The 72089-nt window shown below is 42.5% G+C and overlaps 1 long non-coding RNA gene across 2 annotated transcripts; it reads left to right on the top strand.

Moving 5' to 3' along the window:
* The first annotated feature begins 4824 nt into the window (after positions 1-4824).
* Positions 4825-22405, top strand: LOC143268530 (uncharacterized). 2 transcript variants are annotated; one of them, XR_013044588.1, is made up of 3 exons: positions 4825-5088; positions 7011-7130; positions 21647-22405. It is a non-coding gene; the product is annotated as an uncharacterized LOC143268530 (long non-coding RNA). The 2 variants fall into 2 exon arrangements; XR_013044587.1 differs by lacking the exon at positions 4825-5088 and having other exon boundaries at positions 6351-7130.
* Positions 22406-72089: the final 49684 nt, after the last annotated feature.

A 72089-nucleotide genomic window follows, 5' to 3' on the forward strand; every position in this document is an offset into this window, starting at 1 on the left:
TGTTCCCCAAAATATTGTGCACCCTAATAAACTTATCTGGGGTCAGAGAACAGAACAGCCACTAAATATAGAGACCAGAAAATGGTGGCACACACACCTTTAATCCTAGCATTCCAGAGGCAGAAATCTGTCTGGATCTCTGTGAGTTCAAAGCCATACTGGAAACAGCCAGGCATGGTGACACATGCCTTTAATCCCAGGAAGTGAGCCTTTAATCCCAGGAAGTGATGGCAGAAAGGAATCTGAGGCGTGAGGACCAGGAACTAGAGCTGGTTAAACTTTTAGGCTTTTAGCAGCAGTTCAGCTGAGATCCATTCTGGATGAGGACTCAGAGGCTTCCAGTCTAAGGAAACAGGATCAGCTGAGGAACTGGCAAGGTGAGGTGGCTATGGCTTGTTCTGCTTCTCTGATTTTCCAGCCTTCACCCCAGTACCTGGCTCCAGGTTTGTTTTTATCATTAAGACCTTCTAAGATTCGTGCTACAAATCTTTGTGTCTAAGTTCTGTCAAATAGGCAATGGAACGGATAGCTGGGCATGGTGGACACACTTGTAGCCCCAGCACTTGAAAGATGGAAGCAGCAAGTTCAGGAGTTTTGGGCTAGTCTGGACTACATAAGACCCCGTCTCAAAAAGAAAAGAAAAAGAAAGAGAAGAAAAAGATGAATAACAAATACATACATTGCTCAGGATATTGTGAAGATTTGAAATAACACACCTGAAATACTTTAAAGCATCGCAGATCTTACAGAAAACATCCGTTCCCCTTCCCTCAGCACACACGCAGACAAGCTCAGATCTCATTCATACTGTAGATCAAGTAAAACTTTTCACTGGACACATACAGCGCGTTCCTTATTTAGAAGGGACACATACGGAGGACTCAGCCCGGAGAAGCCTCCTTGCACAGCTGGAACTGTAAAAGAAGATGACTGGTTAACTGAGGGTGAGAAGAACGCAAAGCTTGCGTTTTGACTGTATATATTGTATATACTTATTGGATATAGTTTGAGCTGAGTTTAGCCATGTTTAGTACTCCGAAAGGATCTAATTGTCTTTGTTTGTGAAGTCCCTCGAGGCTCAGCTCTTTGGGAACCCGAAGATGGAAAGCTCTAGCCAGGTCTCAGTCCAGCTCAGCCCTGCAGGGAGGGTGGGTTGAGCCTCAGGGAACTGAAAGGTCTCCGCAGACTGCTCCCACTTGTTGTCCTTGCTTCAAGGGTCTCCTCTGTCTTTAAACCTTTAGAACAGTGCATCCTTGGGAAGCGTTTATAATTCACTGACTCTGGGGTGCAGAGAGAAGCTGGATAATTCTAGGCAGCTTGTTCCTTGTTCTCCTTCACCCACGGGAACGATACCGATTTGTTTTTGGAAACTTAGAAAGCGCCATGAATCCGCTCCAAGATCCTGTTTTGGGTGTGTGCTCTTTTGCGGTTGTACATTTTAGACCTAGCAGCAGAGATCTGTGTTTCCAGCATGAAAATCGGAAACTTAAAATGCTAAGAGCAAGGCAGGATGCTCTTCAAGAATTATACGGCCGGAAATGTGTTTGGTTGGAGGCAAGAACTCAGGCTTAGAGAAGCTTGAAGAAATGGGAGTTCATTTTTCTCACACACGCTTAGGGGCTGACAGCTTCTACTCCTATTTCGTTGGCTCGGTGATGTCAGGCTGGCATCTCTGACAGTCTCCTAGCCATTTTACTTTTTTTGCCATTCTTTATTGCTTCTTGCATGCAAGAGCAGTCATCCTAATTCCAAAAATCTCAACAGACCAGTTGGAAAAGAGAGTGAGGTGTCAGATACCCCATCTCGATCAGGGGAGCCGATACTTTCCCACCAGCTCCCACCCATTGCCTGCTTCTATCTGGCTGACCAAATCTATCTTGTAAGACTCTCCTAGCCTGTAGAAGAGGTTCAGCAAGAAAACAGGCAGAGGTCAAAAATAATTTTCACAGAAGCCGAGCGTGACTCTTACAGAGGTAAAGAATGGGTATGCATCAATATTTAGGTTATTATTGAGGTAGTTAGCAGGGTAAGTAGGTGGTGCAAAGGAGATCCCACAGAATAATTTGCTGCAGTAACTTTGGTAGGTTAGAAGCAAAGCTGGGTAATAGCCAACAGGGCAGGGAAACCCTGACCTTTGGTGTTATTTTCTCAAATAGACAAAACTATTGGCATCTTATTTACAAGAAAACATGTAAGTTCTCACACAATATCATAGAATACGGTTCCAACCACTAGTGTAGAAATTAAACGGTGTTATATTCTGATAGAGAATAATCCAAGGAGAGGCCCAGTAGCCAGTGCTCTAGGGTGATATTACAAGGATGTGCACTTTGCTTTTTTATTTTGTTAGAAGAGATTTTCCTAAGACACCTGAGAGAATTGGTGTTGGGTCCACAGGCTCCTTGTGCCTGCTGTAGAGACCATGTGCAGGTGGTGTGGCAGAGACTAAAATTTGCTATTGGAATCTGAAGGTTTTTATTTGTTTTGTTAAACGTATCTGCTAGCCTAGCTGGAAAAAAAAATCCATACATGCATGCCCTGCTTTTGGAAAACTGAGCACTCAAATCCAAACTTAAAACCATTAAATCGAAAGATATATTTTCATTACAAATGGATTGTGTATCTCACAGAAGGATTTGCCACGAGTATTATATCTGTTAATAATCACTTCTTCTGAACTAATTTAAAATATTTGATTTCAGCTTTCCAGAGCACATTACTCACCCGGACTAGAGTATGCTTGCACTCTGAACTCTATTATTGTCCAAAGACATATTTCTTTTTGTTGTACTTATAGAGAGCTACCTTTAAATTGTATTTGTAAGGCTTGCTTTGAAACCCCTGCAAAGCTCCTGGCCACAAAGGTGCTATGGAAAGGATTTCCCATTGAATGAAGAAAGACATATTCATCTGATGTCTACCGGACTTCTTTTTTTTTTTTTTTTTTTTTTTTTACATTGCAAAAACTCACTCAACTTAGAAAGGCCTCTTCACATATAGAGAGAACAAAGTTAACTGATTTATATTTTAAAAGGCATAACTGAATCAGGACTCATGCCTATATAGTCATGAAAAGATAGAGATCTTAATTACACTTCTTCTGAGAGGACATTTGAAGCAGCGATCAGAAGGCAGGCTAATTGATCACATACCTATAGGATCATTGCTTTGACAGAGGCTTGATAGGCTAGTTTAGACTTAATGGGACACAGGGATGTGAATCATAGAAACCAGCCATGGAACAGAGCCTGTCCCTATTGATTATGCAGTATTTAAAGAGAAAAGTGACTGATAGAAATGGGAATAAGGACCTGGAAAGATGGCTGAGTGATTAAGAGCCTTTGCTGCTCTTCCAGAGGACCTAAATTCCGTTCCCAACACCAAATGGGGCTAACAGTCATCTGTAACTCATCAGGGGAATCTGATGCCCTCTCCTGGCCGCTATGGGTACTGCATGAGCATGGTGCACAGACAAATGGCTGGCAAAACACCATTAATAAATTAATTAACATTAATTCAAAATAAATAAATCTTAGAAAGAAAGAAAGGAACGAGAATGAAAAAAAGACAAGAACCACAGTTCCAGCCAGTCAGTGAGGAGTCAAATAAAGGAAGGGATTGTTGCTTTAATGGAAATGCGGAGAATTGGCTCTGCCTGAGTTCTGAACTCCCATCTGTGAGGGAAACACCCTGGTTTTCAAGCAGCTGAACTTCTCAGTATAGAACCAATGGACTAGATAGAGCTCTGCAGAGCTGGCTTGGCATTGCTTAACAGGAGTTGTGGCTTTGATTTTTTGGGCTCTAATGTTTTTAAAACTTTCTTTTCTTGTGGGGGATTAAACACCCTCAGACTAGAGAGAAAAGACACCAGAATCTTCTGTGTGTGAGATGTCAGGAGTGGCCTTAACCGGTGTCTCGGTAGAGTTAGCACTGATTTTCTCGAAGCTGTCTGGGCTTTTCTTCTGATCGCTTCCATGTGCTGTCCCCGTGGCTGGCACTTCCTCCTGTGTCCCCTGACTTCACCCAGAGTGTGACAAGCGTGGGTGGGAGGACAGTGGAGAGGCCACCCTGACAGATCTATCTGTTCCGGTTACACAAACCATCCATTTCTGCTGTTCCATGAATACCGCGTTAGTCGGTGGAGGTTACCTCTCACACTCCATTTCCAGCTCCGGTGCTTTGGATAGAGAGATACGCTTCTTGAAAGTACCTCCCAGGGAGAGACTTTTGCTTCTGCCCAGTACCCTTTTTTACTTTCTCATTTCTTCTTTCCCTTTTACTCTCTGGAGCCCAGAGTACATTTTTCTCTGAAGGGCTTAATTACTCTACCTTGTACTACACCACGGCTCCATAGGTGGGCCCTGATTGGAGGATACCCCTTGGTCTTATGAGCCTCCCTTTTGGGTAGGCACCAGGGTGACATTATTTAGTCCATCACAGCTCAGGGTGCTGAAATGCAGGTTAAGGACACTCTCTGAAGTCATGTGGGAAGTGGAAGTCTGAGACCCTTCCAGAACTTGCTCTTGTGTTTATGATTTTTTTCCCCCCACAAACACAGAGACTCACTAGACACATATGCATGTTAGTTAGTGCTACTCTCCTCTCAACTTCCATGCCTACTCAAAACCCACATGGATGTATGAGGGGCTCACTCTTTGGTTGGGGAAGTGTCACAGAGAAAGCCTGGATCCATGAACATGAACTGTGCTGGTGGGGTGGCTTGGCACACAGAAGATGGCACTGTGACCTATAAACTGATATGGCAAAACTCAGACTTTCTCCATGTTTTTTTTTTTTTTTTTTTCCAACTGGAAGAGTGTGCTATATGCATGCTGAGACCACCTGAATACATGTTGCTCCTTTTGGGTGAGACTTTAAAATTTTAATTTTAAAACACTTTAAAAGTATTTTATGCGTATGGGAGTTTTGCCTGCATGTATGTCTGCACACCAAAAGAGCTTGTTGGATTCCCAGGAGCTGGAGTTACAGGCTGCTGTGAACTGCCATTCAGCTTCTGAGACTCAAACCCGGGTTCTCTGCAGAAGCAGCCATTGTTTTTCACCTCTGAGCCATCGATCCAGTCCTTAGGTGAGTGATATGAAAACAGGGTAAGGGATTTTAGAGTGTGCTGTGGCGGAGAATAGTGAACGTATCATCTCTGTCAACCCAGGCACTCGACTTTAGTCACTATGCATTTAAAAAACATTTTTAGTTTTTCAAAATTTATTCATTTATTTTTATGATTATGAAGGTTTCTCTCTCTCTCTCTCTCTCTCTCTCTCTCTCTCTCTCTCTCTCTCTCTCTCTCTCTCTCTCTTTCTTTGAGACAGAATTTCTCTATGTATCCTTAGCTGTCCTGAAACTCTCTTTGTAGAGCAGGCTGGCCTCAAACTCAGAAATCTGTCTGCCTCTGCCTCTCGAGTGCTGGGATTAAAGGCGTGAACCACCATGCCTGGCAATAATAAAAATATTAAAAATAGATTATGCTCAAGACAGCTGCTAAGAATAGAGCAGGAAAGCAGGCTGTGAGAAGAGGTAAATTTAAAGTTTTAGCTGAGATGTCCAGGGGTGGCCTCATTGAGAATGTGCACCTGATTGAACATTTGAGTCTTTCTTCTACTGAGTTGTGATATCACTTGAGAAATTTTAGCTGAAGAGGGAAGTGATGTGACCTAAAATTTGAATAGTATCACATGGTGGCCATCTTATAAGCAGACTTCATTCTTGAGATGTGAGCTAAGGACAGCTAAGGAGCTAAGGGGCTCCTATAGCGCTGTGGGAATGGGGAGCAGGGGAGAAGCGATCAGATGGAAGCCAGTGGTCTCCATTGTCTCTGGTGGGTCTTGCCTGTTGTGGGGATTGAACTTTGGTCCTCACACATGCCCTGTAAGTGTTCTACCACTGAGCTAAGCTCCCTTCCTTCTGATGAGTATTTTGATGATGGTCAATGCTTTGACCAAAAATATTTCAGTGTTCATTCCAGAAATGACCTCATCTCCATCCTTGATCCCTCAACAAGCTGTTTTGGGGATTCTAAAGGACAGCGTCTTGAAGGTCCTTAACACTTAACAAGGGAAGGTTCCAGTTAGGGGCTGTGGTAAGGATGGAGTGAAAGACAGAGAATGGAAAGACTTGTTCCAGGCCTGGTTCCAGACATTTCACCATTTGTTAAGGACAGTGGAATCTCCTATCAAACTCTCTGACTTGCAGCTTGCTTGCTGCTTCTCTCCCTCCCTCCCTCCCTCCCTCCTTCCCTCCCTCCCTCCCTCCCTCCCTCCCTCCCTCCCTCCCTCTCTCCCTCCTTCCTTCCCTCTCTCTCTCTTTATCTCCTTTACTTTCCTGGAGAAAGATGCAGACATAATTTAGCAGCCTCTAGTATTAGATTTCCATTCTGAGTCTTGGAGAGTGAACCGCGTCACCTGTTGGCTAGTATTTGCTGAGTAGTGTGTGCCTGGTACCTGTTATTTGCTACTGGTGTAAAGGTGAAAAGGCACAGTAAGAACATTCAAGATGCATGGGTCACACAGGTACCTATGCAAGCAGTCTCAACTACAGGGTTATTAGTGGGCCTGGGATGAACATTTAACTCAGCTCCGGAATGTCAGAGGGAGATTCCTGGAGAAAGAAAGGCAGAGAGATGAGTTGCTTTGGTGATATCAAAGGTGTTGGATGATGGTACCTCAGGCTAGAGAACAGAACATGCGTAGGCTGGGAGGTGAGAAGAGATGTATCCAGAGCACCTCAAGCCAAGGATGCTGGGAAGCAGCTGAAGGTGAGGCCAGATTAGAAAAGTAGACATTTATAAGCCACAAGGCTCCATGATGTTAAGACTGCCATTGACTTCCTATCCCTGGACCTTTTTATTTTGTTTGAGCTGCCTGGAATTTTTCTTATCTTCCATCAGTAAACGTGTGAGAAATGAATCAAGAACAAGTTGGGGCTCACTGTCAGCCACTGCAGATTTCCTTCCGATTTTAAAAACCTCTGCCTTCCCCTTGCCTGCTTTCCAGTTTGCACCGACACTTAACCCTCTCCCAGTGGATAGAAACACCCGAGGAAGAGCCCTACGCCCGCAGCTTCCAGCTTGCCGCAGATAAGATGAGAACAGGATACAATTATATGTGGTACTGGTGAGTCTATTTTCTTTCTGGTCTTTTATCTCTATGGTTTTGTTTGTCTTTTTATTGGAATTCTCTTTTTTTTTGATCAGAGGAGGACTTACGATTTGTGTGGGTCCTAGAAACACACAGAGTCACTTATAAAGGCTTGATAAAGGGATGGGCACTCCAGGTGAAGAAAAACTGCAAACTTCAGTCCAGTAAAATCTAGTAAAAATCTACTTAAAGAAGACTACTTAACATTTTTTTTTTAATTAAAAAAAATTTTTTTTTAGCCTTCTCTCCCACAGTTCGCTTTGGGCTTCCGGTTCTCTTTCTTGCCCTCCTGAAGTGAGAGCAGATGTTCAGTTGTTAGTTTATTACAAGAGATTTTACATCTGGAAACAATTTGGGAGATTATATTTGGACTGTAGCTCATCACCTAGCACTGGACACTGTCCACTTGAAAGGAAATAAACCTGGCAATGTTTTAGAACTTGTCTAAGGACACCTGTCCTGCCAGATACAGAGCCCAGATGAGTCCACAGAGGGGACTCAGTCTGATTTGGAGTTGAGGGCTCATTCCTTTTGATTGTTGACACTCACCAGAGGCAGACATCAAATGATGAAAAACAGTAGTCTCAAGATCCTGTGGGTTTTCACTTGGCGTGTTTACTTGTTCAGAGCATCAGGCAGTTACATGCCTTTGTTAAGGTAATCGATCCCTAGACATTTATACAAAGTCACAAAATAGGGAGCAAGGTATAAATCCTGGTGGAGCTATTGGAAAGTAGTTAGTCACTGGCACTAAGTATTTTGCAGTTGGTCTCTGTATCTCGTAATGTACATATGCTTCAAATATTAGAAAAATGTAAATATATCTACCTGTAGATCTCTGTCAGTGGATTTCTACCACTCATCTCTATATCTCAATCATCTGTTTATCTTATTCATAATCTATCTTTAAACTATCATCTATCTTCTTCAACATCTATCTACCTATTATCTATCATTCTATCACCTATCTATCATTTATCTATCTATCTATCTATCTATCTATCTATCTATCTATCTATCTATCTATCTATCTATCTATCTATCTATCCATTGTCTACATCCTATCTATCTATCTATCTATCTATCTATCTATCTATCTATCTATCTATCTATCTATCTATCTATCTATCATCTATCCATCCTCATCAACATCTATCCATCCACCTCTCTCTCATCTAACTACTTCTGTGCAGCTTTCGCCCACATCAAGTGAAGCTTGCTCCTGGCCCAGGATTTTATAACTCATTCTAGCTGTGTTAAAAGGCTCAATGAGTGTTTTTGATTTTCATGCTGAACTCTGCAGCAATTTACAGCAGGTCAATTATGGTTTATCTCCTAGAGTTCCTGCTGAGGCAGGACTGAGCCAGCAAACATGGGACTTGGGTAGGATATAGGAGATGCTTCTCTTTTGAGGGGGCGAGAGTAGCTATGGCTTATCCTGTCATTATTGCACTCTGGTGAGCTTTTTTTTATGAAAGGTTGCTTTGAATCTTCAGGCCAGGACCTATTTTGTGATCATTATAGCTTTTCAAGTCCTGATATCTACTTATCTCTTCAGTAGGCGCCTGTGCGTTTTAGAATTTTAACTCTTTCTGATGCTGTGATAAGCAGGCTAGCAGTGGGATGCCAGCAGAACTATTTCTTCTTGGAGAGGCAAAGAGATAAAGGCTCTTAGTCTATCCACACAACCTAGGCCCATATTAACTAGTACAGACAATCTTAGTGCCTAAATACAGTGAAAGGTGCACAACAGCTTTTTAAGCCAGTCAAAAACAAGCAAGGTTTATAAACTAGGCTTTAATATTATTATCATAAAGGAAACAGAAATCTCCCAAAGTGAGGATGAATAGCGAGGCTCAGAGGAAGCTTCTTACGGATGAGCAGATCACAATGACAAAATCAATCCTGTCTGCCGTTTCTGCTCAGCAGTTGACATGCTGAATGCTCACTCTGTAAAGTTTGAGTCGGTCTATGACATTCCCTCACTTTCTTTACAACATTCCACATCACTCTGTTAGGCTAGGCTAGGCGAAGCTATGGCAACAAACAGCCCTTACTGTATATGGCTAACGCAGCTAGGATTTAGTTTTTGTTCATGCTCTGAGATCAATGAAACTCAGCAGGGGAGCTGTTTATCATAGTCCCTCAGAACTTGGGGCTGATGGGATTTCAGTTCGGCATGTACCTCCACAATCCCCAGGAAGGGCAGAAGGAGTTAGATGGAGGGCTTAGGTTTCTGCCTAGCAGGGATGCATGCCGTTTCTTGGACAAAGCGAGTTACAGGTTCACACCTAGTCCAAGAGCTCAGAGAGACTTAGTCCCATCAGATCAGGAGAGAGAGAGAGGAAAATTACAGATGGCAGAATCACACTGTAGGTGTCCGGAAATGTACTCCAGTCAGTAGACTCCTCCCCTTGCATGTGCAAAGCCCTGGCATCTGGTCCCAGCATCACATAAACCAGGCATGGTGGTACATCCTCCAGAGGTGTGGGCAGGGGGACCAGAAATTCAGTGTCACCCTCTGCTGCATAGTGAGTTTGAGGCCAGCTGGGTACAAGAGACCCTATTAAAAAAAATATCAAACGAAACAAAACAAAGTGGCAAGCAAAAAAATCCCAATTATACCCTGGGAACACATTAAACTGCCACAGTATAGTCAGTCCCACTTTGTTCCGCTCTTGTCATTTTCCATAAATAAGTAAGAGAACGATGTTTTTCCAGTGATAAGAGAATGATTTCATTTAAAAGACCAAGTAAGTTATTTTAAAACACGCCTACTTACTGTTTCTGAGTAGTTAAAACGTATACTCCTTGAGTTTATAGCCAGCTAATTTATTTATGTCATGCCCAGAAACATTGAATTGAATTATTATAATTTCCAGCTTGAATTATTCTTTTTACATTAGGCTTCTTTTAGAATCTTTTTAGGTTCAATGCTGAATCTTTCCCAGAAATACCACCACCACCACCACCACCACCACATACAACAATTAGAATTTTAAATGAAGAAGGCCATTATAGTTGGACTTTCTTTGGACTGCCTGCTCCTGAATAATGACATCAAGACTTATTATTAATTATGAAAGCTAGATCTTAGCTTAGGCTTGTTCCCAACTAGCTCTTATAACTTGACTTAACCCGTTTATATTAATCTACATTCTGCCACATGGTTCATTACTCTCCTACATAGTGTACATCTGACTTCCTCCACATCTGGCTGGCGAATTCCCTCCTTCAGAGTCTTCCCCTGAGTTCTTCTCTTTTCCCTGGAAGTCCCACCTATCCTCTCCTGCCTAGCTATTGGCCATTCAGCTCTTTATTAAACCAATCAGAAGGTGCCTTAGGCAGAGGAGGTAAAACAGAGACATTATCACAGTGTACAAAAAGATTATCCCACAACAGGCCATAGCTTATTGGACATTTACTTTGTGAGAAGCACATTGCTATGTATTAAGTCATCTCATGTAGTCTCCAGAAATAGTTCTCATGATTCTGATTTGGCTGTTGTGGAGATATAGCCTCATGATAGTTAATCGACCAGTAGAGGAACATGCAATTTATGGACGTGGGGTTTGATGCTAGCCAGTTTGACTTTCTGTTCCAGCCCATCCTCTATCTGCCTGCTGTATGTTGCAGCTTGCACGTGCCCACATACTTTCATCTATATGGGACTATGCCCATGTTTTCTTAATGACTTATGCACAGAAAGACCTTTATAGACTACCACAACTCTGACTAGAGCCCCTGAGATTCAAGAAAAGGCAGCATGTCTTATAGTTCAGAGCACAGACTTGGACCCCAGCCTGTTTGATAGTACTTAGCCTCTCTCAGCCCCAGTTTTCTTTTCTGTGAGGTAAATCATAAAAGCGATTTATCTACCTGATCTCCTATGAGGATCTAAAAAGCTATTATTCACAAAACATACTTAGAACATTGCCTTGAACATAGTAGGCATCTTACTGTTTTATGGTGGTGGACTCTCTGGCTCTTAGAACGATGTCCAGGACAGACTGTATCTAGTTGTTCTGTGGCTCGTTGACCTGACACACAGATGGTGCTGTGGTTCTTTGGCTACATTAGGTTGCACATGGTTACAGAGGCATGAGATTACACTCGTCCTGGATGGGAGATTCGGTTTTCTGATTAATCACGTGGGTTGCTCGGGGACATGGAAAGAGGCAGGGGCATGTAATGAAGGCCACTTCTACTGAAGAGATTGAGTTTGGCCTGGAGATTTATCGCTTTTCTTTGTGGGTGGAAATGTGTAGAATTTTAAGGAGTGGCAGGTGGTCTCCCACTGGATACTGTAGTGGTTCAGATGCTGTCGGAGCAGCAGGTCTGTGGGGTCAGCACCTTCTTCACCAGGCTCCTGGCCACTGGTCCCAGCTTGTTTTTCCCTTTCATGGTCAGTGCATGGATAAAAAAAAAAAGTATAAATGTGAACATTTTACCCCAAAATACAGGAAGGGTATTGTCTTTTCTTTTGCCAACCAGTACTTTTTTTTTTAAAGGGTAAATGTATATTTTTTTAAGGAAAAGCAAAACAAAACAAAAAAAACCAACCAACAAACAAAACCCAAACTCCCTGAAGTGGGAGGAGCTTCCAGGAAGACATACCCACCAACTAGTAAGATGAATTCTGGGTTCTTAGAGTGTGGAGGTTGGCATTTGAGAAGTTGAGTTATTCTTCAGGCCAAGCCAGTCATAACTTCCCATCTGCAGGAGACTGGTGTTGATGAAGGTCACCAACTCTGAGTTCTTCATCCTCTTACATTTATGCACACTATTAGTTTTAGGAGACATCAGTAGCAGTCCTGTGCAGCGTGCTTACTTCTCTTACTTTTTGAAGGTGACGAATGTGAGTCCTAGAGAACTGGTGATCGATCTGCTCAGGGGGAGCTCTCTGGTGAAGAGAATGGGTGTGGCTGGAAAGCCTGCACTCTTTCTAGAGGGCGAACCCTGTATGTGGGTTGTTCTTCAGCCAGGTGTTGGAAGGTGGGAAACACCCCTGGATTTAAGAGCCTGAGTCTGAGTGGTAAGCCAGAAGTTAGATAGCTGTTAGGGATTAGGACACATTTGTTTATTTTAAGTAACATTTCAATTCCTTGAAAATTTTATATAAAATTCAAATATTTTGAACATATGCACTCCCTCATCCCCAAATGTTCCCATAACCATTCTCTCTCCTTTCCCATCCTTTCTCATCCAACTTTGAGAATTTTTCTTCCTTTTTCTTTCCCCATTGAGTTTAGTTTGTATTACCCAGCTAGTCTTGGGAATGGAGCCTGCCCTTGCTGTGGCCGATCCACTGGGACCACATCATTAAAGAACGCTAACCCCCACCTCTCCCAGGAGCTATCAAATGTCAATATCTCCTCAGTTAGAGACGGGATATCAAGTTTACCTTCCCCAGTCCATGCTAGGATTTTGTCTGGCTAGAGCTGGTGCATTTGGTCACAACTGCTGTAAGTTCCTATGGGCCAACTCTCCTGCTGTGTCTGGAAAGGACTGTTTCCTTGACCATCTCTGGCTTTTACAACCTCTCTGCCTCTTGTTCCTCGAAGATCCCCCGAGCCTTTCCAGGAGGGGTGTGACATGCATATCCCATTTAGGGCTGAACACCCCATAATTTCTTATCTCCTGCAGGTTGACCAGTTGAGGGGTTCTATGCCAACCACCATCTACGGTAAGGAGAAGTTTCTCTGATGAGAAGTGAGAAATGATCTGATCTATGGGTACAGCCATAAGTCATTAGGAGTCATTTCAATACTATATCCATTTATCAGAATAATAGTGTTGAGTTCTGCCCTAGGGCCGATGACCCATCTAGCCACAGATTCTTGGCCCTTTAAACAATGCCAGATATCAGCTCCATTTCCTTGAGTGGGCCACAGCCTCGGTTAGGAAGTGGTTGGTTTCTCCTGTAATGTCTGTATCCCTATTGCACCCATAGGCGTGTGTTGTTAGGCCAGTCATTGTTGTGGTTTGCAAGGTTCACAGCTGGGTGAGATAAAGGATTGCTTTTTCTCCTCTGGCAATATGCATAGCAGTAAAGAATCAGAACAAGGGAATGTGCTCTTAAAAAAAAAAAAAAAAGAAACTCAGCAATAAAGAATTCTCCAGAGAATGAGGGCAGAAAGCCAAGAGTAGACGTTTGGGCAGCTGAAATCAATGCAGTTTTTGATAAGAAGGGATACAACCTCTGACTCTGAATCAGGCTTTCTGGGAGAAGGTGGAGAGGTGAGCTGCAGAAGGCGTTGTCTATTTTTAGTTGGTTGGTAACCTTTCTCTTACTCCTTTTCTTAAGCTGATATTTCAGAGAGATGTCACTGAATTGCCTAATTAAAACGGATCAGTGCTTAATTTAGTCATCTAAGGAGGATGCTTCGTGGCTGGGATTGAGCTCCCTGACAGTGGGGACTCTCTCTTCTTCTCCTCCAGCTTACAGCAGTGCCTGGCATTCCGTAAATACATTCTTGGTAAATATATGGAACTGAAAAGGCCACCAGGCAATCTTTCATGGTTGTTTTGAGCACTCCTCTCGATAAAATGGGATAGATTCTTATGTCTAAAGTTGCAAGTTATTTCTCATTTAAAAAAGTCATGCATATTAGATAAAACTCATAGCCTAAGCATAAGCAGCAATGCAGTTTACAGGAATTGTATTATGTACTAGGAATACACTGGCTTATGCTTTCATCCTGTGTATAGTAAAGCTGGGATGTATTTCCACTCAGGTCATATTTGGACCTTTCTTAGTTTATTTGATAGTCACCCAGATTTCTGGATTTTATTGCATTGGTTTAAGCAAAACACGACAGCTTTGTAATATGCACCAGAAAATCGACAGCATTAGTGATGAAAGCAGCAGGAAGCTCTCCATTCATGTGCATGTGCATGCATGCATGTGGGTATGTTTTCTAAGATACGGGGTTAGGGATTTAGCTCAGTGGTAGAGCGCTTACCTAGCAAGCGCAAGGCCCTGGGTTTGGTCCTCAGCTCCAGAAACAAACAAACAAACAAACAAACAAACAAACAACAACAACAAAACGCTCTTACTCTGCAGCTCATGCCTGGCCTCTGATTCATAGTCTTCTTTCTTTAGCCTCCGGAATGCTGGGATCACACATGGGAACCACTATGCCTTGCCTGTTTTATTTGTACATTGATAAAACATATCTATTACATTTACTTCTTTTTTAAGGCCAGGAATAACATTCAAGATAATCAGTGTAATTTATAATTTCCTTTATATTATTCACTGAGTAATTGTCATTTTAAGTATTTTAATTTTTCATTTCTAAATTTAAAGTTTGTGCCTTTTGAGTATAGCTCTTCCCCCATCCTTTCTCTGTGTGTATGTGTTGCTAGGGATTTGAACCCTAGGGATTTGAGTGTTTACTAGACAAGCACTCTACCCCTGAGTTACATCCCAGCCCCTTTTATTTTACATTTATTTATTTTTCTTATTAAATTAAAGAATATAATCACATAACTTCCCTCTTCCCTGTCCTCCTTTCAACCCTGCCCATGTTTCCCCTCACTCCCTCTCAAAATTGATGGCTTCTTCTTGATTGTTATTGTTACACACACACACACACACACACACACACACACACACACACACACGCATAAATATATAAATATAATTTGCAGGGTCCATTAAGTGTGGCTTGTGTGTATATGATTTCAGGTCTGGCCACTTTTTATTGGATAACCAGTTAAGGGGCTCATCATTGGGAAAGACTAATTCTCCCTTTTTCAACAGTCATTAGTAATCTGTAGTTCTTTGTTTAAGGGTGGGACTCTGTGAGATTTCTCTCTTCTGAGTTAGTAGGTATTTATTTTAATGGGAGATTTTGTTGTGACACATTCATGAATTGTACAGATATAAAACATGCATGACATAAGCCAAGTGCAGAGATGGGATAATATGGCCAACAAACCATACTTTATGAGTGGATATACACAGCAATACAATACTGTGCAAAATTATATTTATGAAAGGAGGAACCACATTTTTATATATATGATATATTTATCATAATTATTAATAGCATGTCAATAAATAAAATGTTTCCATAGAAGAGAATTTTTAATCTAGTCTCTGATCACTAACCAATGTAATTTTAATATAAAAATATTCTTTAAACACTAAGTTTTTATAAATTCAACATAATATATCCAAATACTCCTTAGGACTGAAGAAATTAAAAACCAAAATTAGAAACAGCGTGGAAGGTAAAGGCAAATAAATGAATCTTTTATGGTTATAATTTGGATAAAGTTATTGCAGAACCTGAACTAAAATATCTTCTCCCCACCGCCCCGCATTTTGCTCTACCTTTTGATACTTTAAAACTTTTTATTAGAATGTTTTATATACCATATATTTTTTAAAAGATTTATTTATTTATTATGTGTACAGTGTTCTATTTGCATGTATCCCTCCAGGCCAGAAGAGGGAGCCAGATCTCATTACAGATGGTTGTGAGCCACCATATGGGTGCTGAGAATTGAACTCAGGACCTCTGAAAGAACAACCAGTGTTCTTAACCTCTGAGCCATCTCTCCAGCCCCAATATATACCATATATTTTGTCATAGTCTTTTCCATCTGCCAGCTCCTCTCAGATCTTCCCCATCTCCTTCCCCATATAGCAAAATTCATGTTCTTTCTCTCCCATCTTCAAAGAGCATCAAAAAAAAAAAAAGATCAAAACAAACAAATATAACTAAGTAAGACAAAGAAATACCAAAATATAACAAGAAGCTCCACTCCCTGACATATAATGTATTGTGTTGACCAGTTTCTTCTAGGGTCTGCCTTGGAGTGTGGTTGATATACCCAATGAGACTCTATTAGAGAATATTGATTTTTCCCCTTCCCAGTGGATATCAATTATGAATAGCTTCTTGATTAGGGGTGGGACCCTGTGTCCACGTTCCCTTCTCGATGCTAGGATTTGATCTGGTTTGAATTTGTGCAGGTCTTTATGCATGCTGCCGCACAGTCTCTGTGGCTTCATATATACATCAGCTCTGTTGTGTCTGGAAGATGCTGTTTCCTTGGAGGCATCCACCGTCTCTGGCTCTTACAATTTTCCCACTCCTCTTCTGTATAGATTCCTGAGCCTTGAGGGGTGGGTCTTTGTAAAGACATCCCAGTTAGGGCTAATGCTCCCAAGTCTCTCACTCTGACCATTGTCCTGTTGTGGGTCTCTGTGTTAACTGCCATTTGCCTCAAGAAGATGCTTCTCTGATGAGGTTGAGCGACGTACTAATATAAAGCATATCTATTGATTTTTGTCACTGTTCAGTTCTTGTTAGGCTGCCATATTGTTAGGCTTCATCTACCTGTTTGTTTTTTTTTTTTTGAGATAGTTTTTCTCCCCCCAGTGGCTTATAAGTCACCAAGTAAACTAGCTAGGTTGGCAGACTAATGAGTTTTAGTGTACCACCAGTTCTGATGTTTATTACCTGGGTTCTGGGGATCAAACTTAGGTCTCCACTCACTTGCAGCAGGGACTTGACTAGTCAAGGTATTTCCCTAGCCCTGATTTGTGCTAATATTTAAATATTAGAAATAATGATAGCTACCTGTACATACATACAGTATGGCCCATCTGGTCTTGAAGTACTTAGGCCGATCAAGCTATGTCCTGTAATCCTGTAACTGTGAGCCTTTTTCGGCCCTCTTCCATGAAACTCTGTGAGTTACAGATCAGAAGTAAAGAGCTGGGGAAAGACACTGAAACCAAATATCAGAAAATCAGGAACTATTCCTGTTTTTTTTTTTTTTTTTTTTTTTTTTTTTTCCATCATACTTGTCCACACAGCTCAGTTGCTGGTCTCTTTGTACTGCTGCTGATTTATGCAATGGAGAACTTGTGATACACGTTTGTTTTCATTTTGCTCATTAGCACTTTTCTCTCCCAAATTATCCAGATTTTTTCTTAGCATTCTGCTTAAATAGGCATGTATAGCCACCCTATCACACCTGGGGCCTCTTCTTATTTGTAGTAACTGTGTTGTTTCTCATGCGGCTGGCTGGGAGACATTAAGAATAAGTTTTTGTATTGAGTAGAAGACTGCATAAAGCCATCTTAGTTAATTCTATGCTCATAAACTAAATCTATGCTAGTTTTAACCTGGCCTTTTCATTTTATACTCTCTCTCTCTCTCTCTCTCTCTCTCTCTCTCTCTCTCTCTCTGTATGTGGGTATGTGTGTTTATATGTGCGTATTTATGTATTAAAGTTAGTGTAATTAGCTCTATCAAATTATTTTCCAGGCACAATGCTTAGAAATTAAAACAATTGATTTTATCCCAGACATTGAGGAAATCCAGAGAATCATGACATACTTTAAAAATCTGTACTTCAGCAAATTAGAAAAAGAAATCTAAAAGAAGTGGATATTTTCCTGATACATGTCACTTACCAAAGTTAAGTCAAGATCAGATAAGCAATTTAAACAGACCTATAACCATTATTGAAATAGAATCAGTCATTAAAAGTTTTCCAACCAAAAGAAATCCCTGGGCCAGATGGTTTTAGCACAGAATTCTATCAGACTTTCAAAGAAGAGTTAATGCCCACACTCCTCAAATTATTCCACAAAATAGAAACAGAAGGAACATTGCCCAATTAATTTTTATAAGGCCACAGTTATCCTGATACCCAAACCACACAAAGACCCAACAAAGAAAGAGAATTGCAGACCAATTTCCCTTATAACAGATGCAAAAATTCTCTACAAAATATCTGCAAACCAAATTAAGAACATATCAAAAAGATCATCCACCATGATCAAGTAGGCTTAATCCTAGAGAATCAGGGATGGTTCCACATACGTAAATTAATAAGTGTAATCTACTGTATAAACAAACTGAAAGACAAAATCCACATATTATGTCATTAGATGCAGAAACAGCCTTTGAAAAATATCCAATACCCTTCATATAGAAGTCCTGGAGAAATTAGGGGAACAAGGGACATACCTCAACATAATAAAGGTAGTTTACAGTAAGCTCATAGCCAACATCAACTTAAATGGAGAGGAACTAAAGGCAATTCCAATAAAATCAGGAACAAGACAAGATTGGAAAGGAGAAAGTCAGAGTACCTTCATTTGCAGATAATATAATAGCATACATACGAGACCCTAAAAATTCCACCAGGAAATTCCAACATCTGATAAACACTTTCAACTAAATAGCTGGATACAAAATTAACTCACAAAAATTAGTAGCTTTCCTATATACAAATGACAAACTGACTGAGAAAGAAATCAAGGAAACGATAGCTTTCACAGTATCTTCAAAATAATATATATATATATTTTTTTGGTTTATCAAGACAGGATTTCTCTGCATAGCTTTGCACCTTTCCTGGAGCTCACTTGATAGCCCAGCCTGGCCTCAAACTCACAGAGATCCGCCTGGCTCTGCCTCCCGAGTGCTGGGATTAAAGGCGTGCGCCACCACCGCCCTGCCCAAAATAATATCTTGGGGTAACTCGAACTAAGAAAATGAAAGACCTGTATGATAAAAACTTTAAGACATTAAAGAAATAAATTGAAGAAGATATCAGAAGATGGAAAGAACTCCTATGCTCATGAATTGGTAGGATTAATATAGTAAAAATGGCCATCCTACCAAAAACAATCTACAGATTCAATGCAATCCTCATCAAAATTCCAACACAATTCTTCACAGACCTTGAAAGGACAATTTTCAGCTTATGTGTAAATGTAAAAACCCCAAATAGCTAAAATAATCCTGAATAACAAAAGAACTTCTGGAGTTATCATCATCACTGACCTCAAATTGTACTATAGAGCTATAGTAATACAAATAGCATGGTATTGGCACAAAAACAGACATGTTGTTCAATGGAATTGAAGACTCAGACAGAAATCTACACACTAGGGACACCTATTTTTTGATAAAAAAGCAAATATATATATATATATATATATATATATATATATATTAGAAAAAAGGCAGTATCTTTAATAAATGACTTTCATCAAACTGGATGGGGGCATGTAGAAGAATGCAAAGAGACATAATTTATCACTCTATACAAAATTCAACTCTAAAGGGATCAAAGAATTCAACATAAAACCAAATATGCTGAGCCTGGTAGGAGAAAAAGTGAGGAATAGCCTTGAATTCATTGACACAGGAAAATACTTTCTGAAAAGAACATTGTAAGTGCAGGCACTAAAATCAACATTTAATAAATGGGACCTCATAAAACTGAAAAGCTTTTGCATGACAAAGGACACCATCATTCAGACAAAGTAGCAGCCTACAGAATAGGAAAAAATTTATCAACTACACATCTGACAGACGGCTAATATCCAAAATATATAGAGTACTCAAAAAACTAGATATGAAGAAAACAAATAACCCAATTTAAAAAAAATGGGGTACAGATCTAAACAGAGAATTCTCAAAAGAGGAAACTCAAATGGCTGAGAAACATTCAAAGAAATGTTCAGCACCCTTAGTCACCAGGGAAATGCAAACCAAAACTACTTTTAGATTTCATCTTACACCCGTAGAGTGACTAAGATCAATAGAACACGTGATACTTGTTCATAGTATACATAGTATGCATAGCTCATACTGACAAAGATGTAGAGTAAGGGGGACACTCTTCCACTGCTGGGGAGAGTGCAAACTTGTACAGCCATTGTGGCAATCAGTGTGGCAGTTCCTCAGAAAGATGGGAATCAATCTACATCAAGATCCAGCTATACCACTCGTGGGCATCTACCCACAGGATGCTTCATCTAACCACAGAGACACTTGCTCAGCCATGTTGATTCCTGCTGTACTCATAATAGCTAGAAATAGAAACAGCCAAGATGTCACCTCAACAGAAGAATGGATATCGAAAATGTGATACATTTACACAATGGAATATTACTAAATCATTAAAAAGAATGAACTCAAGGGATTTGCAGGTAAATGAATGAAACTAGAAGAATTCTGTGGTGATATTTTATTTGTGCTCTAATAAATAAAGCTTGCCTGGAGATCAGAGGAAAAAGCCAGCCATTATAAGTAAACACAAAAGTCATGCAATGTTAGCACACACCTTTAATCCTATCACTTGGGAGGCAGGGATCTGTCTGGATCTATGTGAGTTCAAGGCCACACTGGGAACAAAGCCAGGCGTGGTGGCACATACCTTAAATTCCAACACTAGTTAACCATAAAGGTCTGGAGGTCTGTACAGACAGACAGGAAGTCACAGAGCTGGGCAGGAAGAGGAAGTGATGTAGCTGGACAGAGAGAGCAAATCAGATGGCAGAACAGTAAGGCAAATAGGCATGAGTAGACAGTGTCTTGCTTTTGGAAGCTGTGGAGTTGGTGAGGTAAGGTTAGCTGTGGATTTCCCTATTTCCCTGATCTCTCAGGTTTTCATCCCTATATCTGGCTCTGTGTGTGTGTGTTTTTTAAATTAATAAGACCATTTAGTAATTTGCTTACAGAATTCATCCTGAGTGAGGTAACCCAGACCCAGAAAGACACATATGGTATATATTGGCTTAGATGTGGATATTTGCTGTTAAGTCAATGATAACCAAGCTACAGTTCATAGAACCACAGAGGTTAGGTATAGAGTAAGGGCTGGAGGTGGGAGGGGGTGGGTGGGCAAATAGATCTCCCTAGTAAAAGGAAATAGAATAGTTATGGATGGATGGATGGGGGACTGGGATGGGAGGACCAAGTGGGGATGGGGAGGGAAGAGGGGAAGGAAGGCGGGAATATGAGGAGAGACAGTTAAAATGAAGGTCCATTTGAGGGGTAGTATGGAAACCTAATACAGTAGAAGCTTCTTAAAATATATACAGATATGAAGGTGATCTAAATGAAATCGTCAAATAATATGGGGACAGAGCCCCAAATGGCCATCTCTGTGTACCAAATGAAGCTTCCAGTACCAGGATTGGGTTACATCTAATGGTGTTGCTGGCCAAAGGGGTTCCATGGGAACCCACAAACAACCCAGGCCAAAACTATAGGTTGCTCTCCTCAAACTGATGGCAAGCCCCGCCCCCCCCTTGCTGAAGACAACATTTACACAACTCACTGAACATGGAGATGTCGAGCTGGTGCCTACATAGAACCTTCACTCCTCCATTCTGGTGTCTCTGATACAGGAAGATATTCTGCAGGCTCCCAAAGGAGAAATAGAAACGCCAAGCCTGTCACACACCCTTTGATCTACAGTGGTGTCCTGCCTGCAGGATATGTCAGTGCAGCGGTGGCACAAAGCTTGTGGGAGTCACCAACCGATATCTGATTTGACTGAAGGCCAACTCCATGAGATGGGAGTGTCTACTGGACACTGCTTTAGTGACCAAGAACCTGAGACTAGGTAGCCCAGAGACCTAGAGTAAAATAAAATATTACTGTTCTACTTAAAGAATATAGCAACGGAATGACTCCTAATGGTTTCTTCTCTCCTCACAGATCAGCGCCTTGCTCAGCCATCATCAGAAAAGCTTCCTTCGGCAGCGGATGGGAACAAATACAGAGACCCAGAACCAGACAGGCAGAGAGCTAAGAGACCGTGGAACACACAGCCCTAAAATGAATATCTCCATAAAATCCCTCCCTTCAGGGCTCAGGGAACCCTGAGGAAGAGGAGGCAGAAAGAGTTTAAGAGCCAGAGGGCATGGAGGACACCAAGGAAACAAGGCCCTTGAAGTCAACATGATCAGAGCACATATGAACTCAGATACTGAGGGCCTGCACTGGTTTGCACCAGATGGGGCCCTAGAGCTAAAAGATCACATGCCCTATCCCTAACCCAGAAACATCACCAGCTGATAACCACTTGCAAATGAAAATGGAGTTTTCTCCAAGGGAGTCTCACTGGAGAAACAAATCACTCTTAAGGGTAGGCTGCATGCCCCGCAGTAGACGATCAACAGAAAATCAACTCAAGTGTAGTTTTGGAGGTTTTTTTCCTCATGTCATGTCAATGCTTTTCCTCTTTTTTTTTATATTTTATTTATATATTTTTGCTCTCTTTTTACTCTACAGGTCCTTTGCATATATATGATGGCCTCCAGTTTAGTGTTTTTATGGGATTCTTGAGTGCAAATGAGTGGGTCTCTGTGTTCCTGGTGCCTTTTTTGGGGGGCTCTTTTACTTCTGCTTGTTTCTTTTGTCATATTCCAGTGTGTTAGTTTGTGTTTGATCTTATTATATTATATTTTATTATTAGCCTTTAGAATCCTATTTGTTTTCGAAGGAGAGATGGGAAGGAAGTGGGTCTGGATGGGCAGGGAGGAGCTGGGATGAGAAGAGGGAGGGAAACTTTAATCAAGGTGTATTATATAAGGAAAAAAAACCCTATTTTCAATTAAAGGAGAAAGCAATTTCCTCACAGGAGTGCCCCCAGCACCTTGGAGTTTAGTTGTTTCCAGATATAGTCAACTTGACAACCAAGGTGAGGTATCACAATGATATAAGTAATATAGGCATAAATAGAAGGGCAGAAGTCATGTAATCGCTATGATGGATGGAGAAAAGACCTTGGATAGCACACGATGTTCCTTTATGATAAAAGAACCTGAAGAACTAGGAACGGAGAGAGCACACCTCAACATAAGAAGGCTACTGGTGACAAAGCCACCATTCAGCGAGACAGAGAAACCTGAACCATCTCTGCTAAGATCAGGATCAAGACAAGAGCATCAAACTCCTGTTTGATTTAGTGCTTAAGGCTTCGCAGCGGTTCTCAGCCTTCCTGACACTGCGACCCTTTAATACCGACCGTCCCTCACGGTGTGGTGACCCCCAACCATAAAATTATTTTGTTGTTATTTCAGAACTGCAATTTTGCTACTGTTATGAATTATAATGTAAATATAATGTGATCTGTGACCATAATGGGGTCATGACCCACAGGTTGAGAACCTCTCTCTTAGAGCAATATGACAAAAGAAGGAAATACAAGGAAGACAGATAGAAAGGAAGGTGTCAAAATGTCCTTATTTGCAGATGGCATGATTCCACACATAAGAAGTCCTGAAGACTCGACCAAAAATTCTTTTTTTTTTTTTTTTTTTTTTTTTTTTTTTTTTTTTTTTTTTTTTTTGGTTTTTCGAGACAGGGTTTCTCTGTGTAGCTTTGCGCCTTTCCTGGAACTCACTTGGTAGCCCAGGCTGGCCTCGAACTCACAGCGATCCGCCTGGCTCTGCCTCCCGAGTGCTGGGATTAAAGGCGTGCGCCACCACCGCCCGGCTTCGACCAAAAATTCTTAGAGCTGATAAACACTTTCAGCAAACTGGCAAAATACAAAATCAACGTACAAAACCCAGTAACCTTCCTAAATGCCAGTGATAAATGTAGAATAAAGAAGTCAGGTGGACAATTACATTCACAGTAGTCTTAAAAAAACAAAAAACCAAACCAACCAAACAAAAACCAAAAACCCAGAAAATATCTTGGAATAGACCCAACCAAGGAACTGAAAGATCTCTTCAATAGAAAATTTTAATATGGATCTGGGTATGGTGGCACACGCCTTTAATCCCATCACTCAGGAGGTAGAGGCAGGTGGATCTCTGAGTTCAAGGCCAGCCTGGTCATGAGTTCCAGGGCTACACAGAGAAACCTGTCTCAAAAAACCCCAAACCACCACCACAACCACTATCACCATAACAGAGAACCAAAACCAAACAGAAATAGAAGATACTAGAGGAGGAGCGAACCCTCATGCTCATGGGTCAGAAGAATTAATATTGTGGTTGTCCTATCAAGAACAATCTGCAGGCAAATACAAAACTAATAAAAATTCCAGCGAGGGTCTTCACAGAAATAGAAAAAAAAAAAAGCTTACAGTTCACGTGGAAACACAAAAGACCCCAAATAGCCAAAGCAATCCTGAGCAAAAAAGAAGAGTGCTGAGACATCACTATGCCTGATTTATACGACAGAGCCACAGTAATAAAACAGCCTCATATGACACACAAACAAACACCCAGATTAAGGGAATAGAATAGAGGACCCAAATATGAGGCTGTGAAACTACAGCCATCTTATTTTTGACAAACACATATATAGGAGAAAAGATAGCTTTATCAAGAAAGCTGTAAAAGCTGGGTATCTACATGTAGACAAAGAAACCCATTTTTTGTCTCTCACCCTGCACAAAAACAAGATCCAAAGGGACCGAGGAGCTCAAAATGAGACGAAACTCTGAAAAAAGTAGGAAGTGATGTCAAGATATGGGAATAGGTAAGGACTTTTTGAATAGGACTCTGGTCACTCTGGAAACGAGACCAATAGTTGACAAATGGGACCTCATGAAACTCAAGGCCCTCTGTACAGTAAAGGACACTGTTAAGTGAGTTTGAAAAGGCAGCCTACAGAATGGGAGAAAATCTTCACCAGATGCCCATCTGACAGAGGATTAATATCTAGAATATACAAAGAACTAAAAAAGAAAATCAAGGAAACAATTCAGTCAAAGCCACATGCTGCAGAGAACAGAAAGATCTCAGAAGAAATACCAGTGCCTGTGGTGATATTGTGTTCCCCAAAATATTGTGCACCCTAATAAACTTATCTGGGGTCAGAGAACAGAACAGCCGCTAGGTATAGAGGCCAGAAAATGGTGGCACACATGCCTTTAATCCTATCACTTTGGGAGGCAGAGATCCATAGGATCTCTGTGAGTTTAAAGCCACACTGGAAACAGCCAGGCATGGTGACTCACGCCTTTAATCCCAAGAAGTGAGCCTATAATCCCAGGAAGTGAGGGCAGAAAGCAGAAAGATATATAAGGCCTGAAAACCAGGAGCTAGGCTGGTTAAGCTTTAGGCTTCTAGCAGGAGCAGTTCAGCTGAGATCCATCTGGATGAGGACTCAGAGGCTTCCAGTCTGAGGAAACAGGACCAACTGAGGAACTGGTGAGCTGAGGAAGCTGTGGCTTGTTCTGCTTCTCTGATCATTCAGCGTTTACCCCAATACCTGGCTCCAGATTTGTTCTTATTAATAAGACTTGTTAAGATTCGTGCTACAAGTGGCTAATAAATATTTCTTAAATGTCCAAAGTCCTTAGCTATCAGTGAGATGCAAATCAAAATCACCCAGAGAGTCTGTCTGCAGTGAGACTCTGTGATCAAGAACATAAATTTCAACAAATGCTGGTGAGGATGTCGGGAGAGGAGAACACTTATCTACTGTTGGTGGGACTATAAATTGGTCTGGCCATATGGAAATCATTGTGGAGGTTTCTTGAAAAAGCTTAAAATACAATTCCCATTATCCAGCTATACCACTCCTGGGCACATATCCAAAGACTCTGTGTTCTGTTTTAGAGACCCTGGCTCATCCAGGTCCATTGCTGTTCTCTTCACACTAATTGGGAAATGAAGGAACCATATCTCAACATAATAAAGACTATACATGACAACATCGTGCTAAATGGAGATGTTTTTGATTCATTTCCACTAAGATCATTAACAAGACAAGGGTGTGGGAATGGAATGGAATTGGCCTAGACATCCATCAATGGATAAATGGATAATGAAAATGTGATACATATACATAATGCCACTTTATTCTGCTATAAAGAAAATGAAATTATGGAATTAGCAGAAAAATGGACGAAATGGAAAATAGAATGAATGAGATAGAGTAAGCTAGAAAGACAAGTGCCACATGCTCTCTCTCTTATGCAGACTCCTGTTTTTAAAGGTTTAGATCTGTATGTTTAACTTGGAGTGCCTGTAGAGGTCGGGAAGCTAGAAGGGGGCCATGGGGGGTCTGGGGAGACAGAGTACTTAAGGGAAGGGCAAGTAACAGAGCACAGGTGATGTAGAAGCAGAAGTGTGTGTCAGAGGTGGAAAGGTTTAAGTGGGGATGGAGGTGAAGGGAAAGGGGATTGGAGGAAGGGACCGTTGGACAAAGCTCTTCTTTTAACCTAATTAAAAATACAGTTGTTTAAAAACTAGTTTGAATTGGTGGATAATGCTGTTCCTAGAAGCTGCAGGACATTGAACTTTTAAAGTTCCAGCACCTGGTGTATCTCTGTTGACTGTTGGTTGGAGTGTCCGCACAGGCCCCCCAAACAACATAGTCTATTACCATTCCTCTTGGTTGCCCACTAGATGATATGATAAGACCCCATTGCTAGAGAAACCATGCATTGTGGTTGCAGAGGGTAGAGAAACCAAGCTGGAACTGAGCTGGAAGAGTCCTTCCCACGGGCATTGATAGTGCTGGAAGGTGCTGTGTGGCTATTTGAGGAGAAAAGTCATGGACAGTCTTACCCAACAGTGAATTCTGTGAATTGGTCAAAGTGCTGAGAATAAGTGCCTCTTGGGTGCTCAGTTCTAAAGAAGACATCTTTTCTACCTCATTGAAGACTCAGGGAACACTGTGGAAGAGTGCATGACATGGCTGTTATACCCAGGAACTCACAGTGGTTACCTGCATAAAACCTACACAAGACGGAGCCTACCAACATCCTGGCTAGAGGAGTGGTCCATGGGTCCCCACCTCTCCACAAGTAGATACAGGCAGTTAGTGGTTGCTGAGGTGGGGGGTGTATTCCTCAGTGGTGTAGTCATTTCACATTACAAAAGCAGTATTTTTAGTTCTTTTTTTTATCATACAAAAACCCCTGTAACTACGAAAGATGATATGCCAGCTTCTTTACTATCTATATGGATTATAGCATCTATTATATTTACCTGATGCACACAAATTTATTTAAAAAACAAAGAAATCAATTAATTTCCCCAAATCACACAGAGAAACCACAGAGACTACACTCTGTTTGCTCCTAAACTGGCTAGTCCTTCAGCCAAGTCCTACTTGACAATAGTCGAATGACAGCTTAGAAAGCAAACAAGTGAACTGGAATACTTAAACAGCTTTCTGAGGCATTCTTCTCTAGGAGGAAGTTGTCTAATATATATATATATACATAATTTAGATATATAAAATATATATGTATATAAAGAAAAAACATCATGAATTAGTGAGTACTTACTATGTTTGAGGGATTTTTCTAAGCACTTTGCATATGTTAACTCTTTTGATCCTTGTTACAATTACTAGTCGGCATCACTGTAATTACCTTATCACCAGTGAGGTTAAAACAGGTAGAAGTCGAGTGACATGGAGAAGGCCACACAGCCAGCGGAGCTAAAGACCCAGTTTGGAACCAGGTCAGGTGGGTCTAGAGCTCACCCTCTTCACACAGCCTTGCTCTGCCTTCCCTTGGTGATTGTGGGCATGTTTGATTATGAAGAAAAAAGCAAAAAAAAATAAACAAAAAACCCCACAGACAGAAACTGGATGAGTAAAGGCCAGACCATGAGATAGTTCAGCTGAGTCTGTGTACAAAGGTAACAGGATTTTGGGTTCCAAGGTAGGACTGTAGACAGACTGGAGCCCACGAATAGGAACCTGCTTGCTGCTATCTGAAAGTTGAACAAGTCCAGGTTTGGGAAAATATAGAGAGCTTTTCAAAGACTGGGTGTGTCCTAATTTAAACAGCTTGTTGGACTGCTCCATCAAGTAACGGTTCCCTGACAGGCAGGGCTTTGAGATGGGATACTTTGGGTAGGGGTTAAACCCGGATGGTGTCCAGCAGGGAGTGTCAATACAGAAAAGGTCCAGCAGACACAGGGAGCAAATTGCAAGAGGTGAGACACCCGGGAGAAATGTAACACCCTCCAATGACCTGCAGAGATTAGATTGCCCAGCACAAGGGGGCTGGAAAATCAAGCCAATTTCTCTCTGTCTCAATAGATGTTCTCAAGCGGAGGACTCGGGAACACCCAGACAAGTTGAAATTTGGACTGGGCTGAAGTTACAAGTTTTTGATGTGTAGAAGTAAACACTCATTCGGTAAGTATGTATTGAGCACCTACTTTCTGCCAGGCCGTGTTCACGGCACTTCAGACACGACACTGAGCAAAACTGACTTGCCTGGCTAGAGCTTGCCGTCCAGGGGAGGAGGCTGGCAGGCCGGCAGCAGAACACACTAAGTGCAATCAGCAGTTGGCTGGGAGAGTCGGCGTGCTCAGGAAGGAGAGGGCAAAGAGCCTCTTAAGTATTTCAGAGGAGTTGCAGAAGAGGCGATGCTCGAATTGAATGGAAAGCCAGAACTCTGTACAGAGGCGTGTTTACAGAGGCAAGGAAAAAATGTTTGGAGGAAAGTTAGGAGCGGGGTGGGGTGGGGGGGGGCGGCCTTAGGAATGGAAGAGTGTTCTTGTCTGGAATTTTCTGAGGAACAGGAGTGATAAGGGAGTTGTGGCAGAGATGGGGCTTGGGAAGGTCATGGGACCCTGGGAGGCATATTAAAGAGTCTGGAACAAGAAGGCTCTGGTATGATCAAGTGACAGCTACAAACCTAAACCCCCCCAAAAAGGGGCTGTTAAAATTGTGTTCTATTATGTTAAGCTGTAGGTTTATGGTGTTTTTCAATTGATACTGAAATTTTATTCCTTCAATGAGCTAGGATATAAACGCATCAGATCCCTCATGATGGTCCATCTGTACCATCTAAGGACTGGACCCTAGTTATCCGCCTTTTATCTATTGTGGTGATTCATAGTCCCCAAAACCATTTTAATTAACTAAAATATATCTGTAAGAGCTGGGATGTAGCTTAATGATAGAGTTCATGTTTAGCATGTGAAAAGCCATGGGTTCAATAGTTACCACTGTCCAAAAAATCAGTTAGCTGATTGAATAAAATATACTTATAGTATTACAATTATTAACTCAGTCCTCATTAAACTCTTTGAGTTAAGTACAATTATCACCCCCACTTCACTAGTGAGATGTAGGACAATAACACAGCTTGTGAGTAGTGGCCATGTAGCTCTAGCAAGCTTTGGGTCAGACTGTCCTCAACCAGCACCACATGCAGCCTCTGTCATTCACTTTTTTTTTTTTTTTTTGGTTTTATGAGACAGGGTTTCTCTGTGTAGTTTTAGTGCCTGTCCTGGATCTTACTCTGTAGCCCAGGCTGGCCTCGAACTCACAGAGATCCACCTGGCTCTGCCTCCCGAGTGCTGGGATTAAAGGTGTGCACTACCACTTTCATTCACTTTTAAGAGGCTAAAATGAGATAATCTAGATACAGCATCGACCTAAGTAGTCACAATGAACACTAGTCATTTGAGCAGACACTTTATGGAGCCAGAGCCAGTCTGGGGCTCTCACCATGAATCTAGTCCAGTCCCTTCCTCCAGTCTAGAAGCCAGACAGATAACTCCAAATCACAATCCATGGGAAGAAGAGCCGTGAGCAATGGGAATAGCACACGGACACGTCATGTCCTCGGGGACACAAAGCCACCTCGGGTTTCCACAGAGAACTGCACTTAGAGTTCACAGTGAGGAAGACATGGGATTTGAGTGCCTGGACAAAGGGGGAAGAGGCACTGAATTAGAGAATGGTTTTGTTCAAGGAATAGCAGCTTGGAGATGGGAGAGACCTAGGGAGAACGCTGGGCAGGGAGCGAGGCAGTGGGCTGTGGCAGGCTCTTCCAAGCAGGACTGTTGCAGATAAACACCCAGCAACTGCCATACTTTGATGCTTACCCAAATGTCTGTGGGTAAGGTGTTTCCCTAGGCAGGAGCTTTGCTAAAAGCTTTCTTTCCTGGGCCTTTGCTCTCTCTCTCTCTCTCTCTCTCTCTCTCTCTCTCTCTCTCTCTCTCTCTCTCTGTAGCTGTATTTTTAACTTTTATTGAATTTGTTCTTTAACGGTGTCACACATGAATAAAGCATGTATACAAGTACCTTAACCCAGACCCTCTTTACTTTTCCTTTCACCTCTATTAAATTTACTATAATTCCTTTTTTAAAGAAACTTTATGGAGGAATATTTTAACATATAAAATTTGTGGGCTGTCTTAGTGAGGGTTTCTATTGCTCTGATAAAATGCCATGACCAAAAGTGACTTGGAGAGGACAGGGTTTAGAACTCCAGATTGGAATGTGGAGGCAGGAGCTGATGCAGAAGTGTGGATGGTTGCTGCTTACTGGCTTGCTCCTCATGACTTGCTCAACCTGCTTTCTTATAGCACCCAGGACCACCAGCCCAGGGATGGCACCACCTACATCAATCATCAATCAAAAGAAAAAAATGTACCACAGGCTTGCCCACAGGTCAACCTGGTTGGGGGCATTTTTTTAAGTTGAGTTTCCTTCTTCCAGAATGACTTTAGCTGAGGTCAACTTTACTTAAAACTAGGCAGTATACCTACTTCCAAGATAAAATTCAGTAGTTTTTTTTTTATTTTTTTATTTTTTTATTTTTTATTTTTTTTTTGGTTTTTCGAGACAGGGTTTCTCTGTGTAGCTTTGCGCCTTTCCTGGAGCTCACTTGGTAGCCCAGGCTGGCCTCGAACTCACAGAGATCCACCTGGCTCTGCCTCCCGAGTGCTGGGATTAAAGGCGTGCACCACCACCGCCCGGCAGAACAACACATATTGACAGCGTACAGAAAGACATCCTCCAGCAAGAAACGAACACACAACCATGTGGTAAGTACAACTGATAAAGAGGATTCTATTTGGTTCCCAAACATGAGCTAAAGCTGAGTGCTCAGTTTTGGAATGCATCGTCCCTACTGCACTGTCCTGTGAGTTATTTCCCCATGGAAATTCCAATCTTGTGAGACCGCATTATAGATTATCCCATTTAAGGTGGAAGAAGGCCTTATAAAAAGGGTAAGCACTGTGCTTCAGGATTCTACCCCTCTGAAAACAAGTGAACTATATGCAAAGAAGAAAAATAAATCCCTAAGTTGCAGAGAGAGAGAGAGAGAGAGAGAGAGAGAGAGAGAGAGATCTTTTCTTTGTAAGTCAAGCCAAAAGAACACAATTGTGGTTTTCCATCATAAATTAACATTCCCATACCAGCGATGAGTTGAAATATTGCCCTGCATGTCATTTCAACACGGACAATACATTTTAGAAAATATTCCAACTTTATATAATTATTTCTATGTTGATTGTATAAACAGCTGTCCCAAGATGCAAAGGAGTACTTATGAATCAGGTGATCCTGGATTTGGCTGTTTAGCTAATATATATATGAATATATACATATCTGTATACACACACATACACACATACACACATACATACATACATACATACATACATACATACATACAAATGTATATATGTAAAACACCACAATCACTAGCACCAGCACCACCCAAGAACCAGTTGCTTCCTCGCTCAGGCAGTGGTTAAGTTATATACAAAGTGCTGAGAGAACAGTGTATCTACCACAGAAAGTCAGGGCCTGACACGTTTTCCAATGACACTGATTCTATGTCTGAGCCAAGAGAAAGAAGCCTGAGTTGTCAAATGAAGACTCTTGCCAAGAGTTTTAAGGCCCAGCTTTTGCTAGCTAATAAAAACCCATGTAGCTACACCACACAGGTCACATGGCGGGCACCCTATAGTTCAAGCATACTGCAGAATTTATTGTTTCAACCAGTCTTGCTAATAGTTTTTGTTGAAGTGGCGTTGGCTTCTAGCAGTTCCTTCCTATTTTAGAAACTACTTCAGGCAATTTTAGACTGGATAGGGAAGAAGTATAAGGACTAGAAAGAGCCACATTTTTTTTTATTCTTTGCCAGATGGTCTCCATTCCCTTCCCCAAGCTAGAGGAAATCTTATTCTGTCTTGATGGGGCCCCTGGTCAACTCAGGACCATTTTAGGCATAGAACCAGCTTTCCCTTAATATTTCCTATGGTCTCCAATTTAGTGTTTAGCAGGAGATAGTGTCTTTATACTCTCCAAAATCCTAATTTGTAAGTGGGAAATGCCATAAAGAATCTTACTGATGATCTTGTTCCACTACTTTGTTTTATAAGTTAGACCCCCAAGGTCCAGAGAATTAAAATACCTACTCATGTGTCCTGCTCAAGTTATGATGTGTAATCAGAGTATGACCTAGTCTTCCCTACCTTATGGAGGAGCATACTCTGTGTGTTTAAATGTCTCCAGGTCTATCTATTGATGAAGAGTGGCTGCGTTACTTGACATCTGATAGGCTTTATCACTCACTATGACTGATGAATCGTCTTCATGTTTACTCAGAAATGGCTGAGTTTATTCATTAGTATTTATGCACTCAAATGGTACTACTGGTGCCATCTTGACCATCATTTGGACTATAATTTTAACAATTCAGTCTTGAGAGAGAGATCTTGTGAGTGAAAAGCATGAAAGGAATGAGACCATCAGGCATTTGTGGCATGGATGAAGTCTGGCATCCATCCACCTCTCCTGAGAGCTGTAATTCCAGCAGGGCAAGGCGAGGTGATGAGTGTGACTTGAATATTTTCAGTTACCTGCCTATATGAATGACCCAATTGCATTCATCCACTGAGAGTGCTATTCTGTTGAATTCTCTTCAGATCTTAGCACCTCTTGTCAATCACAGCTCACAGATTCCTGGGACATGCAGTGTTAGAGACGCTTTATTGTTTCAATTTATCAGCTTTTTACTTCCCTTGCTAACCTCTTAGACTTGGAGGGTGAGTGCGCCACATGTTTGCAAGACTTTATTGTTTCTGTATTTGTTCTAACTGATGTCTGGATTGGCTCTAATAGTGGGCATGCCTGTGGTCTTTCAGACTTTCTTTGGAAGCATCCTATTTTGTCTTCCTTTTTCCTCTGATCCTTCATGTCTGATGATGACATTGAGGTTTTTCTTCCAGCTCCATTGCTATTGATGAAATTATTAAGGCCACTCCACGTAGTTAAAAGGGAGATTTATTTAATGGCATAACTTACAAATGAAGGGATAGGTAGGTTGTGGGTTCTGGGAAAGATGCAGCACAGTCCAGCGGTGTTCTCTGGAGAACTCTCCTCGCTCTACCTCTAGTGTCCAGGGTCCAAGAAGGAAAAGATGCCAGCACATCCGGATCTCGGGTCTTCAGGGCCCTCCCTTGGCTCTGCCTTGTAGGCATGATAGTTACCGAAGCCTCAGTGGGGGTTGGAACTTCCAGACCGAAGCTGGAATGGCTACCCACTACACATTGCCCCCTCCCCCGCCTTTAAAATACAAGCTATGTTTCACATGAATTCTGCTTTAACTTTATAAACCAGATAACTCAAGCAGGGCATTTACCCTCATGACAGTGCTACAAGACAGATCCCTTTGTAATCTCCATTTTATTGATAAGGAAAGTGAGATTTAAGATACTAAACAATTGTTATTAAGTGGAGGATGGAGAGATTTAGATGATAGGCTTTCAGCTAGTATATTATTCTAGGCACATTCACCTTAATATACTGACTGCTTCCAAAGCCTCAAATTTTGCTGTGAGAGTTAAACATACATCCCAGGGACTATTAGTATCAAAGCCAAGCAAGGGTTCTGAGATTATTCCTGCACTTAAACTCTCAGATAAAGAATCCCATATCATTTTTATTATTTTGTTTTTCAAGTTCCATCCCTCAGTCTCCAGAATCTCTGGTACTGAACCAGGCTATTATTATTCTTTTTGTTCCTCTGTTCCCATTGTTTATAGGGTATATATGTCTCCACAGAAAGAGCCAAGAGGTAGTATGAAGATAGATACCTTTAAAATGGTGTGGAGGGAAAGCATACACTCAAGTTCACTGACTGGGAAGTCCACTTTCTGTTGTTGTAATGGAATAGTCAAGAATGGATGTTATGGTTTGAACACGTTCCCCCAAAAGTTTGTGTATCATAAACATAATAATATGTTAATAGCATTTGGAGGCATCAGAGCCTTTGGGATAATTAGGATTAGATGAAGTCATGTGGGAAAGCTGGCTTGCTTGCCCTGTCTAGCCATGTAATATCTGCTATGATGCAGTAAGAAGGTACTCACCAGATGCCAAGCAGATATTGCCACCATGCTTTTGGAGATCATAGTCTCTAGAGCCATGAACCCAATAAACATTTATTCTTTATAAATTATCTGGTCTCAGATATTCTGATATGGTGTTAAAAAACAGATGAAGACATTGGGTGACAAAGTAGAGAAGTTTATTCTCAGACATTTCTGGAACTTGGAACTGGCTGCCTTCTTCTTCTTAGAAAAATTCTATTTATTTTATTTTGTGTGTATATGTGTGCAAATGTATGCATGTGCGCCATGTGTGCATAAGATACTCCAGAGGTCAGAAAAGGGTGTTAGATCCCCCAGAACTGGAGTTACAGGTGGTTGTCAATTGCCATATGTGTGCTGGTAACTGAACCTGGGTCCTCTGTAGGGAAGTAATTGGTCTTAACCACTGAGCAATCTTTCCAGACCATGCTGAGTCCTTCTTCTTGTGTCCACATAAGATAGAAGGTGGATGCACAAAAGAGGGGTAAGCTCTGGATTCATGCCACGGAAGAGCAAACCCATCCTCACAGCCCTTTTTATAGACTCATCATTGAGTCCATTCAAGAGGGCATGACCTCCCCAGAGACCTCACTATTATACTGTGATATTGAGGATTAAGTTTCCAATACAGGTATTTTGGAGGGGCACATTCAAAGCAATGCAGCGCTTTTCTTTAAAGCATTAAAAAAAATTCAAAGATAGATTTTGTGTGATTTGAGAGTCGTGTTTTCCAGCGGACAAGAAGAGAAAACATCCATTTGTATCTTTTTGTCTTGAGTTTTAGCTAATCTGATTTGGTGTTTGAGCTAATGCTGTATGGCTCATTCTTCAGTTGCAAGTCTGTTTTGAAGGGGTCCCACAGACTAAAGGACAAGATGATGTGGACTATGATGATGCTATTTTCTTCGTTGAAAATTTCAGCACTGATAGCGAGACTCTTTGTTGCTTTAGGCTTGTGAAACTGTGCACGAAGCCTTTTCGCCTACTGTTTAGGAGGGCATTTTATTTTTTGGAATTGAGAATAGGAAGACAGAAAGTTTGGAATTTGGAATGGTTCCTAAGTGTTTGAACCCTACAGTAGTGACACTCCTAGAACTTTCTTTCTGTTTGGTTTTGTAGAAGTCAGGCAGATTGAGTGGAGACTTTCCCTGATGTTTGTGTCTTAATAAAAATTCTGCTTGCTGAAAGAATACAATCAGCACCAGGCTACTGCTTTATCCTAGATAGATGGAATAAGTGTGCAGTCACATAACACTGACTCTGAAGTCTCCAGATGTGCATTTGGCTTGATTCCTCTGGTGTATGCTCTGATTATATTTAGACAAAACTTCCCAGAAGGTGCCTTTCTGTTTTGCCCCAGATTAATGAGAATGCTTGGCTATACTTGCTGAAAGAAGGCTAAGTAAGATTAGCTATGCATTAATTTACTTGGAATGGTAATTAGGAGGCTCTCTCACCACGGTAACCCTGGGCTCTGTCATCTGTCAATTTGCCAAATATGAAAAATAAAATGTGACCACTGCACAGTTCCCTGAAGGAAAAAAAATTGAATTCTCCTCAAATTCGTAATGTTTTTATCTGCATCATGAAACTCGAAGGGAGGCCGCTATATGCAATTCTGTGAGCTCAGTTGGTTTTTGAAAAGAACAAATGCAACCAAGAAATTTCACATTACAGGGCCAATTATGCAGAAGCTTCACTAAATCTAAACTCTAACGGTGGCAACTTTTGCCTCTACTATATAAGCATACAATTTTGGGGATTCACAGTATGTGCTAATAATTTGATTAAGAGCTTCTGGAAAGGAAGATCTGTCACACACCAAGTGTTAAGGAGACAAACCTCAAGTCTATATTGCTTGAGTTTGCATAACTTTGAAGAAATAAATAGACTCAGCCTCCAGATGCTTTTGTCCAATTAACAGTGACCGACTACCTTGTGAGGCTGGACTTAGTATTCCTGGCTTTATAATCTTCCCCATCTCACCTTGACTCCTCTTTCTTTCCATGTCAAACAGGGAGAGATCTGGGACCAACCAGCCACACATGATTATTCATCGTATTTTCATTGTAACGAAATCTCAAACAGTTGTCCTATTATGTAGCTCAGGCTGGCTTCGAACTTGTGAGCTCCTCATATTTTAGCCTCCCAAGTGCTGGGATTCTAGGTGTTCACCAAAACACCCGGCTCGACCAAAGCTAGACAAGTCCCCTTCAGTAAACCAAGACCTTGTGTAATCATTTGGCGTCATTAGCAAAACTGTATCAGCCTATTTACTACCTTCCTACTCATGCTCATAGTTTCTCCAAGTAAAGGAACATTGACTCCTTTTGCAGGGAACTGGTTTGGCCACAGAGTAATACTTCTTCTTTTTCCTTTTGTCATTGGTTTTTAAGACAGAGTCTCATGTAGCACAGATTGGTTTGGCAACCTTGTTTCGGCTACTTTCACTTGGTGCTGAAATTACTGGTGTCTACTGCCATGCCCAACAATATTTCTTAATGATCATAATTAATACAATAAGCTGTATAATCCGTAAAGCAGTATATTATATCACAACTCCAACCTTTTTTGTGTATGTTTGGAATTTCCAACTGCCAGAAGGTCCTTAGCCAGCACCTGAAGAGCACACACAAGAAGAGTCGCATTGACAATTCAATCTGTTCCTAATGGCCACCCTCCAACTTGCTCCAACAGCTTCACACTTAAGTAGGCTTTCCAATTTAAGTTTAGTTCAGCCAGTGGGTTTGTTTTCTATGACTGCTGTAACAAACTATCACACACTTGGTGGGCTGACACATTGCCACTCTAAGACATCAGTGCACAAAGTACAGCACAGGTCTGGGTAGAGAATGTTCAAGGAAGAGACAAGACTGTATCCTTCCTGGGGATTCCAGAGAGAGGAGCTGTTTCTGGGCCTTCTCCAGCATCCAGAGGCTGCAGCACTCACTCCTCGATTCCTGTTCCTTCCTCCACCTTCAAAGCCCGAAATGGCTGACACAGTCCTCACTCTGCCTTCCTCTGATATTGCTTACCTCTATAACCACAGCTGGGAAAGAGCTCCCACTTTTCATCTTTAAAAGAGATTTGTTTATTTTATGTGTGTGATTGTTTTGTCTGAATGTTTGTATGGGTACCATGTGTGTGTCTGGTGCTCATGGAAGCCAGAAGAGGGTGTCGAATCCCCTGGAACTGGAGTTACAGATGGTTGTGAGCTTCCATTCGGGTGGTTGGAACTGAACCTGGATCCTCAAGGAGAGCAGCCAGTGCTCTTAACCTCTGAACCATCTTTCCAACCCCAAGAGTGCTCACTTTCAAAGATTCATATGATTAGACTGAGAGCCTTCACCAAGAAGTCAAGAAAAATCTTATCTCAGGGTTATTGCCCTAGAAACATCCCCCCACCTCACATTTGGTAACATATGCACAGATTCTGGGGAATAGGATGTAGAGAACCTTGGACAATTATTCTGCTTACTGGGTGAGGAGAGGTCAGTCAATACTTATGCACTTGTTGAAACTTTTATGCTATGAAAGCAGCTTTGTTATTTAATAAATAAATGATAAAGTTACATTCTTTGCTAATTTACTGAAGGGTGTGTTACTAGATCTTTTCGACGTGGTATTTTGGCTCCTAGAGAGCAAAATGCTTTTCCATTACTACAGCAGAAACATACTGGGAGACAGAAATAATAACCATAGATTCCATAAATGGAAACCAAAACAAGGTCCAAAGGCATGCTAAATTCCAGGAAAACTGAAACTACAGTAATGCTCTCTATTGTATTTTGCATCTTAAAAAAAAAAAAAAAGACTTAACAGAGTGCAGAGAATTTATATAAACAAAGACAAGTGTTCATTTTTTCAATGTACCTACATATATTCAACCATTTTATAAATAATTTACTTTCTGGGTAAATCCTGGTCAAAATGGAAGGTACTAGAATGCTTCATTATCCTGGGGCACACAATGTATTGATGATTCTTCCTATTGCTGTAAGCAAATAGTTGACAAAACCAAACTTAAATGGACTGATTGCAAGGTGTTAGGTGTATTGTTTGGCTCATTCAGTTCTTCATATCCAGGTGTTATGATCCCATTTTATAGATGAGACCACTTGTTTTATTTTTTTCTCCTTACCATCCACAGAATAACTTGGATATGTCAGTGCTAAATATCTGCTGCCCAGCTGGCCTCCCAGGGGATATCCTGAGGGATGGTGCTATATGGAAGTTGCCCCAGTTGGCTACTTTTTTGGAATTGCTGTCCTCATAGAGGACTTTGGTACATGTCAGTGTTTGGGTATGGATACACACGGCAGTCAGGCACAAGTGCTCTTCCCTACCTGGCTTGACCAGGATATCACACCATCACCATCTTGCTGCATCAGTGTGGTTTCCTGGCCATCATGTGAGAGTTAGGACCTGCAGGAGCTGATTGGGAATGGTATGATTCTTTCAGGCCAGGTCTACAAGCTGCCCCTTCATTCCATCAACTGGAGTGACACCAAACGGTGACACAGAGCCTAAGACTCCTCTTCCCCCTACAGGGGCATGGCTTACTTGGTGCGGGACTATTGTCTCCTTATGGTGGGATCACCAGGTTCAAGAGATTCCTTTCCTACTTATGCAAAGAGAGCATTCTGCATGCTAAAATCATAGAAGTGAATGCGTGTATTTATCAGCCCCCTTTCTCAACAATAAAGAACTATGAAATCAAAACGAACTTGCTGTACTTGTAGTTCATTAAACCAGTCAGCATCTGTCTGTGTATTCAGTGAATGCTCCTCAGCAAGCACTGCCCTCAATTCTTTGATCGACAGCATGAGTGGTACGCGGTAGGCATTAGGTGACAGTGAGATGAAGCTCCAAGAAAGAAGTAAAAGATGCTTTCCACAAATTCCAGCTCTTAGGCAAAACAAGATGTATTTGAAGCCAAAGGGTTCAAACGGGGCAAATAGAGCATTGCAGCAAAGATTTGGTGGACGTGGGTTAATTCTGTAGTGCAACAAGAAAAACAAAGTGTAGGACTACATTGGGAGAGAATTGTAAGGTTTATTCCAGGAAGCGCTTGCTGGTGCCCTCTGGAGCAGGGGGAGGGTATACCATTTGGTATAAAGGACAGCAGTGACACCACAGAAGAAATTGGGAGAGGAGGGTCACCCGAGATCAACCGGAGTAGGCGAGGTTGTGGGGCACACAGGGTGAGCTGCCTCATAGATGCCTTGAAGGGCTGCTAGAAGACGTTGCTTGTTCTTGGTCACTAATGGAAAGACATAGACGCAGTACACGCGTGCTAAACTGAACTGAAGGCAGATCCAGGAGCGGAAGATAAAACGCATCAAAAGGGCTTTTACGTCTGTAGTTCGTATTTGAACACATGAACTCAGGTGTTACTGAAAATCAGAAGGGTCCTTTAAAAATAATTTGTATTTGATAATACAGTTGAACAATTTCCCAGTGACTTTAGCTTTAAGGGCGCCCCCATCACCCCCAGCAATTAATCACATAGATACTGACTTCACTGCCACGCTCCGGCTCCCGTGTGTTGCCATTGAGCGGATACAAGCTATTAACGACCTAGTGGCGTTTCCGAGGGAGTTTTTTTTTTTTTTTTGACGCGGATGAGGTTTCAGGGAGAGATTCAGCAAAATGGATGTTGAGAAACCCCGTGCTACCCTCTTGTTTTGTCACAGAGGCACAGTGGCTGTAGGAAAACAATCTCCTGTGGATCTCCGGAGTTCCCTGAGCCCCCCAAAAGGGGCTCGCGTGGAGGTCTTGCTTGGGGCTTTCATGAGATGCCTTTTGCAAGAAGACTCTTCCCTTAAGAGTTGAACAGCCCAGGACTGGGCGGAAGCCTGCACATCTCCTCTGGTGCAGAGTGCTTTTGTTCTCTTGGGAGCTCAGCCCTGTTTACTTCCCCTGGCACCCCCTCAGCCCAGATATTACTGATGCCCCCACGAGGAAGCCACTCTAAAGACCCGCGTGGGGCCCATTAACACCTCAGCAGCAGCTCCCCGCGGGCGCTGCAGCAGCAAGGCATCATTTCAGGACTCCAGGCTGTACCCGCAGCGTGAGAGCCGTTTTAATCTAGACTCTTGCCTCCTCATGCTTCATTGTATTTAGAACCGGGTGTTTTTCTGCCATTATTTGGTGATTTTCTTGCAAAATAAGCCATTTTATGAAAAATGCCTGATTATTGCTGCCAGAAAATTCATATCCAACAATTTGCTGGAAATGACAGTCTTAAAATGTTAGTGTTGTTTAGACAAATACAAATATTTTCAACAATTATTCTGCATTTAATCACCACCCAACCCTGCCTTCCCCATGTTCCCTTCCTTACCTAAGTGCAGCCACGGAGTGTTTTAGTGAAGTGAACTCTGAATAGAGTCTTAGCTGGATGGTGTTTACCCTTTTCATCCATCTGGTAGGAGGTCTGATGCATTTCAGCAGAAACCAGTTGACCCCGAGTAAATACTTAGGTCAGGGCAGCCAATTAAAGGACAACACACTTGCTTGACAGTCAAAGCTCACAATGCTGTGAGCTTGCTAGGAGCAAGAGACGCCAGGGGAGGGTGGGCTGCCTCATGAGTCCTGGGGAGCTTAAGTCTCCCTTTGCAAAGGTGGAAGGTTCCCTTTCCCCACCCCCACCCCCTTTTTAAAAGATGCTTTCTCTCACTGTTGCCCAGGCTGGCTTAGAACTCCAGGACTCATGAGGTCCTGCAGCCTCAGCCTCCTGGGTAGCTGGACTTCAGGCATACCCCTGTGAGGGCTATGGAAGGGTTCTGATGCACTTCCAGCCATGGGGGGTAGCTTTTGCTTTGCTCTCTCAGAGGTCTGTGGGAGCCTCTGAGAGTTCAAGTGGACAGGGCCTAAAAGTTCTCCACAACTCTCTGAAAGGGCTGAGGAAAGAGTAAAGGTAAGCCTTCCCAGGGGCTCGGCCCTGGCTCCCGCTAATGCTGGCTCACTGCAGCAATATATTAAGGTATAGGCAGTGTCTCCCATGTTAGTCAGCAGAAGCCAGAGGCTCTGTTAGATGCTTAGGAAGATTTTTATCCACACACTCTTCCCATCTCCCTGTAGAAAGCAAAGATGGAGTCTATTAGAGGGGGCTCTTCTGTCCCCTGCCTGTCCCCAGAGGAAATGGTGACCTATGATAGCAAAACTACAAACGAGTATGATTGCTGGGTATTAGCTATAGTCCGTGGAAAGTCTGGATTGCTAAAGTGAGGGTGTCAGGTCATCTCTGCTTTTCAGAGAGGCGGGTCTGTCAACATTGCCTACTATTACGATCAATCCGTGTGAGTCTATTAAATGGGTAACAGAATTTATTAAGATACAAATTGAGGAAATACACTCATGATTATAGAACGGAGTAGACAGCAGAAGTCGTCCTCTGATCTGACCGGGAGGCAAATCCACCTCTCAAGAAGGAGCAGGGAGCAGGGGCATGTGACCCTTCTCCAACCTTAAAAGAGGTCAAGTACAATGGCAGGAAACACCGCCTCCTTTGGGCCTTATAGCCCAAGGTCATATGCAGAGCAAATACCACTGCAGTGTACCAGGCATCTACTGAGCCAAGCATTATGACTGACTTTCTGTGGGCCAGGGGAGGGCCTTGTGTGTGCTTGTCTTGGCTGGTGAGGACTGTTTCTGACTTCTGCCTCCCGACTCAATGTGGGGTGTCTTTGGGCAGACTTGTGACACCCAGGAACTTCCATGGGTGTGACCAGATGGGTCTCGGATTCCTATGTGCACACTCTCCTCTGTGCAGTGGGTAGAAAGCTGCTCTGTCAGTAAGAAGCTTAGCTGGCACTCTTCCCGTTACTTCTCTTCCCAAGGACGGTCTATGTACCACTTGCGTTTACGTCACCAGCTCGGCAAATATGTGTCATTTGGCTTAGCAGTTCCGAGCCGGGCCTGAATAGCTATAATTTTGGCAAGTACTGAAGTGAGTTATGTGCACTCTGAAGTTTGAGAATCAAGGGCACAAAAAATGACATTCAAATTCTTTGGCCTGAGGTAGAGATCTTTCTGCCCCGTACACGTTTTTCTTCCCCCATTCATTTCCACTTACCCACCAACAACACCTGACCAAATACCAGTGTCTTCTGAAACTGTATCCAAACCTGGTGGGATGGGATCTTTCTTCCCACTTGTGATCTTCTTCCATGGCATTTTCAGGCTGTGAGCTTCTCGGGAGAGGGGCAGAATTTTGGCACACTGAATTTGGCATCTCATTTTCCATCATAGTACAATCTACTAACTCCACTGGTATGAATAATACATTGTAAACAGTGGTAAACTACCAGAATAACTATTACTTTTTAGCAAAAATATTAGAATTGTTCTGTTATCTGAGTACCTATCCTCTGATTTCTAAACAAAATGAAATGATGCAATGTGCACTTTCTAGGGGGTCCAGGGAATGGGAGAGCCCCATAAAAGGCTACAGGACAGAGCCAACTTTCTGTCTCCCATTTGTCCTTAGCAGTCACTATAATGACTGCTCTTGGGCAGCCAGGGGAAATATTAAATGAGAATAAATTGTACAAATTAGAACTGTAAGAACAAAATGTAATTACAAGTTCACAATCTGAGTGTAAGTCAGAGAACTAAAATCTCTTGCCAAGGGGTGAGCTGGTGTGCATGTCCTGCACCCCCCAAGCAGGACGGCTTGTGATTGATCACATCCATGAGTTTCTCAATCTCAAGCATCAGTTTTATTCCCTGTTTCATCTAGAACAGGGATCCAAGGATGCACCTCAAGGAGTCCTTTGTGCCTTTGATGGTATTTGCCAAGGTTGACACAAGTTTAGGTAAGTTTTCATAAGGAGGGATGCTCATTATTTTCATCTGCCTTAAAAGAATTGATGCGCCTGGAGATCTAGAATCGTGTTCTAGGATTCCCCAATGATGGAGTTCCATTCTTTTTTTTTTTAATTTCTTATTTATTGTTGTGTGCATGCATGATGTGTGTGTGTGTGTGTGTGTGTGTGTGTGTGTGTGTGTGTGTGTGTACGCTCATGTGGAGGTCAGAGGACAACTTTGTGGATTTGGTTCTCCCCTTCCATCTTTGTGTGGCAGGGATTGAACTCAGGTCATTAGGCTTGCAAGGCAAAGGCTTTTACTCACTGAACCACCTCACTAGCTTGAGTCCTTTTTTTTTTTTTTTTTTGGTTTCTCGAGACAGGGTTACTCTGTGTAGCTTTGCACTTTTCCGGGATCTTGCTCTGTAGACCATGCTGGCCTTGAACTCACAAAGATCCGCCTGCCTCTGCCTCCCAAGTGCTGGGATTAAAGGTGTGTGCCACCACCGCCCGGCTTGAGTCCTATTCTTTAGCAGCTGAAAGAAAGGAACTTTGGAGACAGTCTTCAAGGTTCAAATTATTATTATTTGCTCATTTGTTCACTGTGTGACCACAGGCAAAGAACTTCTCTTCTCGGAGCTTTGGTATCTTTGACAGTAAAATGAGATGATGATGTTGGCTGCTTCATGGAATGGTCCTGAGAATTTGATGAGGAAGAGTATGCAAGGTTGTGCATGTTCATTTTTTGTGGATGTTGACTAGAACCACCTGGAAGAGGAATGTCACGTGAGGAATTGCCTCCAGACTGCCCCAGGGTCACACCTGTGGGGCATTTTCTTGATTAATGATGATATGGGAAGGCCAATCCTACTGGGGGTAGTGCCACCCCTGAACACTTGGTCCTTGGTTCTATAAGGAAACAGGCTGAACAAGCCGAGGAGAGCAAGCCAGCAAGCAGCATCCCTCCATGCTCTCTGCTTCAGTTCCTGCTTCCAGGCTCCTGTTTGAATTTCTGCCCTGACTTCCCTCAATGATGGACTGTTATCTAGACGTATAAGCTGAATAAAGCCTTTCCTCCCCAAGTGGGCTTTGGGCGGTGTTCTTAGCACAGAAATAGAAAGCAAACTGGAAATGCTCAGGACACTGCCTGTACCATGGTGCAACTCAGTAGAAGTTAGCTGTGTTCATGTTATTGTTGTTGGTTTTGTGACTTTATTATTACCCTGTAGTGAGTCTCGAGCCAGGTAGATCTTTGTATCCCTGCTCTCTTTGCAAATTTCTGTTTCTTGCATCCCCCAGTGCCTTGTCCTTTCATTTGATCTGGTAGTCGCAGGACAGACAGTCTTGTCTTTTCCATTGAAATACCTATGGTGCCCTTGTACGAACAAGATTCTTTAGTAGGCAGTAATATTCAGATATATTCCTCCTTTCTTTCCTAGTTTTAATCAATGACGCCTTCTATTCTTCAGGGATGTGCTCTGCATAGATATTTTGCATAATTTTGCATTTTTTGCATAATTCTGTTTTGCCGCATAACAACGTGTCAGTTCATCTCCCTCTTTCTGTGCCTAGAAAAGAAAGTCGTCTGGAATGGCTGGCACTCTCACAGTGTTTACTTGCTAACATTACATCGTGGAAAGAGTCCCCAGAGGCATGTTAATAGGCAACAAGCAAAATAACAATAAAGAAAATCAATGGAGCCGGGCGTTGGTGGCGCACGCCTTTAATCCCAGCACTCGGGAGGCAGAGGCAGGCGGATCTCTGTGAGTTCGAGGCCAGCCTGGGCTACCAAGTGAGCTCCAGGAGAGGCGCAAAGCTACACAGAGAAACCCTGTCTCGAAAAACCAAAAAAAAAAAAAAAAAAAAAAAAAAAAAAAAAAAAAAAAAAAAAAAAAAAATCAATGGAGAAAAAAAAGCCATACACTCCTGTAAAAGGGATTTGTAGCTGCCAGTGCTTCTTAGGCTCTCAGCCTCCGAGCTGCTAATTGTATGTAATTACGAAGTGCTGAACTATGAATGGTCCTGACAAAAAGCTAGGAACACAGAACCAGCCTGTATTCGGATGAAGTATTGATCTGGAAAGAGTGATACACTTTTTATAATCTCAGCGTTACGATTCTTTGGATAATATTTTTCATTGTTGAGAAACCTCAAGAAAAATAGTCCTGACTAGAGCACCTTCCACATCAGGAGTTTAGGGAATTGAATAAAATAATATCTGTTTTCATTAGCTTATGCCTCAGGACAGAGGATTTTCATTTTGATAATTTAGATCTTAATCTTACTGTGAATATTATGGAAACACTTTCAGTGCAGTAGACACAAGACCTGGAAGCTGTAAGGAGAACAGGAATGAACTGAAAGCTCTGTAAATGACAGGTTCTGAGCCTTAGAAGAGAGACACTGAAAAAAGTGTGTGCGTGTGTGCGTGTGCGCGTGCGTGCGTGTGTGCGTGTGTGTGTGTGTGTGTGTGTGTGTGTGTGTGTGTGTGTGTACATGTGCCACAGTATGTATGTGGAGTTCAGAGGACTTGTGTGACAAGCACTTTCCCTGTGAAACATCTCACCAGCCTACAAGAGGGTGTTTTGAGTATCATGAAGGGCCAGCAAGATGACGCGGAGATAAAGGCACTTGCTCCCAAGCCTGGCAACCTATGTTTGAGCCCGAGGGTGCACAGGGTGGAAGGAGAAGACTAACTCCCTCAAATCGTCTTCTGACTTCCCCATGTGCGCTGCCGCACCTGTGCACCCACACTGTATTCACTAAATAAAGAAATGTAATTAAAGTGCGGCACACGTGTGGCCACACTCCATTCACTAAGTCAAGAAATGTAATTAAAAGTAAGTAAAGTGTCATGAGTAGCACACGTGCACCCCAACTCCATTCACAATAAAGAAATGTAATTAAAAATAAGTAAAGTGGCTGTGCATTGGTGCCAGGTCCTGGGCTCGTTGCATGAGTTGGCTGTTTGAATCCTGGGACTTATGCAGGGACACTTGGCTCGGTCTGGGAGGGGGAAATGGACCTGCCTGGACTGAGTCTACCAGGTCAACCCCGGTCCTCTGGGGAGACCTTGATCTGGAGGAGGTGGGAATGGGGGGTGGGCTGGGGGGAGGGGTGGGCGAGAGGGGGAGAACAGGGGATTCTGTGGCTATTATGTTGAACTGAATGGTGTTGTAAAATAATAATAATAATAATAATAAAAAAACCAAAACCAAAAAAAAAAAAAAAATAAAAAAAATAAGTAAAGTGTCATTTGTAGCATAGAGGTTTTAAAAACTGCCTAATGGTTGCCGGGCGGTGGTGGCGCACGCCTTTAATCCTAGCACTCAGGAGGCAGAGCCAGGCGGATCTCTGTGAGTTCGAGGCCAGCCTGGGCTACCAAGTGAGTTCCAGGAAAGGCGCAAAGCTACACAGAGAAACCCTGTCTCGAAAAACCAAAAAAAAAAAAAAAAAAAAAAAAAAAACTGCCTAATGGTTCCCTTTGCACTGTAGATAACCTTGAAAATAAGATGGGGTGTTAGGAGTAGGTGCCTGTCTTAGTCAGGGTTTCAGTTGCTGTGATGAAACACTGTGACCAAAAGGCAAGTTGGAGAGGAAAGGGTTTATTAGGCTTCCACTTCAGCATTGCTGCTCATCACTGAAGGAAGTCAGGACAGGAGCTCAAACAGGACAGGATCCAGGAGGTAGGAGCTGGTGCAGAGGCCATGTGGGGGAAGCTGCTTATTTGCTTCCTTCCCATGATCCTCTCAGCACACTTTCTTATAGAACCCAGGACCAGTAGCCCAGGGATGGCACCACCCACTATGGGCTGGGCCCTCCCCTATTGATCACTCATTGAGAAAATGCCTTACAGCTGGATCTCAAGGAGGCATTTCCTCAACTGAGGCTCCTTCCTCTCTGATGACTGTAGCTTGTGCCAAGTTGACACACAAAACCAGCCAGTAAAACTGATCCCTTGTCAACTTGACACACAAACACATCACTATTAATCCACAACCCTTCCTTTCTTACTTTTCCCCAAGATCTTAAATAACTTTAAAAATCCCAGTCTTTACAAATTCAAACACACTAAAATTTCAGTTCCTTTAAAACAGCCAATCTCTTTAAAATTCTAGTCTTCAATGGGCTCCAGTTATATACTTTCTTACTCCAAGAGGGAAAAAATCAGGGCATAGTCACAATCAAATCAAAGCAAAACAAATTCCAGCCATCCAATAGCTGGGGTCCATTCATGATCTTCTGGATTCCTCCAAAGGGCTTGGTCACTTCTCTGGCTCTGTCCTCTGTAGCATGCACAGCTTGTCTTTGAGGCACACAGCTGGCTCCACTCCACAGCTGCTACTGTTTTTGGTGATCTTCCCATGGTACTGGCATCTCCAAAATGCTGGGGTTTCTTGCTGTCACTGGGCTTCACTTTCACCGATAGCTTCTCATAAGCTCTCTTCATGGTGCCAAGCCTCAACTTCTCTGCAGGACCCCTTCAGTCCTGGGCCTTCAACTACCACTGAGGCTGCACCTTCACCAGTGGCCTTTCCTGGCCTCTCATAGTGCCAAGCCTCTGCTGCTCTCCATGACCCCTTCGTGTCTTCAAAACCAGTACCACCTGGATGATGCTTACACACTACCAAGTCTGGCTGCCAGCATGGGCTGCTGCTGAGTGCCAGATCTGCTGACAGCAGAGACCAACACTGAACCCCAGATATGGCACCATTTCCCAGGGTGACCGGCCAGCAACTTGGCAGCAGGTTGACTACAATGAACCACTTCCTCTGTGGAAAGGACAATACTTTGTCCTTACTGGAGTAGACTCTTTTTTTTTTTTTTTTTTTTTTTTTTTGGTTTTTTCGAGACAGGGTTTCTCTGTGTAGCTTTGCGCCTTTCCTGGAGCTCACTTGGTAGCCCAGGCTGGCCTCGAACTCACAAAGATCCGCCTGCCTCTGCCTCCCAAGTGCTGGGATTAAAGGCGTGCGCCACCACGCCCGGCTCGCTGGAGTAGACTCTTATTATGGTTATGGATTTGCCTTTCCTGTACATAATGCTTCTGCCAAAACCACCATCCATGGACTTACAGAATGCCTGATCCACCAACATGGTATTCTACACAGTATTGCTTCTGACCAAGAAACTCACTTCACAGCCATAAAAGTAAAACACTGGGCCCATAATCATAAAATCTGCTGGTTTTACCATCTTTCCCCACTATCCTGGAGCAGCTGGCCTGATAGGAAGATGACTTGGCCTTTTGAAGACACAGTTACAGAACCAATTTGGTGGCAACAGCGTGGAGGGCTGGGGCAGGGTTCTCCAGAAGGCAGTATATGCTTTGAATCAGTGTCCAATATATGATACAGTTTCTCCATAGCCAGGATCCATGGGTCCAGGCATTAAGGGGTGGAAAGGGGAACAGTTCCACTCACTGTCACTCCTACTGACCCACTAGGAAAGTTTTTGCTTTCTGTTCCCACAATACTATATTCTGCTGGTCTAGAAGTTTTGGTTCCAGAGGAGGGAGCACTTTTTTTTTCTCAAGCTTTGGGGTTTTTTTTATTATTAAATTTTTTATTTGTTTTACATACCAACTATAGTTTTCCCAGGCTTTGAAAGAGCAATAAGCAACTGGTCAACAAAACTGGCAATAGTTATTATTCTTCCAGAATTTTGGCTTATGGCACCATATTAATCAGGATACTCTAGAGTCACAAAACTTATGGAATGAATATATATGTATAGATACACACACACACACACACACACACACACACACACACACACACGGATTTATTGGAATGACTTACAGGCTGCAGTTCAAAAATGGCTAGTTGTGAATGGAAAGTCCAAGAATCTGATAGCCGCTTAGTCCCATGAGGTTGGATGTCTCAGCTGGGATGGATGTACTGGCAAGGCAAGGATAAGCAGGTGAAGAATGAACAATCCCTTCCTTCTTCCATCGTCCTTGTATAGGCTTCCAACAGAAGGTGTGGCCCAAATTAAAAGGTGTGTGTCATCCCACCTCAAGATCCAGATCAAAAGCATATTGTCTTCTTGTCTCAAGATCAGCATCACAAATGTGCCCTCCATTTCTGGATTATAGTTTGTTCCAGATACAGTCAAGTTGACAACCAAGAATAGCCATCACAATCCACCCTTGTCAACTTGACACACAATCCTTATGTCTCTATTGATTTCCAAATGAAAACAATAACTAGGTCATAATAACACCCAAACATAATATAATTATCCAATGTGCAATCACGAATTCATTATACATTTAAACATGTCATAATTATGCCTAACATGATATAACTACCCTTTGAATAACCATAAATGCATTGGCAATTTATAATAGTGGTAATGTCTCTTGAAGGACAATCTTCTAGTATCTCAAACTTACATATGATAACATTGATATTCTCTTAATTGATGTTACAACATATGATAAGGAAATTGAAAGAAAACCCAAATATCTGTACAAATACATTCTTAACAAAATACAACAGAAGCACTCATGTCAGCTATAATCCTCATTTCTGCAACTGATCACATGGCTGGTATTTAGAACTACCTTCCTCTACTACCCATTCTGTATTTCCTCCACCCTCTGCAAGGACCTCAGCAGGTCTTGGCTCTTTTCCTGGAGAAGTGACCGATACCTTCATTTCTGATGGGTCTGTGCCCTTTGTCACCCTGTCTGGATTAGGATGTTGTTAGTTTTCCTGAGTGGGTATTTTTATTCTAAAACAAGCTTCTCCAAATTCCTCATTTTGTGTCATCTCTGATAGGGACAAGAATCTAGAAAAAAAATGGCATGGTGTCTTAACTTTCCTATCCCTGGGACTTTCTTCCCAGGCTATCATCACCAGAAAAATGGTCAAATAAGATGCTCCTATTGAAATTAGTTTGCGAGCTGGTATTACGTAGTTAGAAGCTGTTACTATAGATACATGTCTTCTCCCTCCCAGTTGTGTAAATTCTCATCTTATTGATGTAATAACTGCCATTTTTCCATGCTGGAAACTGTGTTAGATTATATATATATATATATATATATAATATTATATACAATATATTGTAATGTGATATGTATTCTAATATGTAGATATATTCAAAGTTGATTCTTGGTATACTTCTTTGAGGCAGGTATCACACAGATGAAATTGAGGATCATCAATGTTGGGTTTTGAGGGGAGGAAGAAGATGAAGGGGTGTTTGAGAGAAAGGTCCTTAGTTGATGCAATATATTGTGAGTGGGGGTCTGAAGTAAGAAGGTTTAGCCCTGCCAGACAAACTCTTAAAGGTTTCTGAAGGTGAGAGAAATAGGAAGTAGTTAATATGTACTGCTTGTCTCGCATTCAGCCTGCCTCAGATTTTCAGGCAGCAAGGAGGTGGGGTGTGGAGGAGGATTTGGCTCTTTGTGTGGGAACTCCTTGAAGAGAATAACTGGGTGTGTGTGGGGCAGTTAGGTGTGAACTGCCAATTCTCAGTAGCAGCACCTACAGGGTCTGGGTTCTAACATGCCAGGTACTTGCAATTCGAAAAGGAGAGGTAGTTGGAGGGAATCACAGCAAGCCCATGAGGAAGAGCCAATGAATTGCTGGGAGATACGTGCCTGACAGAAACCATATTGCTTCAAGGTTGGTAGTTAACAGCTCTAGCTTTCGTAAGGATCTCTGCCTCCAGTTCAATTATTCTTTGTAAAACAGACTGCAAGCCACATGCTTTGGTGGTGACCTTTTTCCAACAAGGCCACACCTCCTTGTCCTTCTCAAACAGTTTCACTAACTAGCAATCAAGCATTCAGATGTGTGAGCCTATGCGGGCTATTCTCATTCAAACTACCATATCCAGTATCATCTGAGACTCCATGTTGAAGTGTATCTTGCTCACCAAAACTATAAACAATCCCCCAATTAAATGTTTCCTTTTATAAGAGTTGCTTTGGTCATGGTGTCTTTTCACAGCAATAGAAGAGTAACTAAGACACTGGAGGAGTGTGTGAGATAGGAGGAATCTTGGACCCAGTAGTTGCAATCCTAAATTAGAAGGTCTGAGGAGGAGCTCAGTATCTATTTTTTGAAAAGAAAAAAAAAAAACCTGTATTAGGAATTCTTGGAGGGAATTAGGTGATGGAACACCAAGAGTCTTAACTGTTTGAGGGTCCTGGTCGTAGAGTCTCATCATTTCTAGTTTGATCCTGTCTGGAGTGTGCAGGCTGAGTCAGGTGTGGCTAATTCTGTGAAGCATTACACAATCAAATTGATGCCAGTGTACCTCTTACAGGAAAGTGAGTGATAATTGTTAAATAATGTAAGGTTAGGATTTGCTAAAATTTGTGAACTTAAAAGATATATTTAAAAGTTTGCAGCTGTTTTAAAAATCTTTAGCCTAATGAATCAAAAAAGATATTGTGGGAGATTTTGGGGAGTTCTCAGTTTATGAGTAAAGGCCATCAGTTGATACTTCAGAATAGAAGAAATGCTCATGGAAGTATTTAACCAATAATAAACAGATATACAAATCAAAGTAATAAAAATTAAAGCAGCAAAAAGGCCTTTGACAAAATCCAACACCCCTTCATGATAAAGGTCTTAGAGAGATCAGGAATACAAGGAACATACCTAAGCATAATAAAGGCAATTTACGGCAAGCCAACAGCCACCATCATAGTAAATGGAGAGAAACTCAAAGTGATTCCACTAAAATCAGGAACAAGACAAGACTGTCCACTCTCCCCATATTTACTCAATGTAGTACTTGAAATCCTAGCTAGAGCAGTAAGATGACAAAAGGAGATTCAGGGGACACAAATTGGAAAGGAAGAAGTCAAACTTTCACTATTTGCAGATGATATGATAGTGTACATAAGTGACCCCCAAAATTCTACACCTGATAAAAACCTTCAGTAATGTGGCAGGATACAAGATTAACTTTAAAAAAATCAGTCACCCTCCTATATACAAATGATAAATGGGCTGAGAAAGAAATCAGAGAAGCATCACCCTTTACTATAGCCACAAATAATATAAAATACCTTGGGATAACTCTAAGCAAGTGAAAGACCTGTATAAGAACTTTAAGTCTCTGAAGAAAGAAATTGAAGAAGATATCTGAAAATAGGAAGATCTCCCATGCTCATGGATAGGTAGGATTAACATAGTAAAAATGGCAGTCTTACCAAAAGCAATCTACAGATTCAATGAAATACCTATCAAAATCCCAACACAATTCTCCACAGACTAGGAAAGAACAATACTCAACTTCATTTGGAAAAACAGAAAACCCAGCATAGCTAAAAGAACCCTGTAGAACAAAGCCAACTCTGGAGGCATCACCATTCCTGACCTCAGGCTCTATTATAGAGCTGTAGTAATAAAAACAGCTTGGTACTGGCATAAAAACTGGCATGTGGACCAATGGAATTGAAGACCCTGACATTAACCCACACACCTATGACCACCTGATTTTTGACAGAGAAGCCAAAACTGTACCATGGAAAAAAGAAAACATCTCCAACAAATGGTGCTGGCATAACTGGATGTCAACATGTAGAAGATTGCAAATAGATCCACATCTATTGCCATGTACAAAACTCAAGTTCAAGTGGATTAAAGACCTCAATATAAAACCAGTTACACTGAACCTGCTAGAAGAGAAAGTAAGAAGTAGTCTTGAATGCATTAGCACAGGATACTACTTCCTAAATATAACACCAGTAGCACAGACACTGAGAGCAACAATTAATAAATGGGAACTCCTGAAACTGAGAAGCTTCTATAAGGCAAAGGACACAGTAAATAAGACAAAATGACAGCCTACAGAATGGGAAAAGATTTTCATCAATCCCACATCTGACAGAGGGCTAATCTCTAAAATATATGAAGAATTCAAGAAACTAGACATCAAAATAAGGAGCAATCCAATTAAAAAATGTGCTATAGAGCTAAACAGAGAATTCTCAAAGGAAGAATTTCAAATGGCCAAAAGACATTTAAGGAATTGTTCAGCATCCTTAGTCATCAGGGAGATGCAAATCAAAATGATTCTGAGATACCATCTTATACCTGTCAGAAGGGTTACGATAAAAAACACTGCAGACAACTTATGTTGGAGAGGATGTGGAGCAAGGGGAACACTCCTCCACTGCTGGTGGGAGTGCAAACTTGTACAGCCACTTTGGAAGTCAGTGTGGTGGTTTCTCAGAAAATGGGGAATCAATCTTCCTCAAGACCCAGCTATACTACTCTTGGGCATATACCCAAGGAATGCTCAATCATACCACAAGGACACATGTTCAACTATGTTCATAGCAGCATTATTCATAATAGCCGGAACCTGGAAATAACCTAGATGCCCCTCAACTGAAGAATGGATTAAGAAACTGTGGCACATATACACAATGGAGTACTACTCAGCAGAGAAAAACAATAACATCATGAAATTTGCAGGCAAATGAATGGAACTAGAAAATATCATCCTGAGTGAGGTAACCCAGACTCAGAAGGATGAAAATGGTATATACTCACTCATAAGTGGATACTAGATATAAAGCAAAGGATAACCAGACAACAACCCACAAATCCAGAGAAGCCAGCTAACAAGGAAGACCCAAAGAGGGATGCATGAATTGTCCTGGGAAGGGGAAATAGATGAGATCTCCATGAGTAAACTGGGGATGAGGGGTGGGCAATGGAGGGTAAGAGATAGGGGATGAGAACATAAGGGAACGGGATGGGTGAGCTGGAACAGGGATGGAGTGGGAAAGCAATGAATGAGATACCATGAAAGAGGGAGATATCATGGGGATATAGAGAAACCCGGTGCTAGGGAAGTTGCCAGAAATCCCCAAGAATGACCCCAGCTTGGACTACTAGAAATAGTGAAGAGGGTGCTTGAACTGAACTGGCTTACCCCAGTGATCAGACCAGTGAATACCCTAATTGTCATCATAGAGCTTTTCTCCAAAGACTGATGGAAACAGATGCAGAGATCCACAGCCAAACACCAGGCAGAGCTCCAGGAGTCCAGTTAAAGAGAGAGAATAGGGATTCTATGAGCAAGTACATCAGGATCATGATGGGGAAACCTGCAGAGACAACCAAACCAAACTAGTGGGAACTCAGGGAAGTTGAATCAATGGCTGTGGAGCCTGCATGGGACTGGACTAGGCCCTTTGCATGGTGAGATAGTTGTGTAGCTTGATCTACTTGGGGGACCCCCTGGTGGTAGGGTCAGAATCCATCCCTGGTGCATGAACAGGCTTTTGGAGCCCACTACCTATGATGGGGCACCTCATGAAGCCTTGAGGCAAGGGGAAGGGCTTGGAATTGCCTCTACTGGATGTGCCTCCCCATGGGAGGCCTTACCTTCTTGTGGGGGGAATGGAGGGGTTGGAAGGGGGAGGCTGGAGGGGGTGGGAGGAGGGAAGAGGGGAATCTTTGATTGATGTGTAAAATGAATGAAAAAAATTTTCTTAGTAAAAAAAAATGAAAGCAGCAATATGTTAATTTTTATATAACATGTCAAACTTTTTTTTTTTTTTGACACAGGGTTTCTCTATGTAGCCCTGGCTATCCTGGAGCTTGCTACATAGACCAGGTTTGTCTTGAACTCACAGAGATCTGTCTGCCTCTGCTTCCTGAGTGCTGGGATTAAAGATGTGCACTACCATGCCCAACCCACAAATGAATAATTTTTTAATGTAACAAATTAGCAAATATTTTGAAAATTGATCATTAATATTATAGGTACCAAGAACATAGGCATATTTAAAACAATTTAATTTGAATCAATTTATTTTCACAATGTCCTTATTAAATACACACTATTATCCCATTTTTCACATGAGAAAACTGAGACAGAATGCCTCTTTAGGTATTTATGATGGGACAAAATATTGACATTATCTTTTCACTGAGATTTGGTGATATGTTTAAGAGCGTTGAAAACATTTTCCCCAGGACTAGAGAGATAGTTCAGTGGTTAAGAGCGCTGACTGTTCTTCCAGAGGACCTGGGTTCAATTCCCAGCACCCACATGGCAGCTTCAACTATCTGACACTCCAGTTCCAGTGGACCCAAAACTCCTGCAGACAAACCACCAATACACATAAATTAAAAAAAAAAAAAAAAGAAAAAAGAAAAAGAAACATTTCCCTATGTGATTCTGTATTTCTGCTTCTAGGAGCTTATTTTATGACAAAATTAGAAAGTCACACAAAAATGATTCATAAGATGGCCTGATGATTCACAGCATTCTATGTAATGTGAAAATGGGAAATATTTAAACTCTTCAACAAGAGGGAAATTACTAAATAGTGATATCTTGCCCTTATGAGGAGACATAAACACCCATTAAAATCATAGCTTTAAAATTAATTTAAAACAAGGGGGATCTAGTCACCATAGAATACATTTACAAAGTCTTAAAACCCGTGAGTGAATGGCTCCACTGTTGTCAAAGACTCACATAAAATCGACTGGCTGTCACGCTAAGACACTTGTCGGCCATGAGCACTGTTTTGCCTCACGTCAAACATGTGAAAAACCATCATTGTCATTTCCTGAGGACATAGTTTCTACTCAATTTTTTTTGTTTTTTGTTTGCTTTTTCCTTCCTTCCTTCCTTCCTTCCTTCCTTCCTTCCTTCCTTCCTTCCTTCCTTCCTTCCTTCCTCCCTCCCTCCCTCCCTCCCTCCCTCCCTCTCCTTCCTTCCTTCCTTCCTTCCTTCCTTCCTTCCTTCCTTCCTTCCTTCCTTCCTTCCTTCCTTCCTTTCTTTCTTTTTCTGAGACAGAGTTTCTCTCTGTAGCTCTGGCCATCTGTAGACTAGGCTGGTCTTGAACTCAGAGATCTACCTGCCTCTGTCCCTCCCAACCTCCTCCAGGCCGAGACTAAAGGTGTGTGCCATCACTGTCCAGCATGCCCAGTATCCCATTCTTTGTGTATGTGTGTGTGTGCGCGTGCGCACACGCGCGCACGTGCATTGGTGTTTTGCCTGCATGTATGTCTGTGTGAGGGTGTTGGATCCTGGAGTTACAGACAGTTGTGAGCTGCCATGTGTGGGTGCTGGAATTGAACCCCAGTCCTCTGGAAGAGCAGTCAGTGCTCTAAACCACTGAGCCGTCTCTCCAGCCCCTTAGTCGATGTTTTTAAGTTAAGAAAACAGTATTAAGTTAAGGAACTGACTGGATCTTTTCTTGCCCATCCCTGCTCCTGATGGAGGCTGGCCCAGGGCATATTGTTCCTCTTTAGATGGTCTGGCTTGTCCTTGTCTTAAGGTGACGGCACAGGGACAGGGGCTACCTTTTTGTAGCAGTGGAACAAAGTGTGTGTTTGCTCATCTTGAGTTCAGGTTGTTGGTGAGGAAGGATGGGTACGATTCAGACTTATGTGGTCCTGGGATTATGCCTGTGGTGACTGCCACCTTGAGAGGTGGCTTGGCTCTAAGAACAAATGAAACTGAGGACCAGAGCAGAGGGTGACAGGCCTATCACAATCTGACACACCTGGATCTGGTATCAGGTTTTGATTCTCACTTTGAATGATACAAGACCCAAGACAAGAGGAAGGAACTCAGTGATCTTTTCCGGGCAAAGCACTAGTGCTTGTCTAGGGAGATTTGACAAGGTGCTGGTTCATGGCGTTTGAAGGATGAGGTACATGTTCTCTGGAAATAAAGGCACAAGAACATTTTATCCATGGCTGGCAGTCCATGTAAAGTGCTGGTTTGGACAGAGATGTTCATCTGTGAGCATCAAGATATAAAGAAGGTGTCATATAAGAAAATTCTTATTTTGATGTCTTAAAGCTCTGGTCTTCAGTCCCAGTTTCTGCTTTTACCAATGGGGTAGACTTGCACTTGTCATCTCTGTCTCCAAAGGTATGTTTCCTTTTTATTAAGATGCACGTTCTAATACTTAGCTTAATTTTTTTTCTTTCTTGGGTTGCTAATAAAACAGCAACCCATTGTATAGTGATTCCTATATACAAAGAACTATTTTAAACACTTTATAAGAACTGATTAAATTGTCACAGTGGCCTTTGTAGGAACATCATTACTATTATTGTCCCCATTTATAGATAGGGAAACTGAGGCACAGTCACATTAATTGTCCATGAGCAAACCTGTAGGAAATAGTAGTGCTTGGAATTGAATTCAACCCAGGTAGTCTGGTTCAGAAGGATGTTTAAGTCACGACATCGTTGCTTGAATCCAATTAAATACATAATGTGGATGATCTAGTATTTTAGGTGAGGGTGATATTGCCCTGAAGGGTGGGCAAATTGGATACTAGGAGGGAAAAGAGACTTTAGATTTATGGACAAAGCGCAGATGTTCACACGGTGCAAGAGCAGACATATAGACCATCTCTTGTTCTTAAACTTGATGAGGGAGTGGAGTGACTGGAAAAAAAATGTTTAAAATGGCTCCCTGTGAGGGCAATAATGAAAAAGAAATGAACAGGTTGAGTAACATTAACGAAGAGCAAAGCGAGGCACATGGCAGGTGTTCTATAAATTCTTCCCTTTGCCCATGCTATTTGGTGTGAGAGGTGAAAAGTGGCCTGACCGATGGGCTCAAGCACTCCCTGGTCCTCTGAAGAGTTCTGTTCTGAGCTTGGTACAGCTGGGCTGAGAGGCAGAGGGTTGCTCCAGCCCTTCAACCTGGACTGGAGCAGGAGGCAAGGTTGGGAGGATGCGTTCCTGCCTCCCGGGGGCTGCTCTGAGTGCACGAGTTGGCTACGTTACTTGAAAAAAATTATGCAAGATTTCAATGTCACAATCAGTCTGCTATTCAAGAATGGATGAATATTCAAACCTAACAAATATACGGAATAAATAATTCCTGTTCTAAGTGTTACACCTCTCTTGGGTCCCAGGAATAAATGGGAAACAAGTACAGCCTTACTGAGTATGGAAAAATATCCATTCCTATGGATGCTTGAAGAAGAAATTACTTTATTTATATACAGTGCCTGGCTCTCTGTTTACTTACATATAAAACCTTATCTTTAAAAGAAAAAAAAATCATAATATTGAAGTAGCACAATAATGTATGTCTAACTTTCTCCTCTGTTCTAATATGTTTATTTACTTTTTGTATGTTCGTGTGGGTGTGTGCGTGCACTTGTGCGTGGGGGTGTATGTCCATGTGCATGCACGGGAATGTAGATGCCAGAAGTGGATGTCAGCTATCTCCCTCAGTCACGTATCACCATATATTTTTTTGAGGCATGGTCTCTCACTGAACCCAGAGCTTATCAATTTTGGCCAGGCTGGTTGGCCAATGACTTCCAGGAGTCCTTCAGTCTCTGTCTCCACCTCCCGCACTGGGGTTACAGAAGAGCACCTCCACATTTGGATTTTACCTAGGTGGGGATGGATTTCATGTCACCATGCTTGCATGGAAGACGTTTCATTGGCTGAGTCATGGAGGACCCCAGCCCTCCACTAACACTGATTTATTTTATTCCATAAGTAGAATACTTACTTCGTTTTTGCATGTCCTAACATATCAACTCTCAGAACGTTCTATATGATCCTGCTGTAATTTGGAAACATTATAACCCACAGTGACAGACTTCTTCAGGGTGTTCTAAGTGAAATAAGACTGCAGAGATGTTCTTTGTAGGCAGTAGGTCAACTTATGGTACCCCCTTTTTTGATTCTGTTAAGGAACCTCTTAAGCCATATGTATTCTTCCCAGAAGCCCATGGTATCTCATGATGAATCTCAGTTAGGGAGCTGAAAATAATTATTGTCCAGTAGGTAGCTTTCTTACAATGTGGTCAGAGGAATCTTGAGTCTCCCCCCCCCTTTTTTTTTTTTTTTTTTTTTAAAGAAAATGAACCTTCATTTAGAGTCAAGGGGACACAGGCCCTCCTTGTCCCCTGAAGGGCTGAGGACCAGAAGCAGCTCAAGAGAGTCAGCTGTTTTCAGAAAGTGCAGTCTAGGTGGAGGTCACCATGACAGGTACAATCCTCTTCTCCCCCCAGATCTAGCCAGATACCTGGCAAAATTGGTGTCAGAACGGGCAGTTGTTCAGACACAGAGATCCGTCTCCCCCCCCTCCGGCCCCCCCCCCCCCCCGCCCCAATACACTGTTCAGGCATGATACTCCAGCTGGACCAACGCTCTCATATTTTTTGCCAATTAGACTGCAGGGACTGGTGACCTGGAGAGAGGTTCTGCTTGGGTCCTACACGCATTGGCAGAGGAGAAAAGGGCATTGGCTGAGGAGAAAAGGGCATTGGCTTTTGGACTCTTTTAGAGACAAGTGCAGGAGACCAGGGAGACAGGCTGACACTATCAGGCTGCCTTTAGAGGGAAACACCCAAAGAGCAAGGCAAGCTAAAGCGTTGTCAGCTCCGTGCCTGAGAGTTAGGAGCCAGGAGAGTTTCTAAATAGCTGTAGGATGGTCTGCACCACCTCCAGGCACAGGCATTCCATTGGCATTTGCATTCACTTCCTACTCACAATCTTGGATGTTGATCTGTATTGTTAACGATGAGCCAGGGAGACATAACATTTGGAATAAGCCGGTGCCAGGAACATTTATGTGTGTCCTGTTAGTGAAAAAACTCACTCTTGCGCAGCCAATAAAACTAGGTGACAGCTTTCTTCCTAGAATTTGTTTCTTTGCTTGTTTGGAAACTTGCTTCTGGTTTAGTCTCGCTTAGCAGGCAACAAACAGGACAAAGCCTGATTGTGGCACAGCATCCGTCCGATTCCAAAGACACAAGTGGTAATGGCACCCTTTGTTGTGGAGTGACAAAGTTTTTGTGAAAGGATGAAAAGAGTGAGGCAGGAAGAACCTGTTTTTCTAAATGAGCTTGGTTGTTAAGTCTGAATGAAAGTTCTGTTTTCCAGACCTTCCTGTGAGTCCACAAATGTCATTGAAGAAAAAGCATGAACAGGCTCCATGTGTATATACATGGGGTCATGTGCACACATCTTGCACAGGACAGATGTCCAATACACTTTTTTTTGGTAATGGTGAGTTTGTAAACTATCTATTGTTGTATAGCAAATTGCCCCCAAACTCTGTGGCTTAAGAACAGTATTGATTATCTCACAGAGTTTCTGTGGGCTGGGAAGTGATGTGAGCTTTCACTGGCTGGTGTTATCTCAGGGATTGTCCTGAGGTCCCATGGGCCAGGACTGCTACCTTCTGAAGGCCCAAATGGAGCAGGAAGATCTACCCATAGGGCATCCCACCCATGCCCAGAAAATTTACTAAGTTGGAAGACCAAGTTATTTCTTCGTCATGAGAACACGGTCTGTAAAGAGGGGCGGGTATCCTTAGAAATGGGTGGCTGCTTTCTCCAGAGAGAGTGAAGCAAGAGAGAGGAAGGTGACAGCCACAGTGTGTTCTGATAGCGTTTGTAGGTCATAATCCATAATTTCTGCCACAGTGGATCAGTTTACAAGATGGCGCTGTGATGGTTAATCTTCACCGTCACTTTGACGGTGTTTGGACTCACCCAAGGGAGTCACCTCTGGGCACATCTGTGAGGTGTTTCCAGAGAGATTTAACTGGGAAGTGAAGACCCATCTAGAATATGGGCTGTACTCTCCCACGATGGGGTCACAGGCTAAATAAAAAAGGAGGAATCCGGGAGCTCAGCCATGGGAGACCTCGATTTGGAAATTGTGGGCATGGAGGGTGACTTGGGAGGGAAGGCTGGGGGGGTGGGAAGAGGGAGGAGGTGGGATCTCTGGTTGGTATGTAAAGTGAATAGAAAATTTCTTTTTTTCCCCTTTTATTTTATTTTACAGTACCATTCAGTTCTACATATCAGCCAGGGATTCCCTTGTTCTCCCCCCCTCCCCTCCTGTCTCCTCCCCTTCCCCCCAGCTCACCCCCGATTCCCACCTCCTCCAGGGCAAAGCCTCCCCCAGGACTGAGATCGACAGAAAATTTCTTAATGAAAACAATGGAAAAAAAAAAAGGAGGCACCCAGCTGCTCTCTGCTTCCTGATTGTGAACACAGTGTGACCAGCCATAGGCACCCAGCTGCTCTCTGCTTCCTGATTGTGAACACAGTGTGACCAGCCATAGGCACCCAGCTGCTCTCTCTGCTTCCTGATTGTGAACACAGTGTGACCAGCCATAGGCACCCAGCTGCTCTCTGCTTCCTGATTGTGAACACAGTGTGACCAGCCATAGGCACCCAGCTGCTCTCTGCTTCCTGATTGTGAACACAGTGTGACCAGCCATAGGCACCCAGCTGCTCTCTGCTTCCTGATTGTGAACACAGTGTGACCAGCCATAGGCACCCAGCTGCTCTCTGCTTCCTGATTGTGAACACAGTGTGACCAGCCATAGGCACCCAGCTGCTCTCTCTGCTTCCTGATTGTGACCAGCTGCTCTCTGCTTCCTGATTGTGACCAGCTGCTCTCTGCTTCCTGATTGTGACCAGCTGCTCTCTGCTTCCTGATTGTGACCAGCTGCTCTCTGCTTCCTGATCGTGAACACAGTGTGACCAGCCGTCTGATGCTCCTCTTACCACAGCCAGATATGCGCTCTCCAGCTTTTGTCACAGCTATGAGAAAAGTAACTGCCTCAGCCTGTCTGACTTCGAGATTGCCCTGACGGGGTGACAAAGGAATAAAGAAAGGACAGACACACAGACACAGGTATAGAAAAGCTGGGATCATGTGGGTCAGGTGCTCTGATGGAGACCACCACCAGCAGCTCCAAAACTCAGTACATCTGAATCAAGGAGACGGATTTGCTGTTTATAGCTGAACAAGGGGGCAGATTTAGCTCGTCTCGGTTGGGGGTTCTCTGTACAGGGGAGCAGTCTTAGGCTGTAAATATCAGGGAGAAGGAAGCTGTGGGGGGATACTGTCTGCACGCACTGTCAACATCTGTACACTGGCCAAGGGAAGGGAAGGCTTTGCCATTCCCTTGGGTCTGAGGCATTGGGATCGTTGCCTTGTCAACAATACACATTCACGCAGGACTTCAGGCTATCCACAAGTCATTAAATATAGTTACATACTGATGGAAAGAAATTGAGCTGCTACAGAGATAAGCATATCAGATAATTTGTGGACATACCTGAAAACAACCACCACAGTGAACTTTAATTGTGTGAAAGAAATAATTTAAAGTAAACTCTTTATAAAAGCAACTGCCTTCACTTGAGGATGAAAGGTAACTCTGAGACTGATCTAGAAGGTCATAGTCTAAATCAATAGGAAGAGTGAGGGAAATAATCTTTTCATGGAAACAGATTGGAAGAGTAATTTCCTTTTAAAGAGTTTGTAAACTTAACCTACACAGCAATTATCTATATTTATAAGCTACAATGTAGAGTTTAAATGCATGCATATAAACACAGTGATTTGCCTATCACCTACACATTATTTATATTAGCTGTTTTGAAATAGTCAATTAAAATGTTGTCAATCATATAAGACTTCTCTGGCTGTATTTTTCATGAGGGGATGTTAGCCCCATGGGATCTTTTTTGTATGGGCATTAATGTCAGTGATAAGGGCTCTGTCCTCGTGACATGATTGCCCCAAAGACCTCATGTTGTAATACCATCACATTAGGGGTTCTGACCTTAACACATGAATTTTGGGGACACACAAATGTTCAGACCTTGGAATACCATTCTTGGATTCCAGCCCCAACCCATGAATATTTTTCTCTCATGTAAAATATAGTCTTCTGTATCCATGACCTCCATATCTATAATTTAATCAACTATACATTGAAAATGTAGTTATGTCTATCATTGCTGCATAGGTACAGAACATACTGCAGACTTTGCCTCTTGTCGTTATTTTCTGAATAGTATGATAGAAAAACAATTTACATACTATATAAATTACAGTAGGTATTATGAGTTATATATGACAAAGTATATAAGAGGATGTGATGTAGGTTATATGCAAAAATTATGATGCCATTTTATATAAAAGGCTTAGGTCTTTGCAGACTTTTCTTTTCTGTGGAGGTCCAGGAACTGGTCTCTCATGTCTACTGGCAGGCATTCAGCCAGTCACAACCCCCCCCCCCAAGTCTTAGTTTACTCCAGCATCAACTTCAAAGTCTAAAGTGTCAAACCCCATCTAAATGCCATCTAAGTCTGATAGGAGTGAGATCAGAGGTGCTATTCCACGGTGAATTTTATTTCGAGTTGAGTGGCAGATACAACTTTGAGGTGCTTTGCTTGCATAGATGTTGGGGGATGGAATTTTGGTCTGTTTGCTCCCCACTTTACTGTCAGAACCCCAGTTTGAATAATTTACTTTTCCTGGCTTATTTCAAACTTTGTTTTTTAAAAAGGCCTGTGCTTGGGCAGGCAAGGTGGCTCAGCGGGTTAAGGTACTTGGTGCCAAGCCTGACAGGCTGAGTTGAACTGCAGGGACCCCGCTGATGGACGTGCACCCTGGGATGCTCTCCCACAAGCACACAAAATAAGTAAACAACTAAATACAATTTTACAGAGTCTCTGCTTTTACTATGGAAGATGACCTAGTCTCTAGTGCTGGTACTGGGAGACAAATGTGATTGAAGATGGGATGTGGGGAGACAGGAGGCAGACGGTAGACTCTACCCTGTTTCCTTGGTGTGATATGAAGTATCTTCCAGTTTTTGAAAAGTATATTTATATATACACGTAGTTTCTAAAATGCCAAATTTGGTTTAGATCAAAGACTAATTCTTAACTTTACGAATGTGAGAGCTTCCTTTCACCTCATCAGGACGCTGTTTTCTGCTCTAAAAGAGAGTTCTGCAATGCTCAAGTTGAGGACACTTGGCATCCTGGGCAAAAATAATGAGCACATTTCACGGCGGCAAAGCAGCAGACAGCAATTGTTATATGTTTGTTATTTGTGCATGCAAGCGTACAGTCACAAGTGCTACAGTGTAGGTAAGAGGAGGATCTGTAAGAGTCAGTTCTTGCTGGGTGGTCCTGGCTCACACCTTTAATCCTAGCACTCGGGAGGCAGAGGCAGGCAGATCTCTGTGAGTTCAAGGCCAGCCTGGTCTATAGATCGAGTTCCAGGACAGCCAGGGCTACACAGGGAAACTGTCTTGAAAAACAAAAAACAAAACAAAAGAAAACAAAAAACAAAGACAAAAACAAAACAAAACAGAGTCAGTTCTCTCCTTCTACACCTCAGGTCCCAGGGATTGACCTTGGGCCACTTACCCACAGAGTCATCTTGAGGGCCCCAGAGGTTCATTTTATTTTATTATTTTTTTATTCATCGTGGCAATGGGTTTCTGGTTGGGAGACGTTCTCATGGAAGGTTGAGAGAAAACGAATCAGTGTGTATGAAAGCATGTGTAAATAAAGGTCTGTTACCTCACAGCTGGCAGAGATTAGTCAGTAAAGCAGATTCCACTGACAGAATTGGAAGGAAGAGATTTCCCCTCAAATAGGAGGATAGTGGTCATCCTGCACCTCTCTTAGGTTTCTTTTCTTGTTTTAGCGGAAATGGGCTCAGCCGTATGAGAATGACTTGCATCTTCTGGCTGGCTGCTTGATATGTCTCTGAGCTCTATGTCAGAGAGTCAGTAATGGCCCTACAGTTGCCCAGCTGGTCAGGCTTTTCCTATGGGCATTTCCAGTGGTTCTGGGAGCATTCATACCTTGCCCTACCATGGATTTTTTCTCTGCAAGGAGAATTTCTTTATTGATGTTGGTGATGGAGCTTCGCATTGTCTCCATGAGCTGATGAATTCTTTGCAGGGGTCCTGAATATGTACAAGCCTACTGAAAAGTCAGTTTTCACATCTCAAAAAAGCAGCGAGGGGGAGCAAGCTCGGACATCATGGTGGAAAACCTCAGGCTAGCAGGAATCTCCTTGTGGGGTTTCCTCTGCTGCGTGTCACCAGGACACTGGAGTGATTCTTTCATGTATCATTGTGCTCTTCGATCTGCTCACTCCCGGACGTGTGCTTTCGGGGTTTGCCTGAGATGGGACCCATAGAACAGCATAATGACGTGTGTGTGTGTGTGTGTGTGTGTGTGTGTGTGTGTGTGTGTGTGTGTGTGTTGGGGGGAGACGGGGACAGAATGCAGAGCTAAAGGTTGGTCTTAGATTTTAAGTAGATTCCCCCATTGCATAATTAGACTAATCAAGAGAGACGTTTAGGAGGCTTATCCAGGACTTGAAAGAACAGCTGTTCAACGATAAAACAGAATCTACACAGTTTTAATGCAAAAGAATCCGAGGTTCACTTTTTAATTTTTTTTTTTTCTAAAGCAAAGCACCTGCGAACTTGAATGGATGGGGGATTTGAGAGTTCCTATGTTTATGATAATGCTTGCCACTCTGATCCGGAGGCAGAGCTGAAAGTCTGTTTCTTCCAGCGGTCTTCTGCCTCCTTCTTGGTCTAATCTCTGTTCTGTGCTCGGCTCTTGTTGATTTGCATGTATGAATAGTAACACCTCCTGACGGGCAGGACTCAGGAGACGCAATTTGGTTGACGGCTTTTCCTACCACCGCGCCCTGCCAGCATCTCGCATTGATTTGGAGCGTAATCAATGCTCCTCGTTACTGCAGTGCCTGCTCCCCCTGGGCGCTCCGCCTTGCCTCCTCCAGCTCCGTTCTCTGGCATTGGCGTTGCTGTGGATTGCTTGGAAAAGCTCGATTTCACCCTGCCTAGATACTGGAGGGATCAGTTGGGGGGCTATTAATATGTTCCAGAGGGAAATAGCTCACACGGTCTTTTTTAATCGAATAATTTTTGCCTGCTTTATAATTTATCATATCCTTTGTTTGAAATATTATAGTTCTCCAGCTAGGAATTACAGTACCCTTTGAAAACACCAGCTTGGTATTAGGAGAGCCATGATATGAGTTTCTAATCAAAATTCACCGCATGGGCCCTGTCTTTTCAATAGGGGATATTTAAAAAAACCCGGGAGAGTGGGGCCAGCAGTACACATGCCCGGAACTGGCAAATCTCAGATAATATGCAGAGTCCACAGGAGGAATATTTTTTCCCTTGAGAAAGCAGTCCCTTTTCCAATGCAAGACACTCCCCACCCCCGACCTTGTAGCCTTTAACGATGGGAGACCCTTGCATTCTCTATTTGCTTCCTGTGGGGGATTCATTTAAGCAATGGCTGACTATTTCTCTGAGAAGGCTTGGGGACCTGCGTCCCAGATACTTTCTTCTTCTTAGTCCCTTCCAACTGCATAAAAGAATGCTTTGCCAGAAGGTTCTCCACAGTCCCAGGCAATCGTCCTGTGACCCTTAAGTACTTTGCCACCTCTGGCTGGACACAGGGGGTGTACAGTTGGGTCATGACAGCTCTGTGTGTGACTGGGGAAATGGTGGCGTCACACTTTTACCCATTATCACAGCTTTTCATCTTTTACTCGCTTCTCATTTTGCTTCTCACATGTTTTCAAAAATAGCTGGAGGAGCATTGTTTGAAGTTGCAACAGCCACGGGATAATTCACACAAAGTACCTCTCCCGGTCTCAGATGTTCAAGGTTGTGTTTATGTATTTTTAAACCTGCCCATAGTTATTTCACAAGAATGGCTGTGTCTATTAGCTTCCCCCTCCCACACCTTCTGTTGGTTCTGTGTAGATGAGAACCCCTTTAAAGACATAAAAGGCCTCTGCCAGGGCTTTCGGCTGTGAAATCTTTTGTGCCGGCTTGGGGTCCCTTTGTTGTAGGAACACCAAAAGCTTAATATTCCCATAAAATAGGCCCCGGACTTAAAAAAGGCTAGTTTGTCAATCTATTGATTGCCCCAGGCTAAGAAAGCTAATTCCTCAGCACTACCACTGCATGTATTGAACAGGTTGATCCTTCTAGGTCAAACAACTGACACCGCTAAAATAATATTAAGGTTTGTTGCGGCACAAGCCAAATAGCTGTGAAAATCCATCATCGCTACCTGATGCCTCTACCCTTTAATTTCTATTATTACAGAAAGATGGAGGAAGGCGCCAGGCAAAGTACAGGGAAATGTATTCAAAGTGATCTACAGTGTTCTTAATAAAAACGCCCTTCCTTTACGAGCACCTGAATAGGCATATAAATATAACCAGCAATGGGAGTTTCAATCAGACCTTTACAGCTTCTCCGTTTTTCCAAGACTGACTTCCTGACCAAGTTCAATTCTGGTCTAGAGTTTTGGCTTCCCTCTTCACCCTAAGAAGATTCTTCCTCTCTCTCTCTCTCTCTCTCTCTCTCTCTCTCTCTCTCTCTCTCTCTCTCTCTCTATATATATATATATATATATATATATATATATATATATACATATACATATGTACATATGTATATATACACACATATGTATGTATACATACATATACATACATATATGTATATACACACACACATATATATATTTTGTTGGCCACGTGTGAGATTAAGCTGATCTCCTTTTGTACAGCACCTAGAGTGACTTTGCTTATAAAAATTAGTGACCATTACTTGAAGTTTTTGAAAAATACTGAAGAAAAAAGAAAAGAAAAGGAATCAGTAGTCTGCAAAGTGTCTTGCTCATTTGATGCTGCCGGGTGTTGGTGAGCCAGAGGCTCTAGCTAGCATCTCTTTCCCAGCTTGCTTGCTGGGCTGGGCTGTCTACAGACACTACTGCCTTCTGCTTAGAGTGTACAGTCCAGCATTCAACCAGGCAGAGCCTCTGAGATACCTGTAACTTGGGTCAATTTGAGATGGGAGGTAGGAATCTGAAAAGGAGGCACAATAGTGACGTGTAAAATGTGATATTTTCTCCTGAAAGCACTGCGTGCCTATGAGTGGATGGAGAAGGGACCAAGCACCCTCCAGAGGGAAGAAGACACCTCTAAGGAGATTCGAAGATGCCATTAATGTCCGTGCCTGGCACTAGTGACTTTGTCAAATGTCTAGGAAAGGGCCATGGCAAGAGCAGAAGACACATGGAGAAAGGGAGGAAAATAACAAAGAAAGGTAAGAAGTAGCCATGGCTGTGAGTGACGGGGGCGAGGAGTTCAGGCTGGTTTCTGATGAGCTGCTTTCTTGTCTTTCTTTCCTGATGTTAACAGAGACCTCAGTGTGAGAAACTGAGCCGTGTTTATCCCTGGATTGATTGGTTCTGTCTGGGCAGGTAACTGGGTGACACTGTCACTCCTTAAGGATGGAAGCTAATCTCTGATTTCAGAGTCTACCCTGGAGGAAGATGTCACAACAACAAAGACACAGTTTTAAGTATGTTACAAAGGTGTCTGTCATATACCCGGAAATACCATGCATCAGAAAAGAATGGCGTAAATCCTGCCAGCCACCTGGAACATTCTCATAGGCAGACTGAGTGAGATGTGCCAGCATCTGCCTCTGCATGGACTTTCCTGTATATTACTCATTTTGTTTACAAGTTGAAATTTATTAATTATTAGTGTGTGATATAGCACACATGTAAAGGCCCGAAGGCAATTTTATGTGCTCATTTTTCCCCTTCCTCCTTTAGGTGGGTTCCAGGGATTGAACTCAGGTTGCCAGGCTTGCACAGCAAATGCTTCTACACACTGGGCTATCTTGCCAGCTCTAGTTTGTGTATAATTTATTAACTCAGCCTCCCATAAAATGTGATTCCTCTGTCAATTCTCAGGTCGTCCAGGGGCTGTTTATCTGAAGACTGAAGACTTTCCTATGGAGACAGGATGCAGAGCAAGAAAGGAAGGGGTAATTTTGAACATAGCGAGGTGTTCTTCACATAGCTTATAGTCGTGGGGCTTGTCCACATTTAAAGGAAGAGAACGAGGGGAATTGAAGGTAGGTGTGTGTGCGTATGCTTGGAGGCCAAAAGATTATCTCAGGTGTCATTCCTCAGAAGCCACTTCTCTTGTTTTGCAAGACAGTGGCTCTCACTGGCCTGAAGCCTACCAAGTAGTCTAGGTTAACTGGCCAGCAAGCTCCAGGGATCTGCTTCCCTAGGGCTGGGATTCCAATCGGGCACCACCACCATGCCTGGCTCTGGTGACTGAATGCCGGTTCTCACGCTTGCAAGGCGTTATCTTGGTTTTCTTCTTTGAGTCGATGGGAACACCAAATGGATATGGGGGCCAAGGGTTGAGCCTCCACCACTTACTTCTGCAAATGGAGGGGTGGGAAGATGATGTTATCATTGGACAGAATTCATGGCAAGAGTTGACAAATGGATGGTTGTTACATGGCAAGCGAGCGAAGTCTCTTTAAGCAAACTTCCTACATCATGACAGTAATAAGTATCATAGGGGGAACTATACTTATTCTTTCCCACAGTTAGTCAAGATTTCTGATGCCGGATACCAACAGACTGTGTTTATATCTCAGTTCTGGTAACTAATAATTTCAAGTTGGGTAAAGTTGTTATTCATTGAGTCTAAGCCTTGTAAGGTGATGGTTAGGATTAGTGATAATGTACTTGAAGCGGCTGCCTCATCTGGTGGTTGTCATTATTATCTCTCTTGTTTAGGCCTCTCTCGGAGGAGCCAGGGGCTGTAATTTTGAAGTGTTCATCCATCCTTTCATAATTTATTGAGTGCATACCATGAGTTGAGCACCAGGCCAGACTCTGGGGATTTAAGAAGGCAGTGAGCTGGAAAGTAGGTAAGGCAGAAGGAAAGCTATTTCATGGAAGATGTGGTATCAGAATACTAGAACTGGATTGGGTTGTGACTGTGATTTGGGATAAAAAATTGCCACTATAAAATTGGACCTTAGTGTTCCAGTGAATATTACAGTTGAGCAGGATTCAGCTACATTAAACCTTCTGTCATAAAGACAGAGGTAATGGCTTTCTGTGGGCACAGCAGTGGAGATGCTTCAATTGTTAAGTATTTATATAACCCTTATATTTGCAATGTATGCACTTCATCATTTCCCAGAAGCTTACGCTGAGAAATCCTTATGCTGAGGATGCTCCTTACAGGGTCTGGGCTGTGTCTAGCACTCTTGGCAAATGTTAACGTTCACTCATGCAAGCTGCTCTATAGAAGGGGGCAAATCAGGGGGAAAAGTAGTGTGAGGAGAGCTGACATGCTCTCCTTGATCGCCTGAGCTGTGTCCCTCCAGGTTCCTCTCTGGGGTGTTCTGGAGGGTCATCTAGTGCAATGCAGGTGCAGCCAGCCCTCAGTCTCTGGGGAAGGTGGGCTGAGCAAGCTTGTTCCTGGGGCATGCTCGGCTGTGTTTTATTTCTTGTCTTCCCTCTGTGCCTACTCCCCCAGGGCTGTCTCCATTGTAGGGCCATGGTGTGGCCCATCGGGCACAGAGTGACTCATGAGCGCAATGAAGACACTGCTGCTTTGCTGCTATGCAGGGATGCAGAGATTAAATTACATATTGAGACCCACTATTTTTTTCCCAGGGGAAACTTCCGTTTAAGGGACACAACTGTTGTCTTTTCAGCTAAGAGGAGAGTTGACTGTATTTCCTTAGCCATGCGTTTGATCAGGAGTTCTCCCCTGGAAGATGGTTTTCCTGTCTAGACGTCACTTCTTTCTACTTGGTTACATGTACATTGTAATTATTACTGGCATGTCTCTGCTTTCTAGCCTGGACTTAACTGTGGTTCATTCAACCCTCTCAACCAAGTGAAGGTGTAAGAGTTCTGAGAGCTTTCCGGGTTGTGAGATTAAAGAACAAAGAATTTCACCTGCAAAAAAAAAAATTGAATGCAAAAGCTTGTGAGATGTGATTAATAATATAGAAATGCTCTTTCTTCTTTCTTTCTTTCTTTCTTTCTTTCTTTCTTTCTTTCTTTCTTTCTTTCTTTCTTTCTTTCTTTCTTTCTTTCGTGTGTATATTATGCGTGTATGAGCATGTGTGTGTGCACAGCCAGTGAATGTGCATGTGGAGGTCAAAGGTCAATTTCATGTGTCTTCCTCTATCATTTTCCATATTATTATTATTATCATCATCATCATCATTATTATTATTATTTTGATATGGGGGTCTCTCACCAAGCCCCAAACTTTCTGTGTTGGCTATGCTGGCTGGCCAGCAAGCCCCTCGGATCCTCCTGTTCTACCCAGCCCCCAGAACTAGGGTTCTATGTGGATGCCATCTGGTCTCGCTTTTACCTGAGCAATGGGATCTGAACTCAAGTCCTCATGCTACACCGCAAGTACCTTACCAACTGGGTCATCTCCCCAGCCCACAATTTTATTTTTATTATTATGTGTTTACTGAGTAGTTGTCACACTGTAGGCACAGACCTACCTATTTTATGTTTTATATGTATTTTCTATGTTTTAACCTCTATACACCGCAACTGGGAAAGGAGGAAACTGAGGCATCAAAAACTTGCTTATATGGGAAGGTTGTGTGTCTGGGAAGTGTTGGGGTCCTTCTTTCCTCCCTCCCTCCCTCTCTTCCTTCCTTCTTTCCTGCCTCCCAACAAGGTCTTTTTTTCTAGTCCAAGCCACTCTTATATTCATGATCCTCTTGGTTTGGCTTCCCAAGTACTGGGATTACAAGTGTGCAACACTATACCCGACTTTGGAGAAAGGTTTCGAATTCCTGAACAGCTCCCATGTATCTTTTTTTGACCACTATGTAATATGATGATCTACAGTGTAATAAGGTTTCAAGACAAATCTACCAGAGTGTGTACACACACAGACATACACACACAGACACATAGACACACACACAGACACTGACACACACACACACACACACACACACACACACACACACAGAGCTGTGTTCTTCCAAATCACCTCCTATATTTGCAGAGACCCACAGAGGTTTCCTAGTGAGAACTTACTCAGGGTCCGAGTATCTGAGCTTGCTTTACCCAGCAGGGTTGCACAAGGGGATGATTTGACCACGGGCGTGGTTACCAAGTGTTTGGAAGGGTCTGCACTTGGCTGTGTGGTGTGCTTTGATCTAGCAAGTGGGAGGTCTTTTGCCCTGCCCCTTGGCATTATTATAAAATACCCTTTTGAATAAATGGAAAAGGCCATTGGGTATTGACCCAGGTCCTCCCGAAGGTATCTCATGATTCTGTCTTTCTTCTTGTCAACTAGATCTCTCTTTCTACCTAATATTTCTTTTTTTTTTTTTTTTTTTTTTGGTTTTTCCGAGACAGGGTTTCTCTGTGTAGCTTTGCGCCTTTCCTGGAACTCACTTGGTAGCCCAGGTTGGCCTCGAACTCACAGAGATCCGCCTGCCTCTGCCTCCCGAGTGCTGGGATTAAAGGCGTGCGCCACCACCGCCCGGCTTCTACCTAATATTTCTTATTCCTCTCTCCTCCTCATAAGAACCCTTTAACAGGTG

This window comes from Peromyscus maniculatus, chromosome 14, assembly GCF_049852395.1.
Source record: "Peromyscus maniculatus bairdii isolate BWxNUB_F1_BW_parent chromosome 14, HU_Pman_BW_mat_3.1, whole genome shotgun sequence".
NCBI classification, from domain to species: Eukaryota; Metazoa; Chordata; class Mammalia; order Rodentia; family Cricetidae; genus Peromyscus; species Peromyscus maniculatus.